The sequence below is a fragment of the Schistocerca cancellata genome, chromosome 5 (genome assembly GCF_023864275.1).
Source record: "Schistocerca cancellata isolate TAMUIC-IGC-003103 chromosome 5, iqSchCanc2.1, whole genome shotgun sequence".
Classification (NCBI taxonomy): domain Eukaryota; kingdom Metazoa; phylum Arthropoda; class Insecta; order Orthoptera; family Acrididae; genus Schistocerca; species Schistocerca cancellata.
This window is the reverse complement of record NC_064630.1, coordinates 238,256,290-238,328,378: the sequence shown is the minus strand read 5'-3', so window position 1 is coordinate 238,328,378 and position 72,089 is coordinate 238,256,290.

The following is a 72,089-nucleotide window of genomic DNA, read 5'->3' as shown; positions in this document are numbered from 1 at the left end:
GCTTATCCTTGCTCAGTTCTTTATATCATTGCACAGTGGATACACGTACCATTTCCACGTCTCACACTTCCCTCCAGTAATTAACTATTCCATGAAGCCTCACGATTATTGTCGTATTTCCAGGCTACCAGGAAGGCTTACTGATTACGCTTCCTCACTTGGGGAGTATGTTCGATCCAGCTGTGAACAACTTACCTGCTGGATGGTGGGAAAATGCATGGTCAATACAGGACATTGTTCGTCTGGATGTGATCATACATTTGGTCCCCAACACCCTTAAGAACTATTACCTCGACACCCTTATGAGCTATTAATTCGATTGTAGGTTTGCTGCTCAGACTACCGTAGGATATACTCGTGTATTTTAATTTTAATTTAAGTATTTGCTTATTGAAAGTTACACTTATAAATTAGGGAAGACGACGGTCCAATCCAGATTCCGACCATCCTAATTTAGGTTTTCCGTGATTTCCCTAAACCGTATCAGGCAAATGGCGGGATGGTTCCTTTGAAAGGGCACGACGGACTTCCTTCCCCTTCCTTCCCTAATCTGTTGAGACCGATGACCTCGCAGTTTGGTCTCCCCCCCCCCCCCCAAAAAAAAAATCAACCCAACCTCAACTTATAAATTGCAGTCAACACATAGTGGTGCGCTTTATGGACGTAACGAACGTTTTCATTTGTCATAGCATCCGCTCAGGTTAAATGTGCCTTGACGCTATCCAGCAGATGCCTGCATGGGCAAAATCAGCATAAAAATCTGTTCAGAGTAACTGAATTTAATCAGTGTTCAGAGTCTCTGTATATTCGCTAGAGTTCCGTGAAACTTACTTCAAATTCTTGCACGGAAACACAAATGCGCATAGTTTTTAAAGCTCCGACGAATCTGACATAAAGCTGCTATTAATGTTGAAGTTCCAAGACATAAACTTATGGTTTGCGAAAACACACAGTCTACGGGAAACTACCGGATTTCTCCAGAGTTCTTGGATTACTATGAGTCACACTTTATGAGTCCAAAAACGTTGTCTAGGCGGAACACTGTAAGCCCCGCTCCTATTACAAAGCTAAGGATTCTAATTCCTTACAAGTCCACACTGAATCACCACCCTAAGCAATACAAGCTCCATGTCGTTTAAGGTCCAACATCGTACATCCTGATCCTCTCGCTTGGTGAACAATTTATAGGAATGCTTAATTCCTGGGTTTCGGGTCATGGTCTGTGAATAACCAACATATAACATTAAATTCCTAAAGACTACGGCTTTTATAGTACAGCGCGCATCATTGCCTCAACATGCGTGCCGATCAGAGTCTTTACGATGAAATGTGAATTTTATCTCCATGGGCAGTAATACTAAAAACGTACTTTAGGAACTAAATCCTTCACTGTCGCATAGACTCGGACAAAAATCACAAAGCCAAACATAATTAATACAAAATAATGTAATTTCGGGAATATATTTGTCTAGGCAACATATTTAAGTGATAAACATTGCAAAATCACGGGATACTGTTAGTGTAGGGAAAGACATCGAAAATGTGAAATCCTGGTGCATCAGTAACCGGTGTAACCGCTAGACTGCTGATTGGAAGCAGGCAATCGTGCATGCATTGTACTGTTCAGGTGATGGATGTCAGTTTGTGGGATGGAGTTCTATGCCTGTTGCATTTTGTCAGGCAATACAGGGACGGTAAATGCTGGTTGTGAATGACGATAGATTTACGTTCCGATGTTTTCCCATATGTGCTCTGGTGGGGACAGCTCTGGTAATCTACTAGGCCAAGGTAACGTGTCGACATTCTGTAGATCATGTTGATTTACAGCAGTGGTATGTGGGCGAGCGTTAACCTGTTGGAAAACACCCCGGAAATGCTGTTGACGAATGGCAGCACTACAGGTCTGATCATCAGACTGACGTACAAATTAGCAGTCAGGGTGCTTGGGATAACCCCATCTGGGCTCCTGCTGTCTTAAGAATTCGAATATGTATCTGGCACCCAGAAAGGCTGCTTTCAGGCCTTTAACTTGAATCCTTCTAACTAACACACGGCCATCATTACTACTGAGGCAGAACCAGCTTCCATCAGAAAACACAACAGACCTCCAACCTGCCCTCTAGTGAGTCCTGGCTTCACACAACTGAAGTCGGAAATGGCGGTGGCCTGGGATCATTGGAAGGCACGCTACATGACATCTGGCTCGGAGTTCTCCTTGAAGTAAACGATTTGCAACAATTCGTTCTGTCGCTCTGGTGCCAACCGCTGCTGAAACTGCTGCTGCAGATACAGTACGATGCGCCGTACGCATACGCCGAACACGATTGTCTTCCCTTCCGGTAGTGCCACCAGGCCGTCCTGAGAACGGTGTGCTTGCGATCGTACAGTGCCTGACGAACGCTGCCAGCAGTCATATACAGTACCCACAATCCGGTCAAGTCTTTCTGCAACATCGCAGAAGGAACGACAAGCCTCTAGCAGCCCAGTCGCACAACTTCATTAAACTCAGTGAGGCGTCGATAATGGCGTCTTTATCACCTTAAAGGTATTTTTGACTAACTTTAACTCAGCAAGTCCAGTCTGAATGATAACTAAGGCTCACGGCTGCTAGAGCGAGTGTTTAAAGATAACATTATTTGTTCGCTCATAGTGGCGCTATTAGCACCACTGTTACTACGGCACGTGCGGGATCTGAATACACATAATCTTTCAGATGTAGAAATTGCCTACCAACTTTCATTTATCGACTACAGTTCGTTCCTGGTCAGACCCAGAACGAGGATCGGGATTAATTTAAGGAAAACACATGGAACGGCGGCCCAACTTGATGCGTCATTTATGAATCAAAATCAAATATTTTTATTCAGTAGCAATTTATCATAAGCCAGTTAACAGTTACCGAGAATCTTGGCAAATAAAGGTAAATACAAATAGGTAACGTTTTTAAATTTAAATCACAATACGTAAGAACACTTGCATTAGACATAAAATTACAAATGGTACTCTAAGAACGAGTCAACTGAACAATACGATGGTGGCCCGACTACAAACAGTAAATTGCTTAAATGAATCTGCAGCGTCACCCTGTAAACGCGACTGTAATCAAAAGACCCTCTATATACTCCTTCCACCTTTCTGCTTTCCCTTCTTTGCTTAGAACTGGGTTTCCATCTGAGCTCTTGATGTTCATACAAGTGGTTCTCTTATCTCCAAAGGTCTCTTTAATTTTCCTGTAGGCAGTATCTATCTTACCCCTATTGAGATAAGCCTCTACATCCTTACATTTGTCCTCTAGCCATTTGTAAGACATTTCCAGGGGCAGATGTGGACTCTGACCACAATCTATTGGTTATGACCTGTAGATTAAAACTGAAGAAACTGCAAAAAGGTGGGAATTTAAGGAGATGGGACCTGGATAAACTGAAAGAACCAGAGGTTGTACAGAGTTTCAGGGAGAGCATAAGGGAACAATTGACAGGAATGGGGGAAAGAAATACAGTAGAAGAAGAATGGGTAGCTTTGAGGGATGAAGTAGTGAAGGCAGCAGAGGATCAAGTAGGTAAAAAGACGAGGGCTAGTAGAAATCCTTGGGTAACAGAAGAAATATTGAATTTAATTGATGAAAGGAGAAAATATAAAAATGCAGTAAATGAAGCAGGCAAAAAGGAATACAAACGTCTCAAAAATGAGATCGACAGGAAGTGCAGAATGGCTAAGCAGGGATGGCTAGAGGACAAATGTAAGGATGTAGAGGCTTATCTCAATAGGGGTAAGATAGATACTGCCTACAGGAAAATTAAAGAGACCTTTGGAGATAAGAGAACCACTTGTATGAACATCAAGAGCTCAGATGGAAACCCAGTTCTAAGCAAAGAAGGGAAAGCAGAAAGGTGGAAGGAGTATATAGAGGGTCTATACAAGGGCGATGTACTTGAGGACAATATTATGGAAATGGAAGAGGATGTAGATGAAGATGAAATGGGAGATACGATACTGCGTGAAGAGTTTGACAGAGCACTGAAAGACCTGAGTCGAAACAAGGCCCCCGGAGTAGACAACATTCCAGTAGAACTACTGACGGCCTTGGGAGAGCCAGTCCTGACAAAACTCTACCATCTGGTGAGCAAGATGTATGAAACAGGCGAAATACCCTCAGACTTCAAGAAGAATATAATCATTCCAATCCCAAAGAAAGCAGGTGTTGACAAATGTGAAAATTACCGAACAATCAGTTTAATAAGCCACAGCTGCAAAATACTAACACGAATTCTTTACAGACGAATGGAAAAACTAGTAGAAGCCGACCTCGGGGAAGATCAGTTTGGATTCCGTAGAAATACTGGAACACGTGAGGCAATACTGACCTTACGACTTATCTTAGAAGAAAGATTAAGGAAAGGCAAACCTACGTTTCTTGCATTTGTAGACTTAGAGAAAGCTTTTGACAATGTTGACTGGAATACTCTCTTTCAAATTCTGAAGGTGGCAGGGGTAAAATACAGGGAGCGAAAGGCTATTTACAATTTGTACAGAAACCAGATGGCAGTTATAAGAGTCGAGGGGCATGAGAGGGAAGCAGCGGTTGGGAAGGGAGTGAGACAGGGTTGCAACCTCTCCCCAATATTATTCAATCTGTATATTGAGCAAGCAGTAAAGGAAACAAAAGAAAAATTTGGAGTAGGTATTAAAATCCATGGAGAAGAAATAAAAACTTTGAGGTTCGCCGATGACATTGTAATTCTGTCAGAGACAGCAAAGGACTTGGAAGAGCAGTTGAACGGAATGGATGGTGTCTTGAAGGGAGGATATAAGATGAACATCAACAAAAGCAAAACGAGGATAATGGAATGTAGTCGAATTAAGTCGGGTGATGCTGAGGGTATTAGATTAGGAAATGAGACACTTAAAGTAGTAAAGGAGTTTTGCTATTTGGGGAGCAAAATAACTGATGATGGTCGAAGTAGAGAGGATATAAAATGTAGACTGGCAATGGCAAGGAAAGCGTTTCTGAAGAAGAGAAATTTGTTAACATCGAGTATAGATTTAAGTGTCAGGAAGTCATTTCTGAATGTATTTGTATGGAGTGTAGCCATGTATGGAAGTGAAACATGGACGGTAAATAATTTGGACAAGAAGAGAATAGAAGCTTTTGAAATGTGGTGCTACAGAAGAATGCTGAAGATTAGATGGGTAGATCACATAACTAATGAGGAAGTATTGAATAGGATTGGGGAGAAGAGAAGTTTGTGGCACAACTTGACCAGAAGAAGGGATCGGTTGGTAGGACATGTTCTGAGGCATCAAGGGATCACCAATTTAGTATTGGAAGGCAGCGTGGAGGGTAAAAATCGTAGGGGGAGACCAAGAGATGAATACACTAAGCAGATTCAGAAGGATGTAGGTTGCAGTAGGTACTGGGAGATGAAGAAGCTTGCACAGGATAGAGTAGCATGGAGAGCTGCATCAAACCAGTCTCAGGACTGAAGACAACAACAACAACAAATCAAAACTGCGGGAAAATTCTACAACAGGAATTGAATATAAATTCAAGAACCATTAAATACACTACTGACCGTTAAAATTGCTACATCAAGAAGAAATGTAGATTGTAAACGGGTATACATTGGACAAATATGTTATACTAGAACTGACATGTGATTACATTTTCACGCAATTTGGGTGCATAGATCCAGAGAAAACAGTACCCAGAACTACCACCTCGGGCCGTAATAACGGCCTTGATACGCCTGGGCAATTAGTCAAACAGAGCTTGGATGGCGTGTACAGGTACAGCTGCCCATGCAGCTTCAACACGACACCACAGTTCATCAAGAGTAGTGACTGGCGTATTGTGACGAGTCAGTTGCTCGGCCACCACTGACCAGACGTTTTCAGTTGGGGAGAGATCTGGGGAATGTGCTGGCCAGGAAAGCAGTCGAACATTATCTGTATCTAGAAAGGCCAGTACTGGACCTGCAACATGTGGTCGCACATTATCCTGCTGAAATGTAGGGTTTCGCAGGGATCGAATGAAGGGTAGAGCCACGGGTCGTAACACATCTGAAATGTAACGTCCACTGTTCAAAGTGCCGTCAGTGCGAACAAGAGGTGACCGAGACGTGTAATCAATGACACCCCATACCATCACACCGGGTGATACGCCAGTATGGCGATGACGAATACACGCTTCCAATGTGCGTTCACCGCGATGTTGCCAAACACGGATGGGACCATCATATTGCTGTAAACAAAACCTGGATTCTTCCGAAAAAATGACGTTTAGCCATTCGTGCACCCAGGTTCGTCGTTGAGTACACCATCGGAGGTGGTCCTGTCTCAGATGCAGCGTCAAGGGTAACCGCAGCCATGGTCTCCGAGCTGATAGTCCATGCTGCTGCAAACGTCGTCGAACTGTTCGTGCAGATGGTTGTTGTCTTGCAAACGTCCCCATCTGTTGACTCTGGGATCGAGACGTGGCTGCACGATCCGTTACAGCTATGCGGATAAGTTGCCTGTCATCTCGACTGCTACTGATACGAGTCCGTTGGGATCCAGCACGGCGTTCCATATTACCCTCCTGAACCCACCGATGCCATATTCTGCTAACAGTCATTGGATCTCGACCATCGCAAGCAGCAATGTCGAGATACGATAAACCGCAATTGCGATAGGCTACAATGCGACCTTTATCAAAGTCGGAAACGTGATGGTACGCATTTCTCCTCCTTACGCGAGACATCACAACAACGTTTCACGAGGCAACCAACGCCGGTCAACTGCTGTTTGTGTATGAGAAATCGGTTGGAAACTTTCCTCATGTCAGCACGTTGTAGGTGTCGCCACCGGCCCCAACCTTTTGTCAGTGCTCTGAAAAGCTGATCATATGCATACCACAGCAACTTCTTCCTGTCGGTTAAATTTCGCGTCTGAAGCACGTCATCTCCGTGGTGTAGCAATTTTAATGGCCAGTAGTGTAAAAGTCATTAAAATGTTTACATATCCACTGGTTTTTCTGCTCTAATATGGACAAGATACAGCCAAGCTGGCCAAACGCTCCCCAAATGTAAAAACCGAAGCAAAGAGTAGTAATTTACTGATTAGCCACAAGTCTGATAAACAGAAATTTAGTTAAGTGCTTAAATAAACAACAGGCCCCTAAAACGCAGTTACAATGATAACGAAATAATAAGCTACTCATCTGGAGACTGGAACTGGAGATCCGCAGAAGCGTGGATTGCGATACGGATGAACCGCCAAAACCTAGGCCTCGTGCGATAACGGGAAACCCACCGAAGCAGAAGGCAAACTTTTACCTGCCCCGGACCAGCAGAATGGCAAAGCGTCAACCATAGCAGAGATAAGGCTGTAAACATGTTCCAAAAGACCTACAGAAAACACGTTTGATAGAAATTAACATACACAGCAATACGTAGACTGCGAATTACGGATTATTTTCAGGTATTAAAACTTCAGTACAGGAGCGCCCCACTCATAAATATTGCTAGTTAACCTTCCTAGCAATAACAAGAAATCGGGTCGGAATCGATGACATAGCCACCTCACAGCAGGCACAATTAACAGTGTTTAAGTACAGTATCAACTTTACAGCCCTCGTATATATTTTCAAATAAATGCCAAGGAGGCAAATAGCTTCACGACTGCATGTAGGCACCGAGCTGCTAACAAGTTGTTCAATACACCTCGGCATATTTAGTGAACCACAACTGAGTGATGCGCTTCGTAACCACACTATGTAATCAAAAGTATCCTGACACCTGACTGAAAATGACTTACAAGTTCGTGGCACCCTCCATCGGTAATGCTGGAATTCAATATGGTCTCCCTCAGCCTTGATAACAGCTTTTTCACTCTCGCAGGTAAACCTTCAATCAGGTGCTGGAAGGCTTCTTGGGGAATGGCAGCCCACTCTTCACGGAATGACGCACTGAGGAGAGGTATGGATTTCGGTCGCTGAGTTATGGCACGAAGTCGGCGTTCCAAAACATCCCAAAGGTGTTCTATAGGATTCAGTTCAGGACTCTGTGCAGGCCAGTCCATTACAGGGATGTTATTGTCGTGTAAGCACTCCGCCACAGGCCAGGCATTATGAACAGGTGCTCGATCATGTTGAAAGATGCAATCGCCATCCCCGAATTCCTCCTCAACAGTGGGAAGCAAGAAGGTGCATAAAACATCAATGTAGGCCTGTGCTGTGATAGTACCATGCAAAACACCAAGGGGTGCAAACCCCTTCCGCGAAAAACACGACCATAACACCAACGCCTGCGAAATTTACTGTTGGCACTACACACGTTGGCAGATGAGGGTCACCGGACATTCGCCATAACCACACACTGCCATCTGATCGCCACATTGTGTATCGTGATTCATCAGTCCATACAACATTTTTCCATTGTCCAATCTTCAACTGTTTACGCTCCTTACACCAAGTGAGGCGTCGTTTGGCATTTAACGGCGCGATGTGTGGCTTATGAGCAGCCGCTCGACCACGAAATCCAAGTTCTCTCACCTCCAACCTAACTGTCGTAGTACTTGCAGTAGATACTGATGCAGTTTGAAATTCCTGTGCGATGGTCTGGATATATGTCTGCCTATTACACATTACGACCCTCTTCAACTAAATGTTTCAAATGGCTCTGAGCACTATGGGACTTAACATCTGAGGTCATCAGTCCCCTAGAACTTAGAACTACTTAAACCTAACTAACCTAAGGACATCACATACATCCATGCCCGATTCGAACCTGCGACCTAGTGGTCGCGCGGTTCCAGACTGAAGCGCCTAGAACCGCTCTGCCACACCAGCCGGCTCCTCTTTAACTGTCGGCGGTCTCTGTCGGTCAACAGACGAAGTCGGTCGGTACGCTTTTGTGGTGTACGTGTCCCTTCACGTTTACACTTCACTATCACATCGGAAACAGTAGACCTAGGGATCTTTAGAATGTGTAAATCTTGCGTACATACGTATGACACAATGACACCCAATCACCTGACCACGTTCGACGACCATGAGTCCCGCGGAGCTCCTCATTCTGTTCTCTCACGATGTCTAATTACTAGTGAGGTCGCTGCTATGAAGTACCTGGGAGTAGGTGGCAGCACACAGCACCTAATATTAGAAACGTATATTTTTGAGAGGGTCCGGATAGTTTTGAACTCCTAGTGTCGGTTTCACCCGTCGAGAGCCGCTCCTCACTCGCTAAACTCACAGGTAGCACGGTAAACGCTACAGAAAAAGGCGGGGCCCTATAGGCCACCGGTCAACGGTTTGAGGTCGCTGCAATGTCGAGGATACCGAGAACTCAGTCATACCCGTCCGGCTCCGTGTCCAACATACCACTCACTACCACACACATCCGGAGAGAACACATAACCAAGCAAAGCAAATTCGACGAGGGCTAGAATCGATGGAATGCTAGCACAAGTGGCGCCATATAGTCGTATCAGGATCGTGCTAGGTTGCATATATATTTCAGCTACGTCCTCAAGTGGGAACATTTTGTCCACCTTTTGTATAAGGTGTTCCCGACACCCGCCGTGGTCGCCAATAGGGATGACATCTTCTTCCTGCGGTTCCTTGTGTCTCCAGGAGAATTCTGGTATACAATCGCACTCCTGGCACTTGCCGCATACCTCCAAAATGTACGAACTGCTACATGCGTTGGTTGTTGTGCAAAAAATGTCTTAGCGACCCTGAGTTCAGACGTCACAGCCAGACACGCGCCGTTAGCCGGCTTTCGCACCGGTCAGCCGCACGTCCAAACGGGCGTCACCATACAACGAATGCTGCAGCACAAGTTGTATCTTCCAGCCGTGTTTTCTTAGCCACCTCTGAGGAGCACCGGGCAACGGCCTTGCCGCAGTGGATACACCGGTTCCCGTGATATAATCGAAGGTAAGGGCTGTCGGGACTGGTCGGAGCTTGGATGGGTGACCATTCAGGCCGCTATGCGCTGTTGCCTTTTTTCGGGGTGCACTCAGCCTCGTGATGCCAATTGAGGAGCTACTCGACCGAATAGTAGCGGCTTCGGTCAAGAATACCTTCATAACGACTGGGAGAGCGATGTGCTGACCCCACACCCCTCCTAACCGCATCCTCCACTGAGGATGACACGGCGGTCGGATGATCCCGGTAGGCCACTCGTGGCTGGATGACGGAGTGCTTTCTGAGCAGCACCACCGTCTGCAGACTCAGCCTCTACATCGTAGTGGTGCCTCACCCCAAGCTGCTACAGTTATTTGGTTGGTGCAGAACTCTGTAGTGTTTTCGCTCTATATGTTGGTATCCCGGTAGCTATGCGTTTATTTATCGATTTACATTTTTTATTTGTAGTTCATTGTTGCTATCTGAGCCGGCCGCGGTGGTCTAACGGTTCTAGGCGCTCAGTCCGGAACCGCGCGACTGCTAAGGTCGCAGGTTCGACTCCTGCCTCGGGCATGGATGTGTGTGATGTCCTAGTTTTAAGTAGTTCCAAGTTCTAGGGGACTGATGACCACAGATGTTAAGTCCCATAGTGCTCAGAGCCATTTGAACCAATTTTGTTGCTATCTGAGTTTGTATATTGCCTTTTTGTCACTTGGAGATAGTAAGTGGAACTGGCTTTAGAAAGTGGAGTGCCGAGTGGATAAATCGGAACATCTGCGATATTGTCTTGTCTGAGTTGAATAGAGGAGCGATGGCAGCGGAGGCAGCCAGAAACATTTACGCCGTGTGTAGGGGTAATACCACAGCTCAGAGCACGGCAAGAAAATGATTTTCTCCTTTTGAAGAGCATCGTTTTGACTTTAGTGACCCTCCACTTTCAAGAAGACATACGTGTTGTCATGAAGATCGTATAAACGGGTTAATTCACAATTATCTACGTCAACGTATTCGAGAACTGGCAAATGTGATAAACTGTGGTCATTCCACCATCGTGCGATATTTGCGTGCAATAGGGAAACTTCAAAAATTGGGTGTGTGGGTACCGCCAAGACAAAGTCACGGAAATCAGCGAGTGCTCATATGCGTATCTCTGCTTGCTCATCATCAATTAGCTCGTGAATAGCACTATCCTGTATTGTTATTGGTGATAGGTAATGGTGTCTGTATGCGAAAGTAAAAAAAAAGTAATGACTGAATGCAAAGAAAGCGGCAACTCCCTGTACTAAGTTCTACGCGCAACCACAAAAAATAGTGTTACGCAGATGGTGCAACAGCGACGGTGTGGTGTACTACGAATTGTTTCACTGAGGTTTAACCATCACTGCTGACGTTTGTTGTTAACAATGATACGTGTTGCAGAAGCAAACCAAGAATAATGACAAAGAAGGCTGCGGGAAGTGGTGCTACTCCATGACAACGTTCTGCTAGACTGAAAAACCACACTTGGTTTGGGAAGTCATTCCACACAAGCTCCATTCACCTGATCTAGCGCCCTCATATTTTCATCTTTTCGCCACTGTATCAAACAACCTTCAAGGAACTTCCATTTCGGATGGAAATGGGCTCCGATGACGGCTCGACGATCTCTACGCCTCAAAACCACGTGATTTCTGCTGTCGCGGAATGGATAATGTACCCCAGCGTTGGTAGACTTGTAAATAATGAGGGAAAATACATTGTACATGACTAAATTCTCTGTTACGTGTATCTGTAGCAGCCGCCCGAAGTGGCAATGCGGTTCTAGGCGCTGCAGTCTGGAACCGCGAGACCGCTACGGTCGAAGGTTCGAATCCTGCTTGGGCATGGATGTGTGTGATGTCCTTAGGTTAGTTAGGTTTAATTAGTTCTAAGTTCTAGGGGACTAATGACCTCAGAACTTGAGTCCCATAGTGCTCAGAGCCATTTAAACCATTTTTTTGTATCTATTCTGTTTACTGAACTTAACGCAATAACACTACGAACTTACACACCAAGCTAATACACTACTGGCCATTAAAATTGCTACGCCACGAAGATGACAAGCTACAGACGCGAAATTTAACCGATAGGAAGACGATCCTGTGATATGCTAATTATTAGCTTTACGGAGCGTTCACACAAAGTTGGCGCCGGTGGCGACACCTACAACGTGCTGACAAGAGTAATGTTTTCAACCAATTTCTCATACACAAACAGCAGTTGACCGGCGCTGCCTGGTAAAACTTTGTTGTGATGCCTTGTGTAAGGAGTAAAAATTCAAACCATCACGTTTCAGACTTCGATAAAGGTCGGATTGCAGCCTATCGCGATTGCGGTTTATCGTATCGCGTCATTGCTGCTCGCGTTGGTCGAGATCCAATGACTGTTAGCAGAATAAGGAATCGATGGGTTTTGGAGGGTAATGCGGAACGCCGTGCTGGATCCCAACGGACTCGTATCACTGGCAGTCGAGATGACAGGCAACTTATCCGCATGGCTGTAACGGATCGTTCTGCCACGTCTCGATCCCTGAATGAACAAATGGGAACGTTTGCAAGACAACAACTATCTGAACGAACAGTTTCACGACGTTTCCAGCAGCATGGATTATCAGCTCGGAGACCATGGCTGCGGTTACCTTTGACGCTGAATCACAGATATGAGCGCCTGCGATAGTGTACTCAACGACGAACCTGGGTGCACGAATGGCTAAACGTCATTTTTTCGGATGAATCCATCTTCTGTTTACAGCATCATGATGGCCGCATCCGTGTTTGGCGACATCGCAGTGAACGCACATTGGAAGCGTGTATTCGTCATCGCCATACAGGCGTATCACTCGGCGTGATGGTATGGGGTAGTATTGGTTGCACGTCTCGCTGATCTCTTGTTAGCATTGACGGCACTTTGAACAGTGGACGTTACATTTCAGATTTGTTACGACCAGTGGCTCTACCGTTCATTCGATCCCTGCGAAACCCTACATTTCAGCAGGATAATGCACGACCGCATGTTGCAGGTCCAGTACTGGCCCTTCTGAATACGGAAAATGTTCGACTGCTGCCCTGGCCAGCACATTCTTCAGATCCCTCACCAATGGAAATGTCTGGTCAATGGTGGCTGAGCAACTGGCTCATCACATTACGCCAGTCACTATTCGTGATCAACTGTGGTATCGTGTTGCTTCTTGGTGTAGCAATTTTAATGGCCAGTAGTGTACTACTGAATGAGTAGCAGAGTCACAGTCGATGTTAAGGTAAATATAGGACATGTTAATTAATGGAGTAATTCCAAAAATAATGATTCTGACTATAAAATTTTTGAGGCTTTCATGGCGAATTGTTGCCTTACGGCCTGCTGCTGTACGTTAGTTTCCCCAACACTATTGGCTTGCGCTGTGAAACGTACACCCTACCCTGGCGGCGACGAAGATCAGCAATGAAGGGTGTACAACAATGCCAGCCGTTGGATATAATGAAACATTAGAAAAAATCATCAAACAGAAGGCTAGCCAAAGAGTGCGTTTCGGTGGCAGGGCATTTAAAAAATTTTAACAAATCTACTGAAGAGACTGCCTACATTACGCTTGTCCGTCCTCTCTTAGAATATTGCTGCGCGGTGAGGAATTCTTACCACATAGGATTGACAGAGTACCTCGAGAAAGTTCAAGAAACAGCAGCACGTTTTGTATTATTGTGGAGTAGGGGAGTGAGTATCACTGAGGTTATACATGGTTTGTTTGGGGTGGACATCATTAAAACAGGCGTTTTTCATTGAGGCCAAATCTTCTCACGAATTTCATATCATCAATTTTCACCTCCGAATACGAAAATATTTTTTTTTTACGCCGATGTACAGACGCAGGATGAGTTATCATAATAAAATAAGGGAAATCCAAATTCGCACGGAAATATATAGGTGTTCGTTTTTTTTCCTCGATCTGTACGAGATTGGAATAACAGAAAATTATTGTGAAGGTAGTTCGATGAAACCTCTGTTGGCACCAAAATGTGATTTGCAGAAAATTCATGTAAATGTAGATGCAGAAATATCTTCCCAAGATCCAGAGAAGATAACAATATGTTACAGGCAGTGACACAGAGACCACTCAATCTTGAATAAACTTTTCAAGAAATTAATGTGCAGACGGACAATGCTGCGCTTGTGGTGTTTACCAGATATTTTTTGACGTAGAACAGTGACGGAACTGACAACGAATGTCATATAGACCAGTTTCACAACGACCTTGGCAGTGGACTTACGAATCGATTAATTTGAAGAATAGTGTTGCATTATTAAGCTAAATTTATGATTACATTATCTGTGAAGTCAAAGATAAACAAGGCATGAGGATTAAGTGCAGATTTCGAGATGAAGTGCACAAGGAAGAAAGAAACATTTATAAATATTCTGTCGGCACTACTGGGTGCATAGACACATTAAAACCTGAAACACACATGATTGCTATTGCATAATAATAATTCTGTTCTATACAGGGTGAGTCACCTAACATTACCACTGGAAACACCTCCCAAACCACAAAAAACACTGAGTAACCAATTCCACAGACCGAAAGTGACGAGAGGGGCTGGTGGAATTGGTTAATACAGACCACTGCGAAATGCACGGAAGTATGATTTTCGACACAAGCTTCTTTTTTTTTTTAATGGAAACTATTATTATTTTTAGCATAACTGAAAATGGAAGCAAATAGTTGATCAATACCGTTACTTACATCGTCAAATGTTAATTACATCAAGAGTAATTTGTAACATAAAGTTGACGCTTGAAACCTCAGACGTTCAACGCGTGTTGTAAAAAACAAGATCTGTAGGGGTATGTTTACGAAGACTACGATGTTTACGAGTTTGGCTGTTTCACTGTCTGCATGTAGCTCTTGCTGAATTAGTCCTTGTACTCAGAACAACTGTAGTACTCTGTATTACAGGACGTCTGTGATAGTGTACTGTACACAAGTAAGGGCAGAAGTACCCACTGTGGGAACTCTGAGAAGGTCGCAAGTACAACAGTGTATACAGTGTCGCAAGAACTGTGAAAATGGTTTATTCTAGCTGTGAAAAGGAAGAGATGATTCTCATCTATGGCGATTGTAGACAAAATGCAGTTGCTGCCTGCAGGTTGTATGCGGAAAGGTATCCGGACAGAGATCATCCAACGCGCCGCACATTTGAAAACATCTACAAACAATTGTATGCAACAGGTATGGTCGTAACACTCAAATGAGTCCGTAACAAACCCATCACAGAAACAGGTGCAGTTGGTGTGTTAGCTGCTGTTGCGTGAACCCACACGTGAGTTCAGATGACATCGCTAGAGGCAGTGCAATGAGTCAAAATTAGTGTAATGTGCATACTTCATCGTCACAAATTTCACATGTATCATGTGTCGCTGCGACAGCAAATACATGGAGATCACTTTAATAATCGAGTGAATTTGTGCAAATGGGCATTAACAGAGAATGCGTTGCAGTTCTAACTGTTTACCGATGAACTAGGTTTCACAAACCATGGTGCAGTGAATTTACTAAACATGCATTACTGGTCCGTGGCAATCCTCGCTGGCTTCGACTGGTAGAGAGACGGCGACTCTGGAATGTAAATGTGTGGTGCGCATTAATTGGCGACCATCTCATTGGTCCTCACTTCATTGAAGGCTCCCAAACAGCTGCAAAATACATCGAGTTTCTACAAAATGATCTGCCAACAGTGCTTGAAAATGTCTCGCTGGGAACGCGTAGACGTATGTGGTATCAGCATGGTGGTGCTCCTGCACATTCTGCAGTGAACACTAGGCTGATCCTTGACAGAATGTTCGACGAGCGTTTCATAGGACGTGGCGGACGCACAAATTGGCCATCCCGTTCTCGTGATCTTACATTTTTAGACTACCTTCTGTAGGGTACGTTATAGGAGAACGTGTACCACGACGTACTTACAACCCCAGAAGATATGAAACATCGTATTGAGGCAGCCTCTAGCAAAGTTACATGAGATATATTGCGTCGTGGAAGTCATTCATTACACGGTAGACTGCAAAAGTGTGCATCAAATGATGGGCACGACTTTGGACGTTTATTGAACTGAAATGTGAGGACACACCCTTTGACATTCTGTAATTTAAAAAAAAAATAAATTTGTAAGTTTAACTACATTCTCATGTTAATATGAATTTTCTTTAAAAAAATCAGTGCCGTACAGTATTCTTCAGAGAAAAGACTAATAAAAATATTAGCATGTGGACGTAACGCGCTATTCATGTCCCTTCTGTACGCACGTTATATGGCTGTCCTTTTTGTATCCCTAATTAATTCCGTTCTCTCCGATACATACGATTGACCTACTGAGCAGTTGCTGAAGCGTCAACTTTACATTAAAAATTACTCTGGATGTAATTAATGTTTTACAATATAAGAAACGGCAGATTAAGTATTTTTTTCAATTTTCAGTTGTGCTAAAAACAATAAAATATTTCTATTTAAAAAACTAAAGTATGTTTTGAAAATCATACTTCCGTGCATTTTTCAGTGATATGCATTAACCAATCACAGCAGCTCCTCTCCTCACTTTCGGTCTGCGGAATTGATTATTCAGTGTTTCTTGTGGTTTGGGAGGTGTTTCCAGTGGTAATATTAGGTGACTCTCCCTGTATTCTTGGTAGCAGGGTTACGACGCTGTAGGCACATCGTGAGGCATCTTATGACTCAATACACAGTCTAAGAAATATCGTGGCGATCTTCTAGCTCTGCATACACTGTTATTTTCAAGACCTGAAGAATATACATCTTCACAAAATACACAAGTTTCTATGTTGTAAGGTGTTCATTAGATGTTCATGACTATTCGCTAGCGTACTTGAGCAGATGTAATTTCGATGGACTGCTCACGCGCTGCCAGCGATATGGAATATCTATGCTTCAATAGAATCGCAGGTCAGAGCAGTGTTGGCAGTAAGTCGAGTTTAGTAGCTCGCAGAGAGCAATCGTGTTTTGTAGCTCGCACAGAGCACTTGAGTTATGGAGTTCGGACACGGCAGTCCAGCGGTTGACTTGTGTTGCGCCGGTCGTGCACAATGATTATTATTTTCTGATGAGTTTAAAGAATATTTACTCTTTCTGTCTATTCTTTCTCCTGAATACATTATCAACCAGGACATGACGATAACCATTACTGTATGCTGTTTCTTTAATTGTTTTTAATTCATTTTGAATATCTGTTTCGGTTTGTGACATAGGTAGAAGGCTGTGTACCATGGAGTGATGGCTGCAAAAAATCCTGGGAACTCGCGAGTGTTATTGTGTCTGAAGAAGTTACTTTCTGTTATTGATTACATACCTGCATTTGTTTACTAAAGTCAATTGTAAGGTTTGTGAAGACGGCAGAGTGCCTTCCCAGTCCCATTGTGAAATTAACTTCACCGTATTGTGAATTTATATGCTGAAAAATCTTTTTTAAGTGCTTTCCGGTACACGTCTACATGCGCATTGTATCTTCGAATTATCCGGTACAGTACTGTATTTTAAAACCCGGCGGTTCTTCGTGTAAAAACGTTTGTTCGTAATTATCTATGACCATTTCAGCTAATAACTGGGGACCCATTGCCAATCTATCTGACTGACTGAACAGTAATAAAATTGAAATAATTTGGCTTTAAGCATATCTCAATTGCTAGTCACATGTTTTCCGTCTCCATTTGGTTTGTCCAAGTTTTATATAACATTTCTGTTAAAGTTCCACATCTCTTCCGACAATAATGATGGAAAATAGGCAGCCAACCCCAAATGAGACTATCTTAACCCTAGGATATGCCGGATAAAAGCTGAAACTAAAAACCAGACTTCGTCCGAACAGGCTACGTAAGGCCAAACGGTACTGACAGCCCACCGTGTCATTCACAGCCCACAGGCGTCACTGGATGCGGGTATGGAGGGGCATGAGGTCAGCTATCGCTCTCCCGGTCGTAGTTAGTTCTCGTGAGTGGAGCCGCTGCTTCTCAATGCAGTAATTTCTGAATTGGCCTCATAAGAGCTGAATGCACCCTCACTGCAAACAACGCTCGGTAGAACTGGATGGTGACTCGTCAAAATGCTAGTCATGTCCGACAGCGTTCAAATTCGGTGATCGGAAAGGGTAGCGGTGATACCACAACATCAAGATCATTGGTTATCCAGATAAATAGATTTCCCAAATTTGTTTATAATTTTGTTTTAGTTTCAATTAGTAAATGTAGCTCTTAGGTTAAATTAAGGCATTGTGCCGAAACTGAAAACAATACATGTCTTATTTGAATACGTGCTTAGTGACGATTAGGTAATACAATCTGGGCACCTTATCCAAAACGCTGTTCAAGCAAGACTGTACAAAATATCGACTGCGACCAATGAATATCTGGGTCAGGGAAAATGAGAGAAAAGTAAGATTAGGGTGCATACAGAGACATGCCGACAGTAGATTTTTGTCTCCGGAAATACGCAAATACAATGTCACGGAAAATTACTATTGGTTTGATGCCTAAGTTCTTAGCGTTTTTCCCTAAGTTCGGTGAAGACAACAGGTATACATAACAGAGACTTTATACACCTATAATGTATTTTCTTTCACTATTTACAACAGTCTGCCAATGCTGATGTACCATAACCTTCCCTGAAGGTTTTGAGGCTTTGAGGCGTAGAACTTGTCGAGCGATGTTCGGAGCGTGTTTTCACACGAAAAGAAAGTTATTTGAAGCTTGGTCGATAGAGAACTGAAATGGAGTATAGTGTCTTTTGTCAGGGTAGCAGAACACTGGTAGGTGTTACCGTAGAATAGCATCACTTCACGCAGTCTTCTTGGCCATTGTTTTTGGATTGTGTGTCCCAGACGTCTCAGATGTTGACAAATGTCAACCACGATGGTTACACCTCGATGAAACAAGTCGTAGCACGCCACACCGTCGCTGCCCAAACAGGTGCACAAAGCTGTCTTTTATGGATATGCGCCGATCTATGCACGGAGAAGTGCTGCTTTGTTTGAGCTCAACCGTTCCTTTCTTTTCGTTATGACAGCACAAAATAAATGGCTCTGAGCACAATGGGACTTAACATCTGCGGTCATCAGTCCCCTATAACTTACAACTACTTAAACCTAACTAACCTAAGGACATCACACACATCCATGCCCGAGGCAGGATTCCAACCTGCGAACGTAGTGGATACGAGGTTCCAGACTGAAGCGCCTAGAGCCGCACGGCCACACCGGCCGGCCGTGACAGCACAAAGACGCCATGTGTTAAAATGATCTTCATCAAACCATGAAGGTCTTCCTGAGCGTGGAGGTTCATTAACGTCGAACTGGTCCTTTAACAACGAGAAAACCATTTTCTTGACGTGTTCTGTCCTGTACACGACGCAATTGCTCCAGGCTGCTTCCGCTATTGTCACTCCTCTACCGGACTCAAATAGTGGAATATATCCAAAATGTTTCGATTTCTTCACTTGGCACTTCATTTTCTAGCGTCCACAGCTCCACTCAGCATCCCCTAATGACAAAATGACAATATGTAAACTCAGACAGCAAGAGTGAAGTATTAATAAAAAATTGGCAATCTATAAATAAACCAATACCAACCGTGTAATATTTCTGGCTTCGTCAGCCATCATATTAGGCTCCAAGAAGATGTTCCCAGAGCAGTGGAGATGCAAGAAGTATGTAAGTGACGAAATGTGGTGTGAACTATCTGCGACAGATGTTAGATTCGATACCATTCCCGTGAGAAAGACCACCTGCATAATGCTATTGCTCTGTGATTGGCTGCTGTGTTCGGAGCAAGGGTGCCAAAACGTTAAATTATAGTTATTATTATTATTAGTTAAACTACTCGTTGGAATGACTTCACTTTTTAATATAAATATCTCCCAACAGATGACTATCAATCAGTTATGTTGGAATTATTAAAAATAATTTAAATCAAAAACAAAAGACTGACGAAATTGCAGACGAAGCACTTCGGAAGCGTTCGGGTCACGCCTTTTCTGGTATAGCGCGAGAAGTGTTTCGGGCTGTTCGTCACTCTGGATTAGGCAGTCGAGAAGAACAGAAATGTTGTCTGTCGTAGGATGTGTTTCCAATTTTTATTTAGGTTCCTGTTCGTCACTCTGGATTAGGCAGTCGAGATGTAGAGTCATGTTGTCTGTGGCAGTATGTGTTTGCCAGTACTCAGTATTAAAAGATTCACTCCGGTAGTCATGAGGTACAGACAAATGCCACAAATAGTGTAAAGATACATTTTTGTAAGCATTGTGTTTGATCATGTAGTTTGCTGGTGTTGGTCTAAGATCATGTAGTCTTCTCGTGTTGCTATATTAAAATACGCTAGTGGCATCCCAAAGAAGTGATACATTATATCAGAACAGAACCTCGCTAAAAGTCAGTTTCAACATCAAGATACAGAAACTACGAGCTGAGTGCTGTTTTCTGCGCTGGGGACATCAACTTTAAGACAGCAGGTTGGTGAACTATAACAGAACTTTCATATTCCACACAGTGCAATGGAAACAACTAGGCGCCTCACGTGTACTGCATGCACAGAACAAATGTGCTCAGTGACAAGTCATCTGCAGTAATGCAGAGGAGGTAAAGGAGGATGGTCGTTATTAACACCAACAACCAGTTCATTCTTCCTTTCTTGTCGTAACGGGAGTACCAAAATGCAAAATAAAAACGTTACGAACTTATCGACCAACCTGGTAATATTTCTACAAAGTACTGTCTACTACGCACGCCCTTAGATGAAGCGTGGTATCGGTGCACAAAGACTTTATAGGCGTCTGAATGATGTCCCATCCGGTGACGTTTCCTATTATATTATTCGGCGTACGAATTCCTGAAGCCGGACGGAGACCGTGATACGGCTGTGCAGAACGCCATACGGAGGCTGAGGGAGTCGTCTCAGAGGGCCGCACCGCCGCGCCTGACCTCTGGGATGGAGGACGGTGTTCCGGTAGTTGCCGGCCTGTGCCGATCCAATTTGTGGCCGCGTGCCGGTGAGCGCGGCGCAGCCGGCCAATCGCCGCACCCGGCGATTATCGCCGTCACTTCCCCCGTAATATCCGCAAGACGTGAGGTCGCAGCGAGTACTGAGCTCCCCGAGCCCTTGGCCGCAGCACGTAGGGCTCCGGAACGCCACACTAACCCGAGGAAACCGCCGCGCGACCCGTCACCTCCTTACCATTATCCAATATTGCGCACCTGCACCACGACACCTAGACGCCCTGTAGCTCGTCTGAAATACGTGGACGCTAGCTTCCCTTTGTAGAATGCGGACAATTTGAAGTGGCACGTCTGAGCAGATGGGGTATTTTGAACTACAGCAGCGTAAGATACCGTTTGAGATCGGACAATTTTCATGATTTTAAAATGAGTGAAGAGACTAATCCCCGTCCTCCACAGGGTTCATATGACTTTCACGACACCAGAAGGATTCGACGATGCCAGAGTTATGTTATTGCAAAAGCACAATTCACGTGTGTAGAGTGTCTAACAACCCTACCACAACAAAGGTCTAAATTTAATAATGATTGTGGTGTTGCTCACGCTGCTAAATGCTGCATTTCCGGACAACAAATTTATTATGTGACAGGTGTCATTAGACCACAGTTATTAAAGTCATAAACTAGGCACTCATCTTTTCGTGTTTCCAACGATGGTCTCTTTCTAAAATCATGGCTCAATCGTCGAAAATCTAGGTGGTGATGATTCCAAGCTCGGATGCAAAGAGGCCTAGGTTTTATTCTGCTATATTCAAAAGTTTTGTAGATGCGCTTCACAAACCATTCTAAAAGATTAAATCTTTCAAAGTTATCACAATAGTGATGTAAAAAAAATAATCAGCACTCCTAATTTAAGTTACACTTCCTTTTAATTGCTTTTATTGCAGTACCACGTAACACACAAAACATCACCTCACAATACAAAACATACTTGAAAACATCTTCCTCACCGTTAAAGTTCACATTTTATAAGCTGACTACAATATGCGTCTTTCCAACATGACGTCCAAGACTTGACTTTCTCAAGGTCCGACTCTCTAACAACTAACTAATAATCGCTTACGCGCCCAAAAATCAGAGTTACAAGTACGTCAAAGATCATAGTGACAAAAGAAAGAATGCACGTAAGAATAATATCATTGCAATATAAACATATCGATGTATCACAAATGAAATCAAATCTGAATGTTGTCTCAGAAATATGTTAAGTAGTTAACAGAAACACAGTAGAATATCGCTGGTATCGAGAGGTTGAGTTGAGGTGCCGTAATGGTTGCGTAATTCAAGTACCATTACAAGTGCCAATCCCGCACTGCTCATCTCCCCTCAGGCGATCTAACTTATCGTTTATTTACACTCGCTGTGTCTGTCAGGCCAGAAACTTCGCTCTATACAGGGTGGTCCATTGATAGTGACCGGGCCAAATATCTCACGAAATAAGCATCAAACGAAAAAAATACAATGAACGAAACTCGTCTAGCTTCATGACAGGTTGATTGGTCGTCGAAGCACCATTACATGGCACGCACGTTCGCCGGATCTGACGTCCCAGGATTTCTTTCTGTGGGGAAAGTTGAAGGATATATGCTATCGTGATCCACAGACAACACCTGACAACATGCGTCAGTGCATTGTCAATGCATGTGCGAACATTACAGAAGGCAAACTACTCGCTGTTGAGAGGAATGTCGTTACACGTATTGAAAAATGTATTGAGGTTGACGGACATCATTTTGAGCATTTATTGCATTAATGTGGTATTTACAGGCAATCACGCTGTAACAGCATGCGTTCTCAGAAATGATAACTTCGCAAAGGTACATGATCACATGGGAACAACCGAAATAAAATGTTCAAACGTACCTACGTCCTGTATTTTAATTTCAAAAACCTACCTGTTACCAACTGTTCGTCTACAATGTTTGTGAGTACTAAAGTGCCATCTATCACAAAAAAGTGGTTCAACTAAAATATTCATATTTCTTTACGTACTACACGAATATGTAATAAAAAATGGCGGTTTCTATTTAAAAAAAACTCAGTTGATATCTGTTTCACCTATGGCAGCGCCATCCAGCAAGTCAACCATAGCGCCATCTGGTTTCCCCCTTCAAGCTAGACAAGTTTCGTTCTTTTTAGTTTTCTCGTTTGCCGCTTATTTCGTGAGATATTTGGACCGGTAAAGATCAATGGACCCTGTACACATAGTGCTTAAGCTGTAGTAGAAATATCCTCGGGTTTCAAACCGTGTGCAGAGCTTATGCATGACCTTCCGGCAGACATCTCCTACGCCGCTTTGTTGATTGTCATGTGGATGACGCTGCAGTAATTATAGCCGCGCCGTCGCCAGTGACGTCACTGGTGTCAGTCCTGCACCGGATATGGTACTTCCGTAATGCGACCGCCACGCCCGCTTCAACTCCCAGATCATAGGGTACCAGGCCGTGCTCAGCTGAAGACCACAGTATTTATGTAGGGTGTTGTTCAGTATTTTCATCTCTATTGCTTCGTGAAGTGCGCTATCCCAGAAGCTGTTGGTCAGTGCCGGCCGTTGTGGCCGAGCGGTTCTAGGGTTTCAGTCCGGAAGTGCACTGCTGCTACGGTCGCAGGTTCGAATCCTGCCTCGCGCATGGATGTGTATAATGTCCTTAGGTTAGTTAGGTTTAAGTAGTTCTAAGTCTCGGGGGCTGATGACTTCCGATGTTAAGTCCCATAGTGCATAGAGCCATTTGATTTGTTGGTCAGTTTACTAACAGAAGTCGCGTCGAATGCAAAAAAAAAATTGTTCAAATGGCTCTGAGCACTATGGGACTTAACTTCTAAGGTCATCAGTCCCCTAGAACTTAGAACTACTTAAACCTAACTAACCTAAGGACATCACACACATCCATGCCCGAGGCAGGATTCGAACCTGCGACCGTAGCGGTCGCGCGGTTCCAGACTGCAGCGCCTTTAACCGCTTGGACGTCGAATGTATTCCGGTGTCCGTTCTCCAAAACATATTTCGCTGCAGCTGATTTTTCGGAATAATCTTTGCACAAGCATATTTTATGTTCTATGAGGCACTTTTCAATAATGCGGACAGTCTGACCAACTTAAAACTGCACACATACACCCGTTATTTTGTATATACTGGGTTTTCTGAGGACTACATAGTCTTTCACAGTCTTCATTAGTTGCCGGATTTTGCTGGGGGCTTCAAGATTGTCAACTTTACGTCTCTTCAGAAGCCTGCTTATCTACCCTGTTACTGGGCCACAAAACGATAAAACGCAGTCTCCTTTGGGTTTTGTTCGGGGGGCCATCTGCTTATGGGGCTTCCATTAAACTGCTCGGTAAATCTGTCTGTTGTTGTAAACGTTGTTCTTGAAAACTTTACATAAGTGACTCAGGTCCCTGCCAGGTTTTCGGCGTCTGAGACGGCTTCAACTCGATGTACCAAGGTCCTCATAACAGACTGTTTCTTTACTGGCTGGTGATAGCTGGTGGCGCGTAGATAACGTTCCGTGTGGGTGGGCTTGTGGTAAACGTTGTGACCGAGACACCCATTGCGTTAACGGCGGACAATCCAGGAACGGCAAGGAACCACCCTTCCATCGTAAAAACGGCCGCCGAATTCGATGAGACATACATTAAAATAGGACCAACGGCTTCTGGTGAAAGCGTAATAAACGAAGCAATAGACACCAAAATACCGGACAACACCTTCAAGAAAGACGGTGGAATGCATATGTATGGCGTGAGAATCTGTGTTTGGAGAGATAAAGGAGGCACGGTTATCGTTCCACCTAAACATTATCGTATATATTGCGGAATTGAGCACAAGTACGGCATGGCAACCGCGCGGCTATGTAAACACGGCAGCGGCAACGAGTTGACAGAGAAGATATCTGCCGAAAACTCGTGGGCAATTAACCATTTGACATAGCCTCAAAGCATATTTTACTAATGTATATCACCACGAGAGCGTGCATTCGTACATAAGCCGAATTTTTTAACTTTCTTCAGAATCACTCAGTGATAAACATACTTCCAGATGCCAAAAAGTTGCAAAATGCTTTAACCGATTTGTTAAGTCAGTATTTCCCACGTGAATGAGGCGGACGAGGCAGATTTAACCTATGCATCTGAAATGGAAGTGTACTGTCTCAGCTCCTGTAAGTTGCCCATTAGAGTCTTTATAGGCAGAGGTGTCCCTGGTGCTGCTAGACGGCTGGGAGAAAATTATGGGAACAAAGAAAACGCAACATTTTACCATATCTAATGTGGTGTAGGAAGACTGTCGGCATTGAAAACACTTTCCATTCGTCACGGAATGGATACATACATGTACTGTGTCGTTTTCAAGCGAATCTTATATCATTTTCCCAGCAAAATAGTGGCAACTTCAGCTAAGGATGATGGAGTTGGATAACAATCGCTCGAACTTATCTTCAAAGTGGATCACAAACGCTCAGTATTAATGAGATCTGGTGAAGGTGCTGGCCAGGGGACATGCGACAATCCATCCTCTTGCATCCTTCCCTTGGAACACAGCACAGCCGTTGGGGATCAAACGTTGTACGACAGGGTGAACCTGATCAGCCAAATTGGTAACGTAATCCTTGCCAATAGTGCGACCTTACACAGTAACCATAAGGCCAACGAAATATTACGATATGATTGGCGAAATCATCACCGAATTGGCCTCCCACGCCAGCCGTTAAGGCCGAGAGGTTCTAGGCACTTCAGTCTGGAACGGCGCGACCGCTACTGTCGCAGTTTCGAATCCTGCCCCGGGAATGGATGTGTGTGATGTCCTTAGGCTAGTTAGGTTTAAGTAGTTCTAAGTTATAGGGGACTGATGACTGCAGATGTTAAGTCCCATAGTGCTCAGAGCCATTTGAACCATTGCCCTCCCCCATCTCCCATCCACTTCGAACGTAAGCTCGCCAAACATTTGAAATAGTGTGAAACAAGACCCATCCGACCAAATGACATTCTTCCATTCCTCTACAGTTTATCACATGGCTCCGGTTCCACGTTTTCCCCTCTTGAATATTTGCACCACTGAGTGCTTCTGGAATTCTAGATCGGTCATCTTATGATGCGTCCTTCGTGTAGTTTTGGAGCTGGCATTGTCCGCGAGTGTGCCATTAAGTTCTGCTGTGGCTTTGCAGCTGTCGTCCTTTTATGTTTAGTCATTCTCTCTATCAGTGACCGTCCATCACTATCACTCAACACATATTTTCGTCTCCGTGTGACTTCGTGGATGATCTTTATCTCCTTTCTCTATATGCAGTATAAATCTTTGATAGGACGCCTCCTGAAGCTCCAAACAGTTCCACTACCATGGGTGCGGAAACACCCGCCGTGAGAGCACTAACGATCTAGCCACTTTCGAAGTCACCTAGCTCCGATATAATACACTCGCAACTACACGTAACCCTTTTCTGACAGCGCCTGACACTTGCAACATATTCAGCACATCACACACGTGACGTTCGTAGTGAACGTAAACTGCAGGCTTGGATAACATCTGCATTTACGTTCAAGCCTGCATTTGTCACGGTGTTTCCCTGTTTTGTCCAACCGTTCCCGCTCGACGTGTGTCGTCCAGACGTGGCGGTAATCGAGCAATGAAACGCTCTTGGAGTTTTCCATTACAACAGGTGCGAATCATTTGATAACGTACAAAGTGATTTTCTTCATTTCAGTGCAATATCAGTACAACACCTACAGCGGAAAGAGGGTACGGCCGTCACAGCCCACCAGTGGCTTCTATGACCGCCTGGCCTCACGACGTGTGATTTTTTTTGTGTGTCACTTTGTGAAATACATTCTGTGTTACGATTCGTCTAATAATTTTGTGGGTATGCGACGCAGCATAGCAACTGCAGTTACTGCAGGAACTCCAGATTCAGTCTAAAGAATATGCACTGAATCCGCTTATCATATACACTACTGGTCATTAAAATTGCTACACCACGAAGATGACGTGCTACACACACGAAATTTAACCGACAGGAAGAAGATGCTGTGATATGCAAATGATTAGCTTTTCAGAGCATTCACACAAGGTTGGCGCTGGTGGCGACACCTACAACGCGCTGACATGGGGAAAGTTTCCAACCGATTCCTCATACACATACAGCAGTTGACCAGCGATGCCTAGTGAAACGCTGTTGTGATGCCTCGTGTAAGGAGGAGATATGCGTACCATCACGTTTCCAACTTTGATAAAGGTCGGATTGGAGCCTATCGCGATTTACGGTTTATCGTATCGCGACATTGCTGCTCGCGATGATCGAGATACAATGACTGTTAGAAGAATATGGAAACGGTGGGTTCAGGACGGTAATACGGAACGCCGTGCTGGATCCCAACGGCCTCGTATCACTAGCAGTCGAGATGACAGGCATGTTATCTGCATGGCTGTAACGGATCGTGCAGCCACGTCTCGATCCCTGAGTCAACAGATGGGGATGTGGGGATGTTTGCAAGACAACAACCATCTGCACGAACAGATCGACGACGTTTGCAGCAGCATGGACTATCAGCTCGGAGACCATGGCTGCGGTTACCCTTGACGCTACATCAAAGTGAGGCGCGCCAGTGATGGTGTACTCAACGACGAACCTGGGTGCACGAATGGCAAAACGTCATTTTTTCGGATGAATCCAGGTTCTGTTTACAGTATCATGATGGTCGCATCCATGTTTGGCGACATCGCGGTGAACGCACATTTGGAAGCGTGTATTCGTCATCGCCATACTGGCCTATCACCCGGCGTGATGGTATGGGGTGCCATTGGTTACACGTCTCGGTCACCTCTTGCTCGCATTAACGGCACTTTGAACAGTGGACGTAACATTTCAGATGTGTTACGACCCGTGGCTCTATCCTTCGTTAGATCCCTGCGAAACCCTACATTTCAGCAGGATATCGCACGACCGCATGTTGCCGGTCCTATACGGGCCTTTCTGGATACAGAAAATGTTCGACTGCTGCCCTGGCCAGCACATTCTCCAGATCTCTCACCAATTGAAAACGTCTGATCAATGGTGGCCGAGCAACTGGCTCGTCACAATACGTCAGTCACTACTCTTGATGAACTGTGATATCGTGTTGAAGCTGCATGGGCAGCTGTACCTGTACACGCCATCCAAGCTCTGTTTGACTCAATGCCCAGGCGTTATTACTGCCAGAGGTGGTTGTTCTGGGTATTGATTTCTCAGGATCTATGCATTAAAATTGCGTGAAAATGTAAATACATGTCAGTTGGTGTATAATATGTTTGTCCAATGAATACCTTTTTATCATGTGCATTTATTCTTGGTGCAGCACTTTTAGTGGCCAGTAGTGTACATGATTGTCAAACATATGGCAGAGACACATTCAACATTTGTAAACGCTAAAAAAAGCTTCGAAGCACGTAAAAGATGTACCATTGTAAAATCAATTGACTATTTTGATAATAAAAATGAGCTGCGGCGGCTTCTGTGACTGCTTTAGCGCGATAATTCTGGCGCCACTTGTGCACTCGTTTCATCGTTTCTGATCCTCGTCGTGTCATCTTTGATTGGTTATGTGTTTCCTCTGACGCTGCGTGGTAGTGAGTTGTGTGTGGGGACACGGAGCTGGACGGCTAAGCCTGTGTACTCGGCGTTCTGGCCATCGCCGTGACTTTAAACCGTTGACCGTTGGGCTGTGGAGGCCCGTAATTTCTTGCAGAGTTGGTCATTGTTGCCTGCGACCTTAGCGGGATAAGAGAGGCTCTCGTCGCGTGCAACCTGGTTACGAAGTGCATCAGTCAAATGTGGTGTGCTAAATATGCCGAGGTGTACCGAACAGCTTGTTAGCAGCTTCGAGCAGGAGGGCAGTATTATCCGACACCTACCTGGAATCCTGAAGCTATTGGGCTCCTTGGTATTGATTTGAAATTATCTATAAAGACTATTCAGTAAGTACTGTACCTAAAGATTTTAATTCTGTCCCAGTGTGAGGTCGCCAGGAAACCGGTTCCTTCTCACCTTGTGTGGAGCTGTATGTGTCAGTCTGCCGGTTTCTGTAAGGACGAAGCTAGTATTTTCCACTGTTAATCTGATACTTAAAATCGACGTTTGTTATCACTATTTGGTACTACCGATTGTCATTTCTGTTTGTTGAAGACCTTATGGCCCTTCCTGGGGCGAGTTATTGGATTTGGCATGTAACTAAAGTTGTGTGCGCTCATCCTAAGGTACGCACGTGTTGGTCATATGTGTGGGTGCCTGTATTTGCACAGCTCTTGCTCCGTTTTGATGAGACCTTCGGCTTATAGGTGTACATTTTAACCGGCGGTCTGCCATTTGGTGCGTATCCAAATTACAGTGTCCATTGGTCCCTAAGAGGCCCCAGCAGAGGTATACCTTGACTTATATTATCTTGTTTGAATATTGTGTGATTCTTCTTTTAATGGAATTGTTCATTGCTTCTTGTTATTGCTAGGAACGTTAACTTGCAATATTTATGAGCGGGCCGCTCCTATACTGAAGTTTTAATAGTTGATTTCCTAGGAAATAATCTGTAACTGGCAGGTTACGTATTGCTATGTATGTTAATTTCTAACAAACTTGTTTGCTGTTGGATGCTTGGTGTATGTTGACGGCCTTGTGTCGGCAGCGCTTGACGCGTTGATGTTCTCTTGATCCGGAGCAGGAATGCGTTATTCTGCTGCTTCGGCGGCTTTCCCGTCGTCGCTCGAGGCCTAATGTTGGCAGGTCACACGCGATTCTGCGGATCTTCCGTTCCAACCTAAAGTTCAGGAGTTTGTTATTATTCTTTTGGTATCGTGCTACGGTGGGTGTGTCACCGGATTAGGAAGCAATTAACAGTGTAATTTTATTATTGTTGGCCCTTGCGGGCGCCTGATGAAAGTCTTTGGGCAAACTGAGCACTGAGATTCTTGATTTCATTAAAAAAATTAAGAGTTTAATTGACATAATCATTGTAATGGTGATTTAGGTGTTCGGGAATTTCTTTAAGTACTTAACTTGATTTATGTGTAACAGGCTTGTGGCCAGTCAGCGAAGTACTACTATCTGCTTCGGTTTTGACAAGTTGGTAGCGGCTGGAAAACTTCGCCGTTTCTTGCCTATATGAGAGCAGAACCACCAGTGACGATTTCATTTCTTTCATTTAACGTTTTTTGAACTTATATTCAAGTCGCCCACAGTTGTGATACTAGTCGCGCGAACAGAGTGCCATCCCAGTTGTATTTAATCAGTTAACTGTTTGTAATCAGGCCACCATTGTATTGCTCAGGTGGCATCTCTTTCGAAGTACCATTTGTAATTTTATGTCTAATGCAAATGTCGTTATGCATTGTGATAATAATCTAAAAACCTTGCCCCCAGGGACTCAGCATTCATTTGCTGAGTACGGGCTTGGCGACCCCGGGGTCCTGAGCTGGGGACTGGTCAGCGCCGCCAGTCTCTTGTCAGCGTAACCCCCGGACATGCTTCAGCGACCACCGTATGGCACGGCGGAGGAATGTTGTGTGCTGCGGGGAGTGGTGATCTTGGCTTGACCGCCTGGATTGCGAGGAAGGTAAACCTCTATAAAAACCCCTCAATCTTACGGTGTGCTGCGCGCCTATAAGATGCATGGCTGTTGGGGTGGAACAGTCGCAAGCGGGCAACCTCTGGGGCACCTGCCGCACCCCAGTTGTATAAGGCTTACTGAAGCACGCGGGGCTCTGTCTGAGCGGACCTTTAGTTCCCTAGCTGCTCGTGGAACCGCAATGGACCCTTAGGTGGGATGATGATATTTGGTTTGTGGGGCGCTCAACTGCGTGGTTATCAGCGCCCGTACAATTTCCCAACCTTTGCTCAGTCCAATTTCGCCACTTTCCTGGATGATGATGAAATGATGAGGACAACACAAACACCCAGTCATCTCGAGGCAGGTGAAAATCCCTGACCCCGCCGGGAATCGAACCCGGGACCCCGTGCTCGGGAAGCGAGAACGCTACCGCGAGACCACGAGCGGCGGACGGACCCTTAGGTCTCTACGTTTCCCCCTACCAGTAGATTAGGTGGGCCACTGGTAGGAAAACACACCCCATCGAAAAAGCGACTTCGTCCTGCGAGTCCTCCAACGCCTGGCGTTACTAGAGATTTATAAGACTGTCGTAATAGAGCACATGCTGATAACCAGAATGTGTTTTTGATAATCAAACGGAAGGACGGTAGCTTTGAGAGGGTTTCTCCCTTTTACATCCACAAGGGTCTTGAGGGAATTGCAGGAACACTGAAATCTGTGAAGTGAGTTTTTTTTTATAGTTTTAGGGCGCAAAACTGCTGCGGTCATTATCGCCCCAGATGTGAAGTGACTGCGCAATGGGACTCTGTTAGTTGAGACTTGTAGTTCCCGTCAAGTTGTTTCTCTTCGCAAAGCAACCTGTCTCGGAGAGTACGCTATAGAAACCGAGCTCCACTCCACTTTGAACTATGGTAAGGGTGTTGCGCCATGTAGGGACTTGGTGTATATCCCCAAAGACGAGTTGAAATCTGAGTATGCTGACGAAGGTATTGTTGACGTGCAGCATATTATGAAACGAGTCGATGGGGACCTACTCAAATCCGGCTCGTTTATTCTCACGTTCAGTTGCCTGGGACTCCCACAGCATGTTAAAGTGGGTTTCTTGCGTTTGTCAGTACGGCCATATTTCCCCGACCCAATGCGCTGTTTTTAATGTCAGCGATTTGGGCATACTACGTTGGGGTGCAATGGGATAGCCACTTGTGGTAAATGTGGTCAGCCTGCCCATGAAGGAGCCTATTCTTCATCGCCTGTGAAGTGCGTGAATTGCTCTGGGAGTCACCCTGTCTGGAGCCGGGTCTGCCCCATCTATCTCGAGGAACGCAAGATACAAGAGATCAAAACATCTAAACGCATCCCCTATGGTGAGGCCAAGAAGCTCTTTAATGACATGCAGCCTCCTGTGTTTACAACATCTTACGCTTCCGCTCTGCAGAAACCGGTACAGTTGGCCACTATTGCTACACAAACAGAGGTTGCTAGTGTCAGCACTAATACCTGCGTTTGCCAGTGCACTTGTGTTGCTGCGGTTGTTTTGTAACCTGCAGCTCTCCCCACAATGTCGGACAAGGCCGTGGTTGCTGACATTGGGGTACTTGCTGCCCCTCCCCATATGGCGCCTTCTGCCCAGGCGAGTAAAGCTCCAACTGTTGACAAGGTTCTGCATTCTAAGTCCCCCAAGACAAAGACGCCGAAGGTGATGGTTTTGCCACCCGAGGAGACTAGTCAGGGTCAGTCCGATGACGAGGCCATCGTACTGTCTGACATCTCCCTTGGGTCGCCATCAGAGCTAATGGGCATTGATGTAGAACGGGAGCGATCTTCTCGCCCGAGAAATAAATCTCCGGCCAGTACGGGCTCTCCTCCAAAGCACAGAGGCAGGGTGAAAGTTCAGCCACCCTGATCACTGGCTCCTATATTACAGTGGAACCTGAATGGGTTCAGGACGCATGTGGCCGAATTGCAACTCCTTACACGAGAGCGCCCCTTGTGCTTATGTCTCCAAAAGACACATTTTCGGGCCACTGATGCTCCTTCTTTACGACGCTCGACGCTACACCGTGTATCGAAAAGATGATCTGATAGGGGAAAGGGCAAATGGTGGTGTTGCGGTTTTGGTCCGTGACATGCACCACTGATCTGGGCTCCCTCTCGTTATGGACTTGCAAGCAGTTGCAGTTGACCTTCTTGTGGGGTGGAGGCTCACAATCTGTTCCATTTACTTACCGTCTAAGGAAGGAATATACTCAGAGGCTCTCACAGAACTTATTAGCCAATTCCCCCACCCATTTCTCCTTCTGGGAGACTTCATGCTCATAATGTCTTATGGGGCTCTACGACTACATGCCCCAGGGGTCGCGTTGTGGAAAGCCTCATGGCGTCCGAAGAAATGTGCATCCTCAACTCTGGTGCTCCCACTCATTTCCGTACTGCTTCTGGGTCGTCGTCAGCTATTGACCTTTCCTTTTGCTCTCTAGCACTCACGGATTCTGCTCTGTGGGAGGTTGCTGCTGACCTCCATTCTAGTGACCCCCATTTGGATTCGCCTCCTGGATGAGACCTTGGCATTACCAGTGCCGCCCAGGTGGCACCTCTGCAGAGCTCACTGGAAACGTTTCAGCCAGCTCACTGTTTTGGAACACCGTGCCAGCGTCCACGAATGGGTCGACCATGTTACAGCCGTGATCTACCATGCTGCTGAATTGTCGATTCCACGGTCCTCAGGTCATCCAAAGAGGCGTCCTGTCCCTTGGTAGACCACTGAAAGCCGCTCAGCCATCCGAGCCCGCCGTGCAGCTCTGCTGACAATCTTGCGGCCTATCGGGTGGCAAGGGCCAAGGCGCGGCGAGTGATTAAAGAGAGCAAACGACGGTCATGGCAATCGTTCTTGTACTCCATCTCCCGCTCCACTAGTTCTACGAAAGTATGGGAAGCCATCAGGAGGATCTCCGGGAAACGCAGCCAACTACCTGTCACGGCATTGCTGCATCAGGGATGTCTCCTCACGACGCCGAGAGACATTGCCCAGACACTGGCCATGCATTTTGCGGAATCTACCGCCACTGTTAACTGTGATCCAGATTTCTGCCGCTACCGCACTGCCATCGAGAGGGGTCACTTGGTCTCCAAATTTTGAACCCTACAACTGCCAATTCACAATGCGGGAACTGGATTCGGCGTTGTCTGTGGCTCTTGATACTGCGCCTGGTCATGATAAAATCCGGTACAGCATGCGGCAGCCCATGTTGCTGCCATCCAAGGAAGTTCTCCTGAATTGTTTGAATATGATATGGTTATCCGGCACATTCCCTGACTCGTGGAGGGAGGCGATTTTGATTCCCCTCCTCAAACCGGGGAAGGACCGAAAGCATCCCAGTAGTTATCGGAGTATTGCTTTGACGAGCTGTGTCCGGAAGACGTTGTAATGCATGGTCAACCGTCGTCTGGTTTGGCTGCTCGAGACCAGGCAGCTCCTTAGCCACTCTCAGTGTGGCCTTCGGAGATGTCGTTCAACTATAGACAACTTGACCCTGCTTGAGGGGGCCATCCAGCAGGCCTTCCTACGTAACCAGCATTGTCTAGGTGTATTCTTTGACATTAATAAAGCGTATGACACTACTTGGCGCCGCCTTATCCTCAATCAAATCCATCAGTGAGGCTTTCGTGGCCATCTCCCCATCTTCATTCGGTCCTTTCTTTCCCACCGCCTCTTTCGATATCGGGTTGGTAATGTGCTATCTGATTTGTACGTGCAGGAGAATGGTGTTCCTCAGGGAAGCGTTTTAAGTGTCACCCTCTTTTCCGTCGCCATTAACAGTATCACGTCCACTATCCGGAGTCCTGCCCAGTCCTCCTTGTTTGTGGACGATTTTGTTGTTTTCTGTTCTTCCTCCGGTCTTGTCACTGCTAGTCGGCAGTTGCAGCTTACGATAAAGCGATTGGAGGCATGGACTGCGAAGACGGGTTTTACTTTTTCTGCAGACAAATGTGTGTGTGTTCATTTTAATCGTTCTCGACGTCCTTTTACCTCCCATGAGTTGCGTCTGAGGGACACCATTCTTCCTTTTAGCGACACTGTGAGGTTCCTGGGCCTCACTTTTGATTCCAAGTTGTCGTGGTTGCCGCACCTTAAAGACCTCAAGCTGCGGGCCCTGAAGGCACTGAATATTTTGAAGTGTCTGAGCCATCGGTCCTGGAGAGCATATCGGGCGCGTCTGCTGCAGTTTTATAGGGCTTACGTCCGGTCGCGTCTTGACTATGGATTCACCGTGTATGGGTCAGCGAGGCCTTCGAATCTGAAGATTCTTGACGCAGTACACCATGAGAGTATCAGGCTGGCCACTGGTGCCTTCCGTACCAGTCCCATCCCCAGCCTGTGTGCTGAGGCAGGGGAACCGCCGCTCGCCATCCGGCGGAAACTCCTCATGGTGCGACGGGTGTGTCAATTCCTTGCCTGTCCTACCTCCCCTGCGTACCCCACCGTTGCCCGACCGCCTATGGAACGTCTCTTTTCCAGTCGTCTCAGGGCAACGAGACCATTTGGGATTCGTGCCAAGCATTTGCTAGAGTCCTTTGGTGTGGAGCGTGTGGCACCCCAACTCCAGCGTTTTACCGGCCTGCCACCATGGTTGTTCCAGAGGCCCAGCGTCCTTTTAGACTTGTCGGAATACCGGAGGAGCTACACTCCTGCGTTTGTTTTTACCTCCTTATTTTACGATATTTTAAACCAGCATGCCGACCATGTACCAGTATTTACGGATGGCTCTAAACAGGGGGACTCTGTTGGTTGTGCTGTTGTTTTCCCTGATCGAGTCGCCAAGTTACGGCTTCCTGCGGCGTTTGCCATCTTTGATGCCGAATTGTTTGCGATCTTCCGGGCATTGGAGCAGATGAGATGTGTTCCCAGTCTTAAGTTTCTCATCTGTTCTGACTCCCTGAGTGCCCTTCAGACCATGCAACACCTGTACCCAGCGGATACGGTCGTCCAGAACATTCACGATGCCCTACTCCACCTGCAACGGCAGGGGAAGGAGGTTTCTTTCTGCTGGGTGCCGGAGCACGTCGGTATTAGGGGAAACGAACGTGTGGATGTGGATACCAAAGATACACGTTCACTACCTCACGTTGTTGAATGTGCTGTCCCCCTCCATGCTGTTACCTCCCTTTTGCGTTTTCGTGTTATGCATCAATGGGAAGAGGAGTGGCTGGCAGTCGGTGAAAATAAGCTGCGTCTGGTCAAGGCCACCACGCGGCCATGGCGTAAGTCCTACCAGTCATGCAGGCGGGATGAGGTTCTCCTCACTCGCCTCCGCATCGGACACAGTCCCTTAACGAATGGTTTTTTACTCCGGCGGGAGGACCTCCAAATCTCCAGTGCTTGTGGCGTCCAGATTACTGTCCGCCACATTTTACTTGACTGTCTTTTATTCTCTGACCAGAGGGCGGTGGTTTCCTTACCACCGGATTTGCCCTCTGTTTTGCAAGACGACGCAACGAATGTGGTTAAGGTCTTACAGTTTTGTGTCCTGTCCAATTTGTTGCCTCAGATTTTAGGGAGAGGATTTTAATGTGCTGCTGGGTGACTGGCTCACTCAAGTTTTAGGTAAGAGGTCCGCCATTCACGATTACTTGCTTGTTTCACTTCGATTTCTTTTCTCTTTTCCTTGTGTTTCCTTTCCTTTTTAGTGCGTTTCTTCTCCTCTTGTTTTGCCTCTGTATGTGAGGGTTTGGAACTGCGTCAGGTCCGCGTCTTTTAGCCGTTCTCCTTGTTCGCTGTCCGTCTTCGTCCCTTCACCGCATGTGTTCCTGTTTCTAAGCGTTTGGGCGCTGATGGCCATGCTGTTTAGCGCCCGAAAACCTCAAACCACACACACACTAAAAACCTTAACTGTTGACATGAATTTGGCAAGAATCTTGATAACTGTGTGCTGGCATATCATAGAAGTTTCATTAAATAAAAATATTTGTTTGTGAATGATTAATGACATATCAAGATAGGTCACCCTTCCACAAGTTTTCCTTGAATTCATTCCGATCCTTGTCCTACATCAAAAAAACTTCATATTCTTCAGCGTATGTTAAAATGTACCTCAAGTATCTATGTTCATCAAAGAAAACATGTTGTTGGTTTGGTCTTCAGTTCGAAAATTAATTTTGTGCAGCTTGCCATAGTACTCTACCCTGTGCAATCCTCTTTTCGTCTTCATCTGCGGATAACAACTGCCACGTACTTCCGTAGTGCAATATCAAAACTTCTGTTCTCTTCTTGTCTGAAGTGCTTATCGTGTGTTTCACTTTCTTAAAAAGCTACCAATATCTGCAGGAAAGACCCCGTAGCAGTTAAATCTGTGTTCAACACTCACAAATATCTCCTTTTAGAAATGCTTCTTTCATATCCTCTCTGCGTTGGGTACCATCATTTTGCAACCCTAATTGTAAATATTTTAGTATATCATTTCCTAATCGGCTTCTCTCAAGATCACCTGATTTAATTCTGCTACATTCCATTACAATCCTTTAACTTTAGTTGGTGTTCATCTTATGTGCTCGTTTCAAGTCCCTATCCATTCCGTTCAACTGTAATTCCAAGTCATTTATGCCGTGCCCTCCGCTGGCAGGCACAAATATAGGGAACAAACAAAAGATTATTAAAAACAATTTGCACGAAAATATTCTTCACAACGAAACAAAAGAAACTATAGTTCTTCAAGAGGTGAAACAAAATGGAGGATAATCTTTTTATAAGTGAAACAAAATGAATAATGATACGTAAAGAACAGAGACAAATAGACGTTTATAAAATATATCAATAAGTTCTGTGAACAAAGGGTTTCACACGCTTCAGAGAACACAGCTTTACGGAAAGAAAACAATGAATTAAGTTTCTGTAGTCACAGGCTATTTAGTGATCAGAATCTTGACCTTTAGGTTAAAACAGATAAATAAGTTTTTCACTTCAGGTTGGAGACCAAATTTCAAGTCCAAACGTCAGTCGAGAAGAATAAATACTTAACAACTTTTTTGATGTAATACGGTGAAGAAATAATGAGAGACAACATTAATGAAATATCTAAGTCAGACAAGGATAGTACTTCCGATCTGACGCTATCTCGCCGGATGTTGTTGACTAGAATAACAAAAGTACAATTACATCGAGTCTCAATGAAAACGATGCCGATGACTTAGAAACCCAGCAGAGGAAACAGTGTTTTGTCCAGAAGTCAATGGCCCAGTCATTGGTGTGGCATAACAGAGATATTCAAGTTGCTGGCTGCAATATAACAGCTCTCTGGAGCCCGCATACCAGCGTAAATAGCCGCCTGGAGCACAAATATGTGGCGAACTATTTTTGGCTTGTGAAACGGTAGATGCATGGAGGGCTGCGGTTAGCCAACAACCTCTATCGTCGCCTGTCTGCCGCCTTGTGACTGGCCAGAATGCTGTTGACGCTCTGCGCTGGTCTGTCCGCGGAGTTTGGGGTTGCGAAGCTTCATGTCGTCTGCACTGTAGGGGCGGGGGTCACTGCAACCCACATCAAAGGGGACTTGTGGGTGGTGCCATTGCTGCCTGCAGTCTACGGCGCCACGGCACTTTCCTGCCTCTGAAAGAATTACGATATCAGAGACAAAACTCACCGTTATTATTCTCGAGTAACTTTTTGAAAATGCTGTTAGTTCTTACAACGATAACTGTGCCGTTATTCCTATAGTTTGAAATGGTTTTGAAAATACTCTTTTATGTTCGTTAAAAGCCACGCCCAAACTTTTCAGGGCGCTATTACCAGAAATATCATACGTATCCCAACGTGAAGACATACATCTTACTCACGACGGATTAAAACTCTCTTTAATATTACGCGATAATCTATTAAACACAACGCTTATTTTTTTCTGTGAGGCTTGATCCTCCAGGATACGGCAGCGTAAGCATTTATAGAAATTCCTGTTAATAAAAAAAACTGTACCTTTGGCCTAATATGAATTGGAAAATATTACAAGACGACGTATTCCATTTATTGAGATTACTATTTTTAATACTTTTAGCATGAAATGACTATTAAAAAAGCTTATATCATTTATATCGTTAATGGCGTCGCTACAGCAACGAGCCTACACAAAAATTACGTAAGTATATCATATTCAGGAAAGCTAATCGCTACTGACAAAAACAAATTTTATAACCAGCAGTTTCGTATATATTCAAACAAATTCCGATATTGCTACCGATAACTGTATGAATTACAGAGCGTGAAAAATAAGCGTCTGTCACTTATAACATCAGAATCGAGAAGATATTGAAACAAAAAACACTCATTCTTTTTACACGAATGGACAAAGGTCATAATTATTTCGTTTCGGAGAGCGCAGATCACGCTTTTTTATTGTTGCGTATCGATAACCTATTCATACTCCTTTTTTACCGAAGGCTATGCTATAAAAGCCACGTGGAATGCCATTTGCATAGTGACATACAGTCTTGTAAATGGCATTCCACGACAGCACATTTCCGTTTATAATGTCTAGGTCCAAACAGGTGACGATAGACGTATTTCATTTAATGGTGGTATTAATATATTTTAAGCTTGTCTGCATCTAAACAGGTGATTTCGATAGTTAGGATAATACAGGTACTTTCTTGTAGTTCTTGTACATGGATGAATTTTACTTTAAAGTTGAGTGCATTCTTTTTTACTATCTTTTCTCGGAATAATTTGTTTTATGTTCCCCCATTCGGCTAAAAGCCAGTGGGAAACCGAGGGAAAACCAGTACAGAGCTATAAAGACTGTACTGTTATTTAACATTTAAGTACATAAAGACAGATACAAATAATTTCAATTCGGTCAGTAGTCAATATTTTTTACAAAAATTTAAATGTTCATCTCTAATTTTCTTCCGTGGTAATCTGGTGAACTGATGAGGGATTGGGAGTCGGATTGTGCCCCCGACAGCGCGTACTGCAGATTGTGACGTCACCGAGTCGAGCGATCGGCTGACGCGCGACAGCGACGAGCCGCACACACCACGTAGCGGACGTGCGTCGTCTTCTACCCTCCTCGCAGTTGTTCTCCGTCACCGCTCCACAGTAAAATTTCATGAAATGCAAGAACAAGAGCAGCATCAGTTCTTTATACATAAACGGATGTTTATTCTTGCAGATGGGAAAAACACATGATTATTCGTCCTGTTTTATTGCTTCATCCGGCACCAGTTTCTGTCGTTTTTCATATGAATTAATCATCACTCGTTAATACATACGAGGTCCACTGGATGACACTGCTTAAGTACAGTTCGCCACAGTCTTATTGAAGCTTATATTTCAGTTTCGTATTGCTGCATGAGACTGTTCAAATTCACAGTTAGTCACACATTAACGTTAGCTTCATACAGTTGTTGTGCCCCAGAGTAGGCTGTTTACACAGTCTCACTACTTCTGTTACACACCACACTGTCTATAATGTCACGAACAGGTATCTCCGGACATGCTTACACATATCAGCTGTTCTGTTCTCTTGCGAGGGCGGATTCCCATTGTTGACTTACTCCACTCCAATCGTTGGCGAGATATTGATTTTCTGATGTCCGTTGAGATCAGCTGTACTTCCACTGCGCTAAATAACGTCCTTGTCCGACACACACTTATTAGTTCGCCACGGTCTGTAAGCTATTCACTAGATTTAACTTTTATACACTGTAAGAAAACCAACGTGTCTCGCGTTGTACCGTTTATATTATTTCATGAACACTGTTTATTACACTATAGTTCCTGTGAATGACGTTACTTTTGATCACACTGAATTCAGTCTATTGACACAAAGTTCATTCGGGTCTATGCACACACAGTCACTGTTCATCACAGTATCTTGTGGCACATTAAATCGTTCATGAAAACTTTAATATTTTATTTACATGACGAAACACACAATGTTTTGGAATGCACATTATAACTCATTACAATGTACATTAGGTATTGGTAGCACTAGTACCTTCCTGTTACTTATGCCTGGCCAATTAAACTTTTTTTTTGGACTTTTCGACTCTGGTCTGGATATATATATATATATATATATATATATATATATATATATATATATATATATATATATATATATATATATATATCTTAACGACATTCTATTTTTGTAAATTCGGTAGATAAAACTACCTGGTTTCTACCTATTGATCTTTTTAATTTTTTTATTTAGTTGATTCATGGCTTGAACCGTTTGGTATACTACGCTCATGACGAAATTAATAAATTTTAGTTCTTATTAAAACGCTAGGTATATCGTTGCATTTGTCATTACATATTTCTAACAAATTCTATCATGACTTTAAGTGCATGAAACTTTCACTACATCTTGAATAGAAATAAATTGAAATTTCACTAATGAAAGGAAATACTTATTGAGCCTAAACTTACATCTGTTACATACACACGTTATTTATATAATTTTTCAAGTATTTTTATGGGTAGAAACCAACTGATTTCTTATTCTCAGGATTAATTAGAAAATAACTACATCTATACGGTATTTTTTCAATTACGTATGGCCCACTATAAAATAATTGCCACTTCTTATTTATTTTATTTATTAGAGAGGCCTTCTGGTGGTTCTTCAGAAGTATCATCTCTCCTACCACAAACTCTTGAACTGTTTGTCGTCAATTCTGCTAGCGTGTATTGGGTGGCAGAATGTGGTAAATGGTTAAATATGTTCTCAAACAGGTTTACATATTCAATACATTTTGTATGCTTATTCGGCGCATATGTCCGCAGGAATCTGTTAAACTCATTAAATATGCGTTCCACAGGACTGGCTTCCAGATGGAACCTAGCTGTTAATATCTGTTTCATAGTATGGTTTCTCAGAAAATTTTTCCACTTGTAACCAGTAAAATACGAAGTATTATCTGCAATGATAGCTTCCGGTTTTCCAATTATAGGTATATAATCTTTTTCTATCAGTTCATAATAGCTCTAGTTGTGGAGCATTTGAGCGGATACCTCTTTAGATACTTATAAAACACATCATAAACTGCCAACATATACTGCACCCTCCTCGTGCTGTGGGGAGTGGTCCAGTGAAAGCCAAAGAAACTAATTGTAAGGGGTACGTCGATACGGTTGCATGTAATTCGTTTTTTGCTGAACGGGTGCTCGGTTTCGTTTTCTGACATATGAGACATGTCCTCAAAATCCGGTGAACGTACCTGCCTAAATTCGGATAATAGCAAACCCGTTACATCTTAGCAATAGTTTTATTTATACCAAAATGCCACTACGTTTTATTGGTATACCAGATAAACTGTGGCAAACATCTTTCCGGAATGCACACACACCACCGTCCTTCCTCTTTCTTAGGTTTATGGTACAAGATGCCGTCTGCTATCTTGAATTGCTTGTCTAATTCCGAATTCGGATTCTCAGTAATCATTTGCACAATGTTTTTCCACTTACATTCAGCAATTTGCAATTCCAACATACGTTTACACATATAAAAAAAAATATATCGGTATGATTGATCTTGAAACAACAGTACATCTACATCTACAACTACATCCAAACTCCTCAAGCCACCTGACGGTGTGTGGCGGAGGGTACCCTGAGTTCCTCTATCGGTTCTCCCTTCTATTCCAGTCTCGTATTGTTCGTGGAAAGAAGGGTTGTCGGTATGCTTCTGTGTGGGCTCTAATCTATCTGATTTTATCCTCATGGTCTCTTCGCGAGATATACGTAGGAGGGAGCAATATACTGCTTGTCTATTCGGTGAAGGTATGTTCTCGAAACTTTAACAAAAGCCCGTACCGAGCTACTGAGCGTCTCTCCTGCAGAGTCTTCCTCTGGAGTTTATCTATCATCTCCGTAACGCTTTCGCGATTACTAAATGACCCCGCAACGAAGAGCATTGCTCTCCGTTGGATCTTCTCTATATCTTCTATCAACCCTATCTGGTACGGACTCCACACCGCTGAGCAGTTTTCGAGCAGTGGGCGAACAAGCATACTGTAACCTTCTTCCTTTGTTTTCGGATTGCATTTCCTTAGGATTCTTCCAGTGAATGTCAGTCTGGCATCTGCTTTACCAACAATCAACTTTATATGATCATTCCAATTTAAATCACTCCTAATGCGTACTCCCAGATAATTTATGGAACTAACTGCTTCCTGTTGCTGACCTGCTATTTTGTAGCTAAATGATAAGGGATCTATATTTCTATGTATTTGCAGCACATTACACTTATCTACATTGAGATTCAATTGCCATTCCCTGCACCATGCGTCAATTCGCTGCAGATCCTCCTGCATTTCAGTACAATTTTCCATTATTACAACCTCTCGATACACCACAGCATCATCTGCAAAAATCCTCAGTGAACTTCCGATGTCATCCACAAGGTCATTTATGTATATTGTGAATTGCAACGGTCCTATGACACTCCCATTTGGCACACCTGAAATCACTCTTACTTCGGAAGACTTCTTTCCATTGAGAATGACATGCTGCGTTCTGTTATCTAGGAACTCTTCAATCCAATCACACAATTGGTCTGATAGTCCATATGCTCTTACTTTGTTCATTAAACGACCGTGGGGAACTGTATCGAACGCCTTGTACTCTGATGCTTGTTCGATAAGTTTTGCATTTTCGGACATGCCCAGTGGCAAACTGAACAAATCTTCAGCAATGGTGTTATCCTTCCCGTTAATGTATACAATTTGGGAGCGTTACTCTTGCAACGCTAAAGCCCATTTCGCTAAGAGTGAGTGTAACAGTTTACATGTTAATAAGAAACTTAACGATTGGTGGTCACAGTACACCTTTACCTTCTTACCATAAATGTAAAATAGAAATTTCTTGAAAGCCCAAACCACAGCTAAGGCTTCAAGTTCCGTTACTTAGTATGATCGTTTACATTCTGTTAGGACATGACTCGCAAAACGAATGACTTTAATCTGTTGTTCGCCGTCTGTTTCATCCACTTGGAACAGACAAGCTCCTAGTCCTGTACAAGGTGCATCAGCAGCAAAGCAAAAATCTTTCTCCATGTCGGGGTGATATAGAATACCTGCGTTGACTAACACTTGCTTGATTCTATTGAACTCTCTCTCGCAGACGGAATTTTACCGTCAAACTATATTTACATACGAATCAACTCTTACCAGCCTCGCATCCACGGTACGGGACTATAAGTCCCACCGCCACACCTTCACCTGCACATGTTAGGCAATAAATTCTGCCTGACTCATGTAGTACTATCACCGTCAGAGGGTGGTACGGGACCACGAGTCCCACCGCCACACCTCCAAAGTGAATTGCAGTGACGCAGTCACTGCACAGTGGAAATTTACTGGCTCACCAACACAGTTAGACCGCAATAGACCGGTGATGCTGTATTGTAACCTATCACCCCGGACTACAAGTCCATTTAAAAAAAAAAAAAAAAAAAAAAAAAATCTTACCAGCCCTCACCCACGGTACGGGACTATAAGTCCCACCGCCACACCTTCACCTGCACATGTTAGGCAATAAATTCTGTCTGACTCATGTAGTACTATCACCGTCAGAGGGTGGTACGGGACCACGAGTCCCACCGCCACACCTCCAAAGTGAATTGCAGTGACGCAGTCACTGCACAGTGGAAATTTACTGGCTCACCAACACAGTTAGACCGCAATAGACCGGTGATGCTGTATTGTAACCTATCACCCCGGACTACAAGTCCATTAAAAAAAAAAAAAAAAAAAAAAAATCTTACCAGCGAAAATGAAAGCTGTAAAATTTCTCGACTCTTCTGACAAAAGGGTATGCCAATATGAAAATCGCAAATCAGCGGAGGAAAGTTTCTGCACCCCAAAGAACTTTTGCAACTGTTCTCCAAATTCTCTGGCCTTGTCCTTGCTGGCACAATAATATTATAAACGTCACGAGCATCTAACACCAGACGTAGTTTTCCACTATCTTTGGTAACTGCTAGGGTATGCCAATATGAAAATCGCAAATCAGCGGAGGAAAGTTTCTGCACCCCAAAGAACTTTTGCAACTGTTCTCCTAATTCTCTGGCCTTGTCCTTGCTGGCACAATAATATTATAAACGTCACGAGCATCTAACACCAGACGTAGTTTTCCACTATCTTTGGTAACTGCTACTAACGGGCTGCCGTAAGGCGAAATCGGCGGCTCAACTATTTGCCATTCTAGCATCTTACGTATCTCTAGTTTCACTGCCTCCTTCTTCGACCATACAAAGGAGTAAGTAGCGTTACAAAATGTTTGGTGTGGTATCACATCAATATTATACGTATAACGTCTGCTGATCCCTGGTCTCTCCGAGAACACATCTATACGTTCCTTCAATGCTTGAGTTAATTGTAATTGTTGCTCTGGTTTCAGATATGTGGATTCCTCTACTTTATCTATTATTGACTGACAGGACTTTGTGGTACCATCATTCTCTCCACCATGATGATTATAATCTCGCTCCCAAAACACTGCTGTACATGCAGTATTTTTGGCCGGTTACAGTTCACTTTGACATTCTGATAATACTGGCTACGTATAGCTTTAGCGCGCAGCAATTTCAGTTTCACTCTTACTCCTCCATTCTCTAAACTGCAAATACCTTGAGAGAGGTCCATAAAGGCATTCCTTTCTCTCAGAAACTCCCAACCCAGAATACAGGCGACTGTCAATCCCGTTACAACTAGGAACGTGCAATGGAATGCTCCATTTCCCATAAATACGTCCAACTGTACCTGGCGCTTCATTACCTGTACTTGGGCACTAACGGCACCTGACACTCTGCAGTTCTGATCTGGTAACTCTGGTACCTTATGCAGTTGGAGAAATTTCCTATAGAAATCATAACTGATCTCATTAGCCGTAGCTCCTGTATCAATCATGATATTGACAGGTATTCTAAGAACTTTAGCCAGTACCACAGCCTGTATCAACTCGTTATCTACTTGTTTACATTTCTTATTCTCAGATAAAAGTTCCTCCTTCATTCCAACACCATCGTTATATCTTACCGTACGAGGTGCATTCAAGTTCTAAGGCCTCCGATTTTTTTTAAATTAACTACTCACCCGAAATCGATGAAACTGGCTTTACTTCTCGACGTAATCGCCCTGCAGACTTACACATTTTTCACAACGCTGACGCCATGATTCCATGGCAGCGGCGAAGGCTTCTTTAGGAGTCTGTTTTGACCACTGGAAAATCGCTGAGGCAATAGCAGCACGGCTGGTGAATGTGCGGCCACGGAGAGTGTCTTTCATTGTTGGAAAAAGCCAAAAGTCACTAGGAGCCAGGTCAGGTGAATGGGGAGCATGAGGAATCACTTCAAAGTTGTTATCACGAAGAAACTGTTGCGTAACGTTAGCTCGATGTGCGGGTGCGTTGTCTCGGTGAAACAGCACACGCGCAGCCCTTCCCGGACGTTTTTGTTGCAGTGCAGGAAGGAATTTGTTCTTCAAAACATTTTCGTAGGATGCACCTGTTACCGTAGTGCCCTTTGAAACGCAATGGTAAGGAGTACGCCCTCGCTGTCCCAGAACATGGACACCATCATTTTTTCAGCACTGGCGGTTACCTGAAATTTTTTTGATGGCGGTGAATCTGTGTGCTTCCATTGAGCTGATTGGCGCTTTGTTTCTGGATTGAAAAATGGCATCCACGTCTCATCCATTGTCACAACCGACGAAAAGAAAGTCCCATTCGTGCTGTCGTTGTGCGTCAACATTGCTTGGCAACATGCTACACGGGCAGCCGTGTGGTCGTCCGTCAGCATTCGTGGCACCCATCTGGATGACACTTTCCGCATTTTCAGGTCGTCGTGCAGGATTGTGTGCACAGAACCCACAGAAATGCCAACTCTGGAGGCGATCTGTTCAACAGCCATTCGGCGATCTCCCTAAACAATTCTCTCCACTTTCTCGATCATGTCGTCAGACCGGCTTGTGCGAGCCCGAGGTTGTTTCGGTTTGTTGTCACACGATGTTCTGCCTTCATTAAACTGTCGCACCCACGAACGCACTTCCGACACATCCATAACTCCATCACCACATGTCTCCTTCAACTGTCGATGAATTTCAGTTGGTTTCACACCACGCAAATTCAGAAAACGAATGATTGCACGCTGTTCAAGTAAGGAAAACGTCGCTATTTTAAGTATTTAAAACAGTTCTCATTCTCGCCGCTGGCGGTACAATTACATCTGTCGTACGGTTCTGCCATCTCTGGGACATATTGACAATGAACGCGGTCTCATTTTAAAACAATGCGCATGTTTCTATCTCTTCCCAGTCCGGAGAAAAAAAAATCGGAGGACTTAGAACTTGAATGCACCTCGTATTTACTGCACCATGTTTCTCCTTACTCTATTGTGAGCTCTCCCTCCGTCCCATAGCCAACAACGGAGAGCTAATTGCGGACGTCTTTAGTTTGTGGAATCAGTTGATGTAGGATGATTGTCATTCGTCGTGTCAACTATTCTCACACTTTGATTCTGATTTGGCCAAACCAGGTTGTTTGAAGTACCTGCTTGACCATGTTCGATCCTATTATTGCTATTTTTCGAGTATCTTTCTGTATTATTGCGATTATTCTGTCTCGGATATCATGGCATTACAAATCCATTCTTCCCCTGTGGCTCTGCATCTCGCATCGGCTGTTGATTGCCACCTCCGGGGCCAAACCATTCCTCATATCTTCGTTTTCTCCTGTATTGAGGTGAACTGTTTCCCCAAGCATGTCTATTGTTATTACCTTTGTCATCATTAGGATGACCGTTAAATGACTGGTTTCCGTTCATAGTTTTACCATTGTGGTTTCACCCATTAGAACAATTCCCACAATTATTCCAACCATTTTGTCTATTATTGTACTTTTTCTCATACTCATAACCATTTCCATTGCTACATTGTAACTCTTAAGTCTTCCTACATCAAATCTCTTCAATCCAAGACAAAGAAGAAGTTATCCAAATCATTGTCTGGTACATGGATTAATTTCTCTCTAATACTTGGTGGAAGTCTGGCTTTTAATAGCCTGGTCACATTACGATTTGTGATCGGTTCGTCCAAATATCGCGTTTTGTTAATATATTTTTCAAAATACTTTCTTAGGCTTCCTTGTTTAGGACTATGTGCCTCTGGACTGTTTACTTCGTTTCTAAGTCTTTCCTGAACACAAGGTGACCAGTAGTTATTTAGAAATGCCTTCTCAAGTTGTTCACATGTATAGCTATTTTCAGCTGCATCTGTCGCCCATACAGCAGCATCTCCTACTATGTGCGAAACAATAAACTGAATTTTTTGTTTCTCGGTCCATGCTCTGCGCAGTATGTTTCGAACTCTTCATAAACACAACCCGGTGAATATTTTTCTTGTCGGTGGAGAATGTTTGGAACTGGTGGTGTTTAATTAAACTCTCCTCCATCATTATTGAAGATGCAGTAGGCACAGCCCCCGCACCATTCAACATTTCACTGTTAGGACTACACGTTTCTGCTGTACCCCACAATTTGTACTATAGGTGGCATAGAATGGCGGATTTTCGGGTGAAACATGAGAAACAGGTACATAAACGGCCTCCATTTTCATGTTATTTACTCTTCCCTGTTCTATCTGATTCATCTGGATAGTTGAGTGAACTGCACGAATTACGCGTGTCACTTCCGTTTGTATTTTATCGTCTATACGTCTCTCTTTGTTATCTGTCTCTCTTTCTAATTTTTCTACGACCTTTTTGGTAAGTTCCACGAGACAATTTGTATTCTTTTCTCATTTCCTATCTCTATATTTTCTACCCGCTCGGCTATGTTCTGAATATCTTCCTTTATGCTATTCTGCTCTATCTGCAGATTCTGTACGTCTTTTATTAGACTGGCTACCAAATCTGGCAATTCTTGGAACGCTTGTTTCACACTGGCTATGTCTGCTTTCATGACTTCGACACTTTTCCTGTTCTAATATTCCGTTTTCCCTCTCCTTTTCTCTCATCTCATGCTGTCTCCACATTTCTAACCGTATTCTTTCCCTCTCTCTTTCTCTCTCTTCCTGCTGTTTCTGGAACTGATATAACTTCATTAGGATTGCAGTTACGGCGTCGTAGCCCTGCGCGACGCACGTAACTGTTTGCTTAGTTGCGGGCGCGGCTGTTTCACCCGCAACAGTTGGCAACGGGGTGCTATGAACGGTACGCTCGATTTCTGTACGCTGCACGCATTTAATGACCCGTAATATTCTCTTGTATATTTCTATTGGATGTAGATCCCATGGGGATTTCCTCAATTCGTAATCGCTACCCTCTCTTGAATCTGCTTCCATACCAACTTCTCTCCTAGTACTGCTACGTAATCTCAGCGACTCTGAACAAGACATTATTCTATTACAATTACTTTCACACGGCAATCACCACAAAAAAATTATTAATAATACAATGTAAAATTTCTAATTCTACATAAATTTACATCAAATACAAATTTTATTGCTCACTGGATTTACTGTTTGAAAACATTACCACTAGGTACGAAGCATGAATACTGGCAGACTACATGACACACGAAAGTAAGAGATATTTACAGATTACCTTCGTTTTTATCGTCGTCTTTACTCCTTCCCTAATCTTTGGTGGGTTCCAGGTCTTCCGTTTCTCTTTACATCGAAAATAATAATCCTCGTACATATGAAACAGTTACATAAACAAGCATTAATTTTCTTATATTAAGAATGTATTCTTTCCACACACACAAATTTTCTGAAACATCGAGCCCCACGTTGGGCGCCAGTTATCGCGTAACTTTTTGAAAATGCTGTTAATTCATACAACAATAACTGTGCCCTTATTCCTGTTGTATGAAATGGTTTTGAAAATAGACTTTTATGTTTGTTGAAAGCCACGGATAAATTTTCGCAGGGTGCTATCGCCAGAAATATCATACGTATCCTAACGTGAAGACATCCGTCTTACTCACGATGGATTAAAAATCTTTCTGTAATATTACGCAATGTTCCATTAAACACAATGCTTAATTTTTTTTCTGTGAGGCTCCGGAATAGCTGCCTATGTGCAGTGGCAGCGTAAGCATTTATAGAAATTCCTGTTAATAAAATAAACTGTACCTCTGGCCTAATATGAATTGGAAAATATTACAAGACACCGTTTTCCATTAATTGAGATTATTATCTTTAATACTTTTAGCATGAAATGACTATTAAAAGGGCTTATATCAGTTTTATCATTAATGGCGCAGCTACAACAATGACCCTTCACAAAAATGGCCAGGGCAACATTTAATTATTACGTAACTAAATCGTATTCAGGAAAGGTATTCGCTACTGTCAAAGACTCATTTTATAACCAGTAATTTCGTATATATTCAAACAAATTCTAATACTGCTACGGATAATTGTATGAATTACAGACCGTGAAAAGTAAGCGTCCTTCAGCTAGAGCATCAGAATCGAGAAGACAATGAAACAAGAAACACTCATTCTTTTTATACAAATGGACAAAGGTCATAATTACCATATTTCGATTCAGAGATCGCCGATCACGCTTCTTTATGGTCGCGTATCCATAAACTATTTAAAATCCTTTTGTACCGGACGCTATGCTATATTATTTAGCTCCCTTTCTAAAATGATCCAAAGTTCCCACAACTATTTGCTTAAAATACAGACTGAATATTACTGGGGATAGACCACACGCTGGATTCCTTTCTTTCACGACCTCTCCTTTTCTTTAAAATTCTTGGAGAATTAAAATTGCAGTTTGTCTTCCGTACACTTTGGAACTTACCTTTCATTATCTGTACATTACCCTGCTAGCTTAAAAGTTTCAAATAGGGTAGTCCAGTCAATATTATCCGAAGCTTAGACTAAATCTACAAATACTATAAATATAGATATTTCTTTCTTACCATATCGTCTAAGTTGCTATAGGGTCAGTAGTGTTCCACAGGTTGCAACTATTCTTCAGAACCCAAACTGATCTTGCCTAACGTCGGCTTCTTTGAGGTTTCCCAGTCGTCTGTAAATAACTAATGTCAGTATTTTCCCACCATGACTTATTAAAGTGATAGTCTGGAAGCATTAACACTTGGTAGCAACTGCCTTCTTTTCGGTGGGAATTACTGCATTCTTCTTGAAGTCTGAGATTATTCCGCCTGTCTCATACACCCTAAGCAGGTGAAACCGTTCTGTGACGGCTGGCTCTCCGAAGGATCTCAATAATTACGAGTGAATGTTGTGTACTTCAGTGGTGTCGTTTCGACTTTGGTGTTTCAGATATCTGTAAAATTCTTTCTGCAGTATCGTACACCCCATTTCATCTTCGTTTACTTCCGTTTCCCTTTATTTAATATTACTTTCAAGTTCATTCCCTTCTGTAATACATCTGTATACTCCATCGGCCGTTCTGCTTCGCCTTCTTTGTTTAGTACTGGTTTAAAGCTGAGCTTCTAATAATCATACACCGGTTTCTCTGTCCTCCAAAGATCACTTTAATCGTCCTACATATGGAATGTATCTTTTCCTAGTTATGCCTAAGTCCTTGTGTTTCTCGTCTAGTTATTCCTTCTTTGCCATCGTGCATTAACTTTCGTCGCATTTTGTGTACGTCTGTATTTCCTTTCGTCTCCTTCGCTTACTGCAATTTTAAATTTTCACCAGTTTTCATTTAGATTCAATATCTTGTACATTAACGAAGGACTTCTTCTCGACTTTGTCTTTTTCCTTATATATTTTTCTGTAGCCTTCACTATTCCATCTCACATAGCTACCTATTCGTCTTCTATTATATTAAGTTTCGGCCAATCATCGCCTAATAAGTCTTTGAATCTCTCAACAATCTTTCGTTCTTTCTGTTTAAACAGGTCCTATATCCTTAATATCCTACCTTCCTGTAATTTCTTCAGTTTGGGTTAGCAATTCATAACCAATAAATTGTTTTTACCACATTTCTGCAGTGGCTCTGTTCAGTATCTTCCTTTACTACTAAAAATGTATTCTTAACGCTTTTCATGTGACTTTCTTGTAAAGCAATCTGTTTCCTTTTGCATGTAAATCACTAATTCAAATTGTGAACGGCCGGTATAGTTGGTCCCGCGTGGTTCTTCCCGTCAACAGATGGCAGTACCTTTAATTTACCAATTTGCTTCAACCATCGTGCACGCTATTCCATTCGTTGGTGGTACACTGCGTCCTATACCCATACACGACGGCGCTTGGGGTCACAGGTCAAATCGCACTTTTCCTGGCGTGCATTGCATATTTTTTTATACCCAGTCAGTCACCCGTATTACTGTCTGGTGTCGCTTTGATTTCTTTATTTCCCCATCAAAGTCATTTGACCGTTCCTTCGTCTTCGCCAACACAAGGTCATTTACCTTGTACCTCACTGGCTTGTACCGACTATCTTGCCTGCTTTTCCTTTGTCTTTCTATAACCAGCTTTTGCCGTTGCTTGTCAGTAATGGGAGATTCCAAAGGAATGTCTACCATTTCACCTATCAAGTTTTCTGCCCTGTTGTTCAACATCACCTCACATGGTGGAAACCCATGACACTGTTCATGACATCTTCAAATGATGCAATATGTTCAGCCCAAGATGTATGCTTATGGCTACAATAAGTCCGGCGCAAGCAACAAAATTCTTGCATGTAGCATTCAGCTGGGGTACCTGCTGGGTGGTAGATGGAGGTCTTTATATGTTTCACACCTACTTGTTTCATGTAGTCCTCCCATAACTTCGAAGTAAATTTTGATCCATTATCAGTCAACAACGTCCTTTGGCTTCCCAAAGTTCTTAAAGTAATCTACTTCCAGTTTCCGAATCATTACTTTGCTGGTGGCCTTCTTCATACCATATAGTTTTACATACTTGGTGAACACATCCACAACCAGCATCACATGCTTTTGTACCCCTCTACTGCTTGGTAACGGGCCTAGAATATCAACTGGCAGTAATTCTCCCACTCCCCAGGGATGGATGTTTTGCATTTCCCCTTGACTGGCAACGGTACTGTGTTTGACACGTTGACACTTGTTACAAGCACTTAACTGTTTCCTGACTCTTCGTTCCATACTATTAAAGATTACATAGTCCTTCAGTACCCCCAAACACTTTTGTGCCACATAATGGCCATAACTTAGATGTGTATAGTTTATTAAAGATTGAACATGTTCCTCCGGCCAACACAAACGACACTCTTCCTTCTCCACATCTCTCCTTCTTAACAGTACCCCTTTGCAAATTTTGTAATACTTCTCCAGTTTTTCATGCCCCTTTGTACCAAAGTTTGTTTTCACCAGTTTCAAAATTGGGTCAGTATTCTTCACTGGCCTCATGTCTTTACATATTCCCTGTACCTGCTTTTTTCCTTCCACTCCCTTCATATACATCCTCAGTTTCTTCCTCACCTCGATTTGGCAAACGTGAGAGCATGTCAGTAACTACATTGTCAGTTCCTTTATTGTACTCAATCTTATATTGGAATTGTTGTAGAATGAGGACCCACTGTGCCAGCCTATGGTTCAACAGCTTGCAATCCTGCAAATAAAACAAATGGTTCAAATGGCTCTGAGCACTATGGGACTTAACATCTGCGTTCATCAGTGCCCTAGAACTTAGAAGTACTTAAATCTAACTAACCTAACGACATTACACACATCCATGTCCGAGGCAGGATTCGAACCTGCGACCGTAACAGTCGCGCGGTTCCAGACTGAAGCGCCTAGAACCCTATGGTCAGTCATGACTGTGGTCTCAGGTCCTTCTAAGTACACCCTAAATTTCAGGGAACCCCATACCACTGCTAACAGTTCCTTCTCCGAGATCCCATATCCTCACTCATGCTTAGGTAGCACTCTGCTAGCAAAAGCTATGCTCTGATTCTCAGGCCTCCCATGTACTAGTTGTCGCTGGGACAGTTCAACACCTATGCCGTAGTCTGAGCTATCTGCCGCTAGACAGAATGAAAGTGACAGGTCAGGATGATACAATATCTTGCTGTTACACAAACTGCTTTTTATATTTTCGATATCCCTATTACATTCCTCATTCCATACCCATGCCACGTTCTTTTTCAGTAACCATGACAGATTTGGTGCATTCCAACTCAAGTCATTTACAAACTTCAGGTAGAAACTGGCCATGCCGAGGAATGACTTTAATTGTTTCCGATTCCTGGGTCAGGCACAATCACCTATTGCTCTGATCTTATCTCCATTGGGTATTATTCCCTCTGAAGACAGTACATGGCACAAAAAATTTACTTTTGCCCTTACAACGTCACACTTCCTTAGCTTCAGTTTCATCCCCCCTTTTTGCAAAGTTGTTAACACCTCTCTCAATAGCAAATAATGTTCCCTCCAAGTAGTAGTAGCAACAAGAATGTCATCCACCTAGATGCTTAGCCTACTCGTCAACTCATCCCCAAGTACATAATTCAGTGCTCTAACAAAGACAGCAACTGATATGTGGAGGCCGAGTGGGAGTACCCTATATTGGTAAGCTCTACCTTCAAACAGGAAAGCAGTGTATTTCCTGCTTTTTTCTGCCAAAGGAACTTGTCAGAACCCAGCAGTCAGGTCCGTACTGGTCATTATCAATAGGTTTTTGTAGCCTTGGATTAGTTCATCCATATTTTCAGGGCGGTCAGTTTCTGGTATTATAATTTTATTTAATTTCCTAGCATCTAGAACTAGTCGTACTGACTTGTCCATCTTTTTGACCGCCACTATTGGGCTACAGTACTCACTTCTGCATTTTTCAATCATCCCCCCCCCCCGCAAGCCTCCATGCGTTTTATCTCTGATCTAACAGCATCTTTGTCTGATATGGCAATAGGGTATGGCCTAACACTAATACGCTCATGAGGCTTCACCCTGAGTATATATTCAAAATTTATCACTCTCCCAGGTCTCTCTGAGAACACATCTTCATTCTCTGCCAGTAAATTATGCAGTTCTTCCCTTTCACTGTTACCAATACCCTCTGTCTCATAGACCTTTCTTTTTATCTCCTCCTCAATACCTATTTCAACCAACATGCACTCGGCCATGTGCAAGCTTGCCGCTAAATCATCACCTGTTGCATTTACAAATTTCGTCCCCTTTACACATCCCCCAACATTCAATTCCAATGCCTGTCTTCCACAGTTAATATTTGCATCATATTTATTTAAAAAATCTATACTCATAACCATATTTATACATAAATTTTGAATCACCAGGAATGGGTGACTAAACAACTCTCCAACAATGTTTACATCTAACACAGCCTCCTTACTCACTGGCCTGCAGTAATTACCAGTAGTACTTATTATTCTAACCCCTGTGACTGGGAATTCTACCATTTTGCCATTACTGATATAATTCTAGAAACCTTCTGCTATTCCACTGACTGTACTACCTGTGTCCACCAAGGCTTCTTCACTGACTTTACCTATCTAAACTTTAACTATTGGTTGCACCTTCCTAAAATTTTCCTGCTTCAGCTCTACTTCTGCTAGAAGATCTTCCTCTACTTCATAAGCACAGTACTTTTCCATAGTGCATACCTGCCCCCTATTGAATGATTCTATTTCATTATCCCCTTCAAACAATACTTCAAAAGCATCCTTGTGTTCTTTACTTTCTAAGCCCAACCATCCTAATTTTCTGGCAAAACTAAACTTCTCCTTCTCCCATACATTTGGTCCCAACTTCTGTATATACTTAGAAAAATCTACCCAATCACTTGCATCAAAATCACATTCACTTTTCCCCATCCAACCAGTATTCTGTTCAGCCTCTTCCATACCCCCATACTGCTCATCCACATACGCTACATACACTCCTGGAAATTGAAATAAGAACACCGTGAATTCATTGTCCCAGGAAGGAGAAACTTTATTGACACATTCCTGGGGTCAGATACATCACATGATCACACTGACAGAACCACAGGCACATAGACACAGGCAACAGAGCATGCACAATGTCGGCACTAGTACAGTGTATATCCACCTTTCGCAGTAATGCAGGCTGCTATTCTCCCATGGAGACGATCGTAGAGATGCTGGATGTAGTCCTGTGGAACGGCTTGCCATGCCATTTCCACCTGGCGCCTCAGTTGGACCAGCGTTCGTGCTGGACGTGCAGACCGCGTGAGACGACACTTCATCCAGTCCCAAACATGCTCAATGGGGGACAGATCCGGAGATCTTGCTGGCCACGGTAGTTGACTTACACCTTCTAGAGCACGTTGGGTGGCATGGGATACATGCGGACGTGCATTGTCCTTTTGGAACAGCAAGTTCCCTTGCCGGTCTAGGAATGGTAGAACGATGGGTTCGATGACGGTTTGGGTGTACCGTGCACTATTCAGTGTCACCTCGACGATCACCAGTGGTGTACGGTCAGTGTAGGAGATCGCTCCCCACACCATGATGCCGGGTGTTGGCCCTGTGTGCCTCGGTCGTATGCAGTCCTGATTGTGGCGCTCACCTGCACGGCGCCAAACACGCATACGACCATCATTGGCACCAAGGCAGAAGCGACTCTCATCGCTGAAGACGACACGTCTCCATTCGTCCCTCCATTCATGCCTGTCGCGACACCACTGGAGGCGGGCTGCACGATGTTTGGGCGTGAGCGGAAGACGGCCTAACGGTGTGCGGGACCGTAGCCCAGCTTCATGGAGACGGTTGCGAATGGTCCTCGCCGATACCCCAGGAGCAACAGTGTCCCTAATTTGCTGGGAAGTGGCGGTGCGGTCCCCTACGGCACCGCGTAGGATCCTACGGTCTTGGCGTGCATCCGTGCGTCGCTGCGGTCCGGTCCCAGGTCGACGGGCACGTGCACCTTCCGCCGACCACTGGCGACAACATCGAAGTACTGTGGATACCTCACGCCTCACGTGTTGAGCAATTCGGCGGTACGTCCACCCGGCCTCCCGCATGCCCACTATACGCCCTCGTTCAAAGTCCGTCAACTGCACATACGGTTCACGTCCACGCTGTCGCGGCATGCTACCAGTGTTAAAGACTGCGATGGAGCTCCGTATGCCACGGCAAACTGGCTGACACTGACGGCGGCGGTGCACAAATGCTACGCAGCTAGCGCCATTCGACGGCCAACACCGCGGTTCCTGGTGTGTCCGCTGTGCAGTGCGTGTGATCATTGCTTGTACAGCCCTCTCGCAGTGTCCGGAGCAAGTATGGTGGGTCTGACACACCGATGTCAATGTGTTCTTTTTTCTATTTCCAGGAGTGTATTTATTCACCTTTCCAACTTCGATCTCTACCCCTACCTCGGCGAACACTGTTAACTTATTACTTTTGTTCATTGTCGTTCTGATTAACCTTATGTGGTTGTTTTTACGGTTGGTTGTTTTTACGGTGATAATCACAATTACTTCGCCAATGATCTTCATCCTTTATTCTTTGTAAACAGGCAGAAAAGATTTTATGATTGATTCTTACGTATTTCTTCGAATCCTCTGGCAGCTAGCTTTTTCCTCAACTCCGAAATAATTTCTGATTCGGATTGTCTGTTTCTTAAGTGCATCAGATGTCGGTAACAGTATTCACAGAAATATTTCATAGAGATTCTGCCCTTATTATGTATCGTAGCCATTATGAACTCTCACCAGAACCAATCTTGTTTTAGTTATGACCAATATTCCTCGATATACTTCTGTCTGAATACGTTAAATGTCCTGTGTTCAGTGTTCAAATTTAGACGCCCGCGAAAATCACGCACGACTAACAGGTAATTAGGACTGTGGAAAGGGCCAAGGGAGTTGTGGTCGGATTCATTTCAGAATTGAAATTTATTATCATTTAACTCACAAATACACTTTTGAGAGAATTAAATTTGCTTCGCGGCTGAAGGCCTCCAGATGCTTTAGAATAAGTTCAAATTTGAAAAGACATCACACATAGTTAAAGTTTCGAATAAGATAAATCGTATACATATATGAGATCAGCAAGCGGAGCGGCTGAAGGCCGCCGGATTATATCTTCTAAATTCCAAATATACTATGATGAATATTGAAGGCAGAAAGCCACAATGTTTTAAGATGCTAACAGTGCTGATGCCCTACAAGGGGCCCAGAAAGTGATAAAGAAACGCAATAAGATGGCTAGAAGCCTCAAAGTTAAGTTCTGCAAATTAAGGAAATATCTATTGCGAACATTGGTAAAAATAGGTTAAGTTTAAAAATTTCCTTTTTGCAACACCAACGGCGGAAGGCCCACAATAACATGTAAAATCTTTCAGAGCAAATTACAATAACCTTTCAAGAGCAGAAGGCGATAATGTTTGGACTTGAAGAAAACTCTGAGAACATATTTCCAGGGCTGAAGTCCCACAACTAACCTTGCCAAATTAAAAATATAAAATACAGTTAAATCACAACAACGTTAACAGTGCCAAAAGGATAATTAAGAGGACGGCACTCCAGTGGATCGGTCTGCCCTCGCTCCCTTACGCGAGACAGGTGGTGAGTCCCACTACACTTAATTCGTGCGAACAAAACCAAGGGGCAGTCTGGGACCGACCGACCAACTGCTTGCTTTTCACGACGGAGTACAAGACAATGCAAGGCCCCCAAAAAGATTACTACACTACTGGCCACTAAAATTGCTTCACCACGTAGATGACGTGTTACAGACGCGAAATTTAACCGACAGGCAGAAGATGCTGTGATATGCAAATGATTAACTTTTCAGAGCATTCACACAAGGTTGGCGCCGGTGGCGACACCTACAACGTGCTGACATGAGGAAAGTTCTCAACCGATTTCTCATACACAAACAGCAGATCACTGGCGTTGCCTGATGAAACGTTCTTCTGATGCCTCGTGTAAGGAGGACAAATACTTACCATCATCTTTCCCACTTTGATAAAGGTCGGATTGTAGCCTATCGTGATTGCGGTTTATCGTATCGCGACATTACTGCTCGCGTTGGTCGACATCCAATGACTGTTAGCAGAATATAGAATCTGTGGATTCAGGAGGGTAATACGGAACGCCGTGCTGGATCCCAACGTCCACGCATCACTAGCAGTCGAGATGACAGGAATGTTATCCGCATGGCTGTAACGGATCGTGCAGCGACATCTCGATCCCTGAGTCCACAGATGGGGACGTTTTCAAGACAACAACCATCTGCACAAACAGTTCGACGACGTTTGCAGCAGCATGGACTATCAGCTCGGAGACCATGCCTGCGGTTACCCTTGACGCTGCATCACAGACAGGAGCGCCTGCGATGGTGTACTCAACGACGAACCTGGGTGCACGAATGGCAAAACGTCATTTTTTCGGATGAATCCAGGTTCTGTTTACAGCATCATGATGGTCGCATCCGTGTTTGGTGACATCGCGGTGAACGCACATTGGAAGTGTGTATTCATCATCGCAATACTGGCGTATCAACCGGCGTGATGGTATGGAGTGCCATTGGTTACACGTCTCGGTCACGTCTTGTTCGCACTGACGGCACTTTGAACAGTGGACGTTACATTTCAGATGTGGCTCTACCCTTCATTCGATCCCTGAGAAACCCTAGATTTCAGCAGGATAATGCACGACTGCATGTGACAGGTCCTCTACGTGCCATTATGGATACAGAAAATTTTCGACTGCTGCCCTGGCCAGCACATTCTCCAGATCTCTCACCAATTGAAAGCGTCTGGTCAATGGTGGCCGAGCAACTGGCTCGTCACAATACGCCAGTCACTACTCTTAATTAACTGTGGTATCGTGTTGAAGCTGCAAGGGCAGCTGTACCTGTACACGCCATCCAAGCTCTGTTTGACTCAATGCCCAGGCTTATCAAGGCCGTTATTCTGCCAGAGGTGGTTGTTCTGGGTACTAATTTCTCAGGATCTATGCACCCAAATTGCGTGAAAATGTAATAAAATGTAAGTTCTAGTATAATATCTTTGTCCACTGAATACCCGTTTATCATCTGCATTTCTTCTTGGTGTAGCAATTTTAATGGCCAGTAGTGTAGTATCACTATCCCGAAACAAACACGTATGGGAATTGAACTGCCAAAACTACACACCATGTTGGGCAGCAACAACAGGTGAGGAAAAGACACTGCCCAATAACTACGTTAGCGGCCAGGCCTGGTAACCAGAACACTAACGGCCACAAAGCAGAAAATTCTGCCGGTGCACTTGACTATGGATAAATAAATTTGATCTATTCCACCTGACTGCGGCTATCTCGAACACTTCACTCGTTGTTGCTTACAGGAAAAACTCCAGAACAGCAACGCCGGAACCAACAACGTAATGCTCAAAACCACTCAACCTTCACGTCGTGCGTCGGCGAGCGACGATGCTCGTACCGATCGGACAGCTCGAGATAGACTCCGACACTGCGCAGAGACCGCCAACAGCCCAGTCGACTACGCCGGACGGAGATGTTCTCGGACCAACCGACCGACCAACAATCTACCAAAAGTCAGGCCCGGCTTAAGTGATGCGTGGCGGTAATGGTAGGGCGAGCCATGTCGACGCATACCTGACAACTCCAACCCGACTACACGACTGCCGCAGTGCAGCTCACCGACTGGCAGGTCCAGACTGCGCTCCAGACGCGTTCCAACCGACTGGTAGCGCGAACTCACGACCGGAACTCGTTTACCCGAACTCCCGAGGAACTTGTTTATGACAGACAACGACCGGGAAGTAATAGCAGTCGAGCAAAGATACTACGAGAGGCGATATATCGATAGGCGCTGCTAGCGTCCGTCTCAGTCAGGCAAAGCAGCAACTCAGTAGTAATTTAAATTAACGTAGTGTGGGGGAGTACGTTAAAAAAAGGGCGTAAAATACATGATGGCGGGAGCACAAGCCACGCACGGCTCACCCACCATTTATCATCACCTGCTAATGCGCAGATAACTACGTTAATCTCTTCCTGATCTGTCAAATTCTCAGGAAAAATACTTTTGCAATTTTTCAGAAAATCCAATTGGTGGCAACCAATATATCTTCTGGCAAGATCAAAGCGTGCTTCACCGTGTAATAGTTTGTTACGAGATATCCTATCATTGACACAAATAGACTTAAATATTATTTTCTTTTCAAGGTCGCAGTTCTGGCCTTGAATTAGTGAAGTGTTTTGGCTACACCTCTGTTCACAAATGTGTATTGATTTCCTTATATCTTTCTCATAATCAACCAGAGTGTCTGTGGGATTTCATTTCTACATTTGTCAACAGTGTAGGTCTTCAGACCGAAAACGTTTTCGTCCACTATCGTTTCTACCAAAGGTTTTACCGTTTCTTGGACCTTTATGATTTCTAAACCCAACCTTTCGTTAGTATCATTGATTTGCCCATGCGTAGCGGCTACATTGGTAATTATAGTCTTCATTTCAAATTTCATGTCTTAGACTGCAATATTCAAATCATCTACTTTCTCGTTTACATTTTCGATCTGTTTATTCATCTTTACACAGTTTTTTCATTCGGTTATTGACACTACTAATAGCATTTGCTTGTGTTTTCAGTTGCTTCTCAAGGCCACTAGTGTTTTAAGCTGGTTATCAAGACCACTAATTTGTATCTTGAGTTGGTAACCAAGAGCAATAATTTGTGTTTTGAGTTGGTTATCAAGACCACTAACTTGTGCCTTAATCTGAAAGTTAATGCAACTTGTGTTTTCCTCTGATGTTTAATTTTTGTAGACAAAAGTTTCAATAGGTCATTCATGCTATCCTGCTTTACTACATCCTCACGCTCTGATTCTTTGTCGTGTTATTTTATCGGTCTTTTCTCTGTTTGCGAAGTACTGAAGGTAGCGGTTGTTTCATTTACGTAATTATTGTGTTCCCCGTAAATTTCCTCATTCGTTCCGTCCTTTGATTCTGTTTCATTTGTGACGGGCTCATCATCTGAATCTGATCATTTAGGTACGCTTGGTGTGCTACGTAAGCTAACAGCCATTCTGTGGCGCTACCTGTGTACTAATTTAGCCAAATGATATCGGGCGCCATGGTGTTTCTCAGAGCCCCCGGTACTGTCACGTTGTGTTCACTTTGATCTACTGTTTATGTATCCATTTAATACTGAGTAAGAAATACAGTTTGCTTTCTAAACTGAATACAGTTTGCTTTCTACACTTTCGTAATACGTGCTGATATTGGTTTTATTGAATTTATAACAAGGTCGGGCCGCTGGACATTCTGTACTCGTAATACGTTTGTTTGGCACTTAGTACATATGTTATGGTCTGTATTTTACTGTGTAAGAAGCTACCGAAGCTACCGAAGCTGCTGTCACGCTGCGCCACGTGTAACGCTGCTCTGCCACCACCACAACTATTTCCGTAACGGTCGTAAAGTATAAAAAATACCGGCTGCTATTAAAATAGTAATATACCGACAATGATAACCCTCTGAAAGTATTTTTCTTTTGTGTGTGTATGACTGCGAAGATGTGTAATGGAAAGATAATGAACTAATTTTGGTCCCCTAAAGATTTCTATTGAAAGAAAGCATTAGCAAGATAAACTGGAATCAAACCAAGGTTTTGCTAGTAATCAAGTGAACTGTCATTACGTAACTTTGCCTAATTAATCAAAGTTGTATCCAGTACTAGCATTGTTCGGAAAGAAAGTTAACTATTAGTGTTGCCTTCACTTGACACTGAACTCCTGTTTTGATGATAAGATACAAGACAGTAGAACTGCTTAGAAAGTAATGTACCAGTGATTTGACTTGAACTACACAGGCGGAGTTTTAATACGTTTGGCACAACTGGCTCTCAATAACACCTACTATCTCTTCGTTACAGTAGGAAGATAATGATAACTGTAGGTAAATGATTGCTAATGGTGGAGCATTACTGACTTGGACAAGAGGTTCTTTTGTCAGTCGAGTTATAGGAAATTATTACTACTGAAATAGTTATGAAATAATAGTATCTCTTGTACTGATTACTACGTGCATTGTCAAGGAACATTCACTTCTTTATATTATTTAGCTCAAGTGGAAGGTGTGACGCATGGATGTAGAATAGTCATAACATTTGCAGCCAGTTGCTTACGCTTGATTGCTGTTATTGTAATATGAGATTAAAATCTAACTCAACTATTAGCATGGAACCCAGATGCTAATATCAGCAAGCTCAGATCGAGGCTGAACACATAAGTCACCACAAAAACTGGGGAACACTGTTCACGAGATAATACATTAAACAGTAAATACTACTATTTCAAATGAAATATTTGACCTAAATATTTTAGATATCCTATTAGTACTTGTATTTTCATGAAACTTTAACTGTTCGTTTATGCAAACTACTTGGAGCGTTTAAAAACCTACGCCCGCTAGATAATTAAGTACTTTGCAACTCCACAAAGCTTAGTAATTTTTGTTAAAGAAGATAATTGCTTTACAGTTTAGCAAAATAGGATACTCTGATTTATCGTAGCACTTGGGATAGGACACTAAAATTATTACTGAAAACGAAACCACATAACTGGTCCATGCAATTATATAGTACTTAACCGATAATTTGTAATGAATATGATGGTAACGTCGATCTCCTGTGCTAATCAAAACAGGCTGCGAAATTATCCATTTCTCTCTCTGTGCAGCAAGCTCTGACTATCTGGGTCCGTGGCGTCTCTCCGGCATTGTCCGAGCGCCGCCCCCCCCCCCCCCCCCCCCCACTCCCCGCGAACACAAGCCGGGATGCTGAGACCAGCACCTGCGTCACATGAGGAATGCGCGGAGGGATCACAACCACGTGCACAAGGCACCAAACTTTACACATTACTGAAGTTAGCTACCAAGTGTCAAGACACACCCGTCCTCAGTTCTTAAATCCCTCCGAGTGCTCTGAAATATACATCGATATTTAGCGCTAATATCTACACGTGGTGAAAATATGGACTTTTCTGAACATTACTAAACGTTCCTCCATCGCTTATAACACTGCACTGTAGTAAACGAAAATGTGGTTGGAAAACAAGTGTTATTTAATATCATTCAGTGGGGTAAATGGTTAGGAATGCGGCCGAAACTTTAACATTCTTGATGGAAACGGCTTTTTTGTTACCAAGTCTCGTCAAATGGCATAGCATTCATTTACACGAAATTTATGTTGGTATTTAGCATAAATATAGGCAAGCACTCACACACACACACACACACACACACACACACACACGACAAAAATATAGTATTTCTTGGGCGCTACAGCGTTGATAAATGTGCACTGCATTACAGAAATTGTGTGTTTGAAAACAGCGCACTACTCCAACTGTATTATTTCATAACATCCAGCTCCATAAAAGGTCGGAATCCCGTAAAACCTTAGACCCTACACGCTTGCGTTTGCTGACTATCATATAGTCCCCCACGTTCATTGTAAGCTGCTGGTTTAAAATAAATAGGGGAAAAGTACCGCAACCCGTCAAACGAAGCGTTACACACTGCTGTAAACTAAACTAATCAACTTTCCGTATCTTTTGTTATTAGCAAACATCGTATTTTCTACTACCCCTCACAGTTGATATCGATAACCTTAGCCCCTCTGTTATGCTTGCTAGGGACATATCCAAGTCACTCCTATGTAGGTTGAACATTCGATGGCCTGTACCATGTTCCTGGTTTAGTACTGTACTAATTCCTTTCATATATATATATATATATATATATATATATATATATATATATATATACAGGGTGAGTCACCTAACATTATCGCTGGATATATTTCGTAAACCACATGAAATACTGACGAATCGATTCCACAGACCGAACGTGAAGAGAGGGGCTAGTGTAATTGGTTAATACAAACCATAAAAAAATGCACGGAAGTATGTTTTTTAACACAAACCTACGTTTTTTTTAAATGGAACCCCGTTTGTTTTGTTAGCACATCTGAACATATAAACAAATACGTAATCAGTGCCGTTTGTTGCATTGTAAAATGTTAATTACATACGGAGATATTGTAACCTAAGGTTGACGCTTCAGTACCACTCCTCCGCTGTTCGATCGTGTGTATCGGAGAGCACCGTATTACGTAGAGATCCAAAGGGAACGGTGATGGACCTTAGGTACAGAAGAGACAGGAACAGCACATTACGTCAACATGCTAACACCTTTTTATTGGTCTTTTTCACTGACGCACATATACATTACCATGAGGGGTGAGGTACACGTACACACGTGGTTTCCGTTTTCAATTACGGAGCGGAATAGAGTGTGTCTCGACATGTCAGGCCAATAGATGTTCAATGTGGTGGCCATCATTTGCTGCTCACAATTGCAGTCTCTGGTGTAGGGAATGTCGTACACGCCGTAGTACATCTGGTGCAATGTCGCCGTAGGCTGCCACAATACGTTGTTTCATATCCTCTGGGGTAGTAGGCACATCACGGTACACACGGTACACCATAGCCACCACATTGAACATCTATTGGCTTGACATGTCGGGACACGCTCTATTCCACTCCGCAATTGAAAACGGAAACCACGTGTGTACGTGTACCTCACCCCTCATGGTAATGTACATGTGCGTCAGTGAAAAAGACCAATAAAAAGGTGTTGGCATGTGGACGTAATGTGCTGTTCCAGTCTCTTCTGTACCTAAGGTCCATCACCGTTCCCTTTGGATCCCTACGTAATTCGGTGCTTTCCGATACACACGATCGAACAGCGGAGGAGTGGTACTCAAGCGTCAACTTTAGGTTACAATATCTCCGGACGTAATTAACATTTTACAATGCAACAAACGGCACTGATTACGTATTTGTTTATATGTTCAGATGTGCTAACAAAACAAACGTGGTTCCATTTAAAAAAACGTAGGTTTGCGTTAAAAACATACTTCCGTGCATTTTTGTATGGTTTGTATTAAACAATTACACTATCCCCTCTCCTGACGTTCGGTCTGTGGAATCGGTTCGTCAGTATTTGATGTGGTTTACGAGGTATATCCAGCGGTAACGTTAGGTGACTCATCGTATATATATATATATATATATATATATATATATATATATATATATATATATATATATATATATATATATAGGCTATTTCAGAAGCACCAAGATGGAAGAACAGGCCAAAAGTAGCTAAAAAGTTCCATTGAACATGGGTCCGCAGATCAACCTTTGCCGAGATACATTCTCTGTTGCGGTTCATCAGTGTGTAGGAACACATGGCATATCTAAACGTTAAAACAGTTGTTCGAAATGTTGTACATGTGTCTAAATACAACACTGAACTCATCTCTGAAAGGAGTTGCGAATCCTCTCAGGCAGTTCTGGAGAATTCTGTGACTGCTGGAAGGCTGCTTCAATCCGCAAGAATATTTCCTCAAGAGTCTGGACCTCGGTAGCGCAGACCAGGCCTTTGTCATGACCCCACACACAGAAATCCATGGTATTTAAATCCGGAGACCTTGGAGGCCATGGCACAAGCCCTCCTCTACCTATCCTAAATTGACCATGTCCTAGTTAGAATCCGACGCACTTTTAAATAAAAATATGCTGAAGCACCGTCATGCATGAGCCATATGCTCTGGCTTTGGTTCATTGGGACATCATCAAGCACATCCGCAGAACCGCATGTACTGCTGTCCAGTTAGACTGTTTAGTAGGAAGTGTGGTCCAGTTATGCGGTTTCCTAGCAGTCGTGCCCAGACATTCAACGAATAATGCTGCTGATGCCGTAATACGTATGTTACATTAGAATTGAGATCGGCCCAAATTTGACAGTTATGGTAGTTAAAAGTAGCCTCACTGGTAAATCCAGCATTATCCGTGTGCAGAATACTAATTAAAGATAGGGGATTCAGGGTACACTGTTGTTGCACCCAATGGTAGAAATTCTCTTCATGTACAATGCTTAACACCCTTTACACAACATCGGGTGTTATGGATCTGGGTCGACCTACTCGTAAATGGTGTGACAAATTACCGGTGTCTCTAAGGAGCTGATGTAGCGGGATAAACGTGGCCCAGTTGGGCTGCCTGCGAAGAGGAAAATCTTCTTCATATAAATGTGCAGCATCAACAGCACTGCCATTCACTTTTTCATACAAGAAGTGCATGTCAGCGCACTCTTCGTCCTTGTAATTTCTGACCATGGTGCCTTCACGTTCGTAACTAATTGTGAGGCCGGTACGGCACAGTGCTTGGAGGGGAAAAGAGAAATAGTTGCGCTAGCCTTAAAGAACGGATAGTGGATTCCAAACTTTCAGATACCAACGTAAATACCATGGTATCCAGGGGCATTTACAGTTGGTTCCCAAATCGAATTTGCGGACCCATGTTTATTGAAGATTTTTTAGCTACTTTTGGCCGGTACTTTCCATGTCTGAATTTGAATTACTGACAGTCACTTCTGAAACACCCAATAAAAGCATTATGTATAGGATACAGGGCATCGAATGTTCAGCCTAAAGCCTAAATGGAAGTATAATTTTGATATATCTCTTGTAAGCATAACACAGTGGCTAAGGTTATTGATATCCATAAAAGATTTATAAAACATATCGAGCAGAGATATAATTTTTTTTTTATTTGACGTTGTTTTCAACTGTAAAGTATTGCTTCAAGACACAATTGCACTAATGAAACCGCTATATTCCTTTAAGAAATCAGACGCTGTCGGCATAAAAGGGCCGCGCGTGATTAGCCAAGCGGTCTGAGGCGCTGCAGTCATGGACGGTGCGGTTGGTCCCGGCGGAGGTTCGAGTCCTTCGGGCATGGATGTGTGTGTTTGTCCTTAGGATAATTTAGGTTAAGTAGTGTGTAAGCTTATGGACTGATGACCTTAGCAGTTAAGTCCCATAAGATTTTACACACATTTGAACATTTGTCATAAAAGGAAACGGCTTTGACGTATAACTGAATTGAAATTTCTTGACAGTAAACTGTGTAGGTAATCATGAAATAATAATGTTTATAATTTCATGTGTAATTTAGATAACAGTGTTTCTCATATTGTATTGTGACTAAAATGTTCAGCTTATATCCGAACCTGATGATGGACTAGTTTTTGCGTCGGCATGCTAATAGTTGAGCCAGATTTACATTTCATTTTAGAATAACAATAATGAAGAAGTACGACTTTCATTTTTATATTTGGTGTGCACCGTAGCAAGAAAAATTTTTCTGCCTCTGCTACATTCAGGTATCACATGTCCCATCTGATCTAAATAACATAAAAAAGTGAACCTTTATTGAGAATCCAAATCATAATCAGTACAGCGGATAAAATTACTGGATAGCTATTTCAAAGTTTGTAATTTCCAATAATTAAACTGACAAAAGAACCCCTTGGTTCAAATGGCTCTGAGCACTATGGGACTTAACATCTATGGTCATCTGCCCCCTAGAACTTAGAACTACTTAAACCTAACTAACCTAAGGACAGCACACAACACCCAGCCATCACGAGGCAGAGAAAATCCCTGACCCCGCCGGAAATCGAACCCGGGAAAGAACCCCTTGCCCAAGTTTGTTGTACTCCACCATTAGTACTCATTCACCTACCATGATCATTAGGATCCAACAATAACGCACAGATAGTACGTGTTACTGAGAGCCAGTTGATGCCTAGACGTATTAATACTCCTCTTGTTTAGTTCATGCCAAATCACAGGGACATTACCTCCTATATAGCGCTACTGGCTTGTACTTTATCAGCGAAACAGAATTTCAGTACTAATGAAATCCCAACTGTTGACTTCTTTTATTAACCTTGCGAATACTTGGTACAATTTTGTCCAATTAGGCTCGCGATCGTTTTCTTTTACGTTATAGCAATTTATTTAACTACTAATAGAGAGTTGATTCGACTCCCTTTTGTTCTGCTACTGCCTCATTTCTATATATATCTACAAAGAAACTAAAATAGTCCGATACGTTTCCATTACGCACGATCACATTAAAACAAGTATTGAAACGTCCCCTTCGAACAATTTATACAAAACTGTGCTTAAACTGACACACAATATTTTTAGCGCAACGCAATCTGACTATCAAAGATCCCTGCAAAAGAATGGCCCTGAGTAACATTAAACTACACCTTTCAGAAATCACTTACCTCACAAAAATCTTCGTTACTCGAACTACTGCAATACAGCGAGCGCCACTACTGCCAGCTAAATAAAAGATTCAAACTACGGAAGGCACTAACTACTGATAGAGATAGTTAGCAAATGAAAGATATTAATAGAGAACAAACAATGTATTTACCTTAATATCATCACAAGTCATATGTAATTTCAAAACTCCGCCATCTCTCTACTCATATCCACCACTGCTGGCGGCTCACCTCTAACTGCGCAACGCTACGCGCTGTTCACATCCAGCTGCTGCTGCCTAACACTACAATGGCAGACAACAATGCAAACTAGCCACAGACTGCCCACAGCACAGCCAGTGATTTTCATACAGAGAGCGCTACGTAACGTTGCCAATAAGAAAACATAAACAGCAAACTTACATAAAGAAAACATAAACAGCCTACTTACATAGAGAAAACATAAACAGCCTACTTACATAGAGAAAACATAAACAGCCTACTTACATAGCCCCCATGCTCCCCACAAAAAATTTTACAAATTTTTTTGGCCAGTGGCCAATACAGATTTGAAAAATTTTTTCATAATTACAGTAAGAAAGATATCAAATGCACACACTGATTAATACAATGTTGGTCAAAAGCTAAAATTGTCTCACAGTCCATAAAGACAGTCCTGATCATTCACCACAGTAAAACTGCCGTTTCTTTTATCAAAGTCTGAGCAGTAAAAGACAATGCACACGGAAGTAGTGGATGTCCATGCAGTCTTGAAGAAGTAGTGTTGTCCTTCCAACAGAAAGACAGTGCTGACGCTTGACATGCTGACAGGTAATGGGCCACAACAGAGCAAACCCACAGCAGAGTCATTCGAAGTTCTGACGAATATTGGTAGGTAGGTCATCACAGAGCAGACCCACTGCAGTCCTGGTAGAGAGTATTGGTGGGCCACCAGAGGTGCAGACCCACTGTAGTCCTTGTAGAGATTGTGGACAGGCCCACTGTAGTCCTGGTAGAGATTGTGGTATTGGTTGGCCATCAAAGATGCAGACCCACTGTAGTCCTTGTAGAGACGGCCAGGAGCCATCTGTTGTGACTGTGCGGGTGCACAATCACCAGTGAAGAGTCTTGCAGTTAATATAACAAGTCCATAACCACCACTTGTGCACTCACAAAGTTTTTGGAATTGTCCTTAGAACCAGCAATGCTGTTATCCAGTCCCTTGCTGAATTAGTAACACACGTGCAAACACTAACAGTCCCAACTTCTCACATAGTGTCCATATAGTATGACCAACAGAAAAGTGTGCAGTGAAATGAATGCTTACAAGTTAATAATATGATGAACTGGTGTCAATTACAATTTTATGACGTAAGAATACAATTACAAAGATACAAAATACATCATTAAAAACATAACAATACAGATAATATTTGTAGTAATCCTGGCACGGTCGCCATATGAAATGTCCCCTTTGAACAATTTATACAAAACTGTGCTTAAACTGACACACAATATTTTTAGCGCAACGCAATCTGACTATCAAAGATCCCTGCAAAAGAATGGCCCTGAGTAACATTAAACTACACCTTTCAGAAATCACTTACCTCACAAAAATCTTCGTTACTCGAACTACTGCAATACAGCGAGCGCCACTACTGCCAGCTAAATAAAAGATTCAAACTACGGAAGGCACTAACTACTGATAGAGATAGTTAGCAAATGAAAGATATTAATAGAGAACAAACAATGTATTTACCTTAATATCATCACAAGTCATAATATATGTAATTTCAAAACTCCGCCATCTCTCTCCTCACATCCACCACTGCTGGCGGCTCTCCTCTAACTGCGCAACGCTACGCGCTGTTCACATCCAGCTGCCGCTGCCTAACACTACAATGGCAGACAACAATGCAAACTAGCCACAGACTGCACACAGCACAGCCAGTGATTTTCATACAGAGAGCGCTACGTAACGTTGCCAATAAGAAAACATAAACAGCAAACTTACATAAAGAAAACATAAACAGCCTACTTACATAGAGAAAACATAAACAGCCTACTTACATAGAGAAAACATAAACAGCCTACTTACAGTATCATTTCACAGGAGTAACATTATCGTAGTATTGCAAATTTAGTAGCAGCCGGTATTGCTATAAGTTTAACAATACAATGTTCTCTTGGAAATATAAAGATGGTTGAACCATATTAGAGCAACAGATAGTCAATCTACCACTACATTCCTGAAACGGATCCATGCATCTAGAACGTGTTGTAAGAATTAAGTATTCGTCTTCGGACGTTATTGCATGAAAATACCTGCAGTGCAATAGATCAGCTCTGTAGGTTTGTAAAAATGAGCAATGTTCACATTGGTGTTTAAATAACCAGCACCTTACTGAATCATTAATCTGAGAGCTGAATTTAGCGCTCATCCATCGTGTTCTCATGATTATTACCGCTTCTATACAATGGCATAACTTAGCGGATTATTGAAATGCATCATTCGGATGAAGCAGGGAAAAGAACGAGCTCTAACTGACTACTGTGCATGAAATACATAAATAGAATAGCAGTTGCTTATTTACAGTACACGAGGCTAGATCACATATTGAAATATGAATTATAAATTCACGGCCGTGAAACGATCTACACAGAAACTTGATGTTATATAATTAATAAAAATTAAGTAATTTGGGTGGTACTATTTACTATGCAATGAAGATGCTTCAGGGATACCTCAATTAGATATCTCAATTAGAGAACTGGCTTCTGGTTTTTGTGACAGAAAAGCGTGTATATCAAACAACGGGAAATCGTAAATGATAATTATCAGTCAATGACTAGTTTATACAGCCTCGATGCATTTACAATTCAGATGGCATCATATCAGTATGCACAGGGTTGACTTCCTAAGTGATCTACTATGTCGTTGAGAATAAATTCAAGCCTCTCATTAAATCACCGAATCTGTAGCAGCTTCTCAGTATCGTTCAATGAACCGTCACCCACTCAGAGAGGCACTCAGAGAGGAAGACTCAAGGTAACAAATGTGTATAAGGATGAGGTACAGAGCAAGTCTAGGGAGGTAATAAAACAATGGATATAAGTGCCTCTGTCGCTCTAACTATTCAAACAACTCTCCAAAGCCTAAGATTGTTAAAGTTTTAAACATGGCTTCGTTGTCAGCGACCTTTACAACGTAAAATTAAAGCAATAAACAACCCTCTGTCGCAAAATGAAGTCATTTTGACCTAGGTGTCGACCATTTCTAAGAGTGCCTACATCAGAAATGAACATTTAAACTGGCCTATAACATAAGTACAAGGTCTTAGCAATTTCTTTATATAAATGTCAGTACTGACTAGCAGTATAAAAAGAAAAGGCAAAGTATTTATACGTCACGTATCAAGGAAATATCAACTATAATGCCTTAGTCACAGGATATTAAAATAGAAAACAACGAAGGCAAGCCACTATGGGCTGCTCACATATGGCGAGCTGCGG